This window comes from Pseudophryne corroboree, chromosome 5 (assembly GCF_028390025.1).
Source record: "Pseudophryne corroboree isolate aPseCor3 chromosome 5, aPseCor3.hap2, whole genome shotgun sequence".
Classification (NCBI taxonomy): domain Eukaryota; kingdom Metazoa; phylum Chordata; class Amphibia; order Anura; family Myobatrachidae; genus Pseudophryne; species Pseudophryne corroboree.
This window is the reverse complement of record NC_086448.1, coordinates 770,371,179-770,443,267: the sequence shown is the minus strand read 5'-3', so window position 1 is coordinate 770,443,267 and position 72,089 is coordinate 770,371,179. Positions and strand designations below refer to the sequence as shown.

Sequence of the window (72,089 nt, the reverse complement as noted above, 5' to 3'; positions counted from 1 at the left end):
AAATAACACATTCCAATATACTGCCATACCCAGGATTCAAACCTATAACCTGTTGAATTCTAATCAAACACCATACTAATTAAGCTATTTGATCCTGCATAAAAACTATGAACTCTATATGAAGCTACTGGTACTTTGTAAAAAATGAAGCAGCATTGTAATTGAGCAGATCTATGTAGTGTGCAGCCACACATCCAATCCCTTACAGCCACACATTACATAGATCTGCTCAGCCGCAATGCTGGTCTTTTTTTTTTTTTTCACAAAGTACAAAGTAAGCTTCAAATAGTTAGAATTCTCTTCTTAGAATCATCTACCTTTCTATGCAAAGGTAGATAGCTCAATGAATAGATTGTCTGACCGCAGTGCCACAGGTAATGGTTTTGAATCCCGGGTATGTCAGTATCTTGAAATGTAATAAAGCACAGTGTGACTGAATAACAAAGAAATCTCAAGTTGAGTTCATGAATGCTGTATAGGTATTAGTGACAGAAGAGGTCAGGGCAGGAGACAGGGGCAGCCAGGAGATGCTGGGCTTCAAAAAGGGGGGAAGCTGCAAGTGAAAGTAAGTAAAACAGATAATTGACAGGCATTGCCAACAGCACCCCCTACCCTGCAGCGCTATGTGCGGCGCACCCTCCGCACACACCTAGTTACGGCCCTGATGCTTATATCAACTTATATCAATTTAGGGGTTATTTATCTGGAGTGGTATTCAGTTTGCCGGCTGTTGGGATCCCAGCCCGCAAGGGGCTCATTTGCGCTCGCCCCGCTGTCTGCATGCTGGCGGTCGGTATCCCGGTGCCGGTGTGCTGGCCTCCTGGAACCCGGCCGCCGGCAAACCACACTACACCGTTTATCTGGGTAGTCAGTATCTTTCTTGCAAAATTACAGTACCCTGGCACCCCAGTAAATGTCACTGTTCTATTAGTCTGGCAGCCAGTGCGTGCAGTGTGAAAACGCAAATGAAAGCCGTGTGCCAGGCAGCCCGGGAGAGATAACTGTCTGTGGTGAGGACTCATCACTATTGTTACATGTCATAGGCACTAAGCAAGGCACAGTCACACACATTACTGTACATCTACCATACACTACACCACCAGCTCTGTGTCCACACCACAACTCCTACTGCAGGTGCATATCTCCCAACTCATCTGATTCATGGGGGACAGTTCCGCTGTTCGGACACTATTCCGCTGTCCCACCACCAGGCTGCAGTGTCCCGGGGGGGGGAAGGAGTCAGGTTGGGATAGCCTGTGATCACGGCTTCTCTGCTCTGCAAAGCAGCCGGTGATCACTGAATAGATCTTACAGTGCAGGGAGGTGAGCAGGGGGCTGCCCAGCTGCTAGGGGAGCGCTGGGTATGCCCCCAAAATAACATTCACTGGGGTTGTGTGGTGAGTACATGCCCCCTCCGCTCGAGGCCATGCCCCCTTGTCAGTCGCGGGCGCACCTACGGTGTGCCAGGTCCTGACCCACCAAATTAAAAAGTTGTGAGGTATGCAGATGCCTTCTAATACTTCTCATTCTGTCAGAGGAGAATTGTGTGTTGTATGTAAGGAGTGACGGCCTCCTTTATAGTACTAAGAGGGAAACATTCAGGGTTACGGTAATAGGATTATTTTAGGGGTTATGGTATTATGGATAGGGTACAGATGACCCCTTTTACATCCTTGCTGAGATGCATACACATCGCAGCAAGGATACAGCGGCATAGAGGGTGCGTGCGACCGCATGTTCCTGCTGTGCCACAGACTTGTTTGGGAGCCGTCGTGTGCATGCTCCTCCCTCTTATTCATCCATGACAGTGGTGTGAATGAGCACGGCATGCTGTACTGAGTTTGCATCGCGGTCCCGCTATGGTAAGCTGCTATACACAGAAACAATGTAGCAGGACACATCTGTATTAGAGGTGGTGTAGTGGTTTGGTTTAGGGTTTTAGCGTTAGTTTAGGGGTTTGGGTTAAGGTATTTGGGTTGGTGTAGTGGTTTGGTACAGAGTATTAGGGTTAGTATAGAGATTAGGGATAGGGTATTAGGGTTGTGTAGGGTTTAGCAGATTGGGTACAGGGTTAGGGTATTAGGGTTAGTGATGAGCGGGTTCGGTTTCTCGGAAACCGAACCCCCCCGAACTTCAGCCTTTTTACACGGGTCCGAGGCAGACTCGGATCTTCCCGCCTTGCTCGGTTAACCCGAGCGCGCCCGAACGTCATCATCCCACTGTCGGATTCTCGCGAGGCTCGGATTCTATCGTGAGACTCGGATTCTATATAAGGAGCCGCGCGTCGCCGCCATTTTCACACGTGCATTGAGATTGATAGGGAGAGGACGTGGCTGGTGTTCTCTCCGTTTAGATAGAGAGTGAGACACTTGATTTACTGGAGCATTAGGAGTACTCAGAGAGTGCAGAGTTTTGCTGATAGTTATACTAGTGACCACCAGTTTTATTTATTATTTAATATAATCCGTTCTCTGCCTGAAAAAAAACGATACACAGTCACATACCATATCTGTGCTCAGCCTCAGTGTGCTGCATGATAATATCATCTATGTATATCTGACTGTGCTGAGTAGTGCTCACTGCTCACACAGCTTAATTGTGGGGGAGACTGGGGAGCAGTTATAGCAGGAGTACATATTTAACAGTGCACACTTTTGCTGCCAGTGTGACTGACCAGTGACCACCAGTATATTGTCTGCCTGAAAAAGTTAAACACTCGTGTGGTGTTTTTTTTTTTTTATTCTATAAACGCATTCTGCTGACAGTGTCCAGCAGGTCCGTCATTCATTATATTATAATATATACCTGCAGTAGTGATATATATATATTTTTTATATCATTATCATCCAGTCTATACTAGCAGACGCAGTACGGTAGTCCACGGCTGTAGCTACCTCTGTGTCGGCAGTCGCTCATCCATAATTGTATACCTACCTGTGGTGTTTTTTTTTTTTTTTCTATCTTCTTCATACTAGTAGTTTAGGAGTCTGCAGTGCTGACAGTGTCCAGCAGGTCCGTCATTATATAATATATACCTGTCCTGCAGTAGTGATATATCTATATTTTTTATATCATTATCATCCAGTCTATACTAGCAGACGCAGTACGGTAGTCCACGCCTGTAGCTACCTCTGTGTCGGCAGTCGCTCGTCCATAATTGTATACCTACCTGTGGTGGGGTTTTTTTTTCTATCTTCTTCATACTAGTAGTTTAGGAGTCTGCAGTGCTGACAGTGTCCAGCAGGTCCGTCATTATATAATATATACCTGTCCTGCAGTAGTGATATATATATATTTTTTATATCATTATCATCCAGTCTATACTAGCAGACGCAGTACGGTAGTCCACGGCTGTAGCTACCTCTGTGTCGGCAGTCACTCGTCATCCATAAGTATACTAGTATCCATCCATCTCCATTGTTTACCTGAGGTGCCTTTTAGTTGTGCCTATTAATTTAAAATATGGAGAACAAAAATGTTGAGGTTCCAAAAATAGGGAAAGATCAAGATCGACTTCCACCTCGTGCTGAAGCTGCTGCCACTAGTCATGGCCGAGACGATGAAATGCCATCAACGTCGTCTGCCAAGGCCGATGCCCAATGTCATAGTACAGAGCATGTAAAATCCAAAACACCAAATATCAGTAAAAAAAGGACTCAAAAATCTAAAATAAAATCGTCGGAGGAGAAGCGTAAACTTGCCAATATGCCATTTACCACACGGAGTGGCAAGGAACGGCTGAGGCCCTGGCCTATGTTCATGGCTAGTGGTTCAGCTTCACATGAGGATGGAAGCACTCAGCCTCTCGCTAGAAAAATGAAAAGACTTAAGCTGGCAAAAGCACAGCAAAGAACTGTGCGTTCTTCGAAATCACAAATCCACAAGGAGAGTCCAATTGTGTCGTTTGCGATGCCTGACCTTCACAACACTGGACGTGAAGAGCATGCGCCTTCCACCATTTGCACGCCCCCTGCAAGTGCTGGAAGGAGCACCCGCAGTCCAGTTCCTGATAGTCAGATTGAAGATGTCAGTGTTGAAGTACACCAGGATGAGGAGGATATGGGTGTTGCTGGCGCTGGGGAGGAAATTGACCAGGAGGATTCTGATGGTGAGGTGGTTTGTTTAAGTCAGGCACCCGGGGAGACACCTGTTGTCCGTGGGAGGAATATGGCCATTGACATGCCTGGTGAAAATACAAAAAAAATCAGCTCTTCAGTGTGGAAGTATTTCAACAGAAATGCGGACAACATTTGTCAAGCCGTGTGTTGCCTTTGTCAAGCTGTAATAAGTAGGGGTAAGGACGTTAACCACCTCGGAACATCCTCCCTTATACGTCACCTGCAGCGCATTCATCATAAGTCAGTGACAAGTTCAAAAACTTTGGGCGACAGCGGAAGCAGTCCACTGACCAGTAAATCCCTTCCTCTTGTAACCAAGCTCACGCAAACCACCCCACCAACTCCCTCAGTGTCAATTTCCTCCTTCCCCAGGAATGCCAATAGTCCTGCAGGCCATGTCACTGGCAATTCTGACGAGTCCTCTCCTGCCTGGGATTCCTCCGATGCATCCTTGCGTGTAACGCCTACTGCTGCTGGCGCTGCTGTTGTTGCTGCTGAGAGTCGATGGTCATCCCAGAGGGGAAGTCGTAAGACCACTTTTACTACTTCCACCAAGCAATTGACTGTCCAACAGTCCTTTGCGAGGAAGATGAAATATCACAGCAGTCATCCTGCTGCAAAGCGGATAACTGAGGCCTTGGCATCCTGGGCGGTGAGAAACGTGGTTCCGGTATCCATCATTACTGCAGAGCCAACTATAGACTTGTTGGAGGTACTGTGTCCCCGGTACCAAATACCATCTAGGTTCCATTTCTCTAGGCAGGCGATACCGAAAATGTACACAGACCTCAGAAAAAGAGTCACCAGTGTCCTAAAAAATGCAGTTGTACCCAATGTCCACTTAACCACGGACATGTGGAGCAGGGCAGACTCAGGACTATATGACTGTGACAGCCCACTGGGTAGATGTATGGACTCCCGCCGCAAGAACAGCAGCGGCGGCACCAGTAGCAGCATCTCGCAAACGCCAACTCTTTCCTAGGCAGGCTACGCTTTGTATCACCGCTTTCCAGAATACGCACACAGCTGAAAACCTCTTACGGCAACTGAGGAAGATCATCGCAGAATGGCTTACCCCAATTGGACTCTCCTGTGGATTTGTGGCATCGGACAACGCCAGCAATATTGTGTGTGCATTAAATCTGGGCAAATTCCAGCACGTCCCATGTTTTGCACATACCCTGAATTTGGTGGTGCAGAATTATTTAAAAAACGACAGGGGCGTGCAAGAGATGCTGTCGGTGGCCAGAAGAATTGCGGCACACTTTCGGCGTACAGGCACCACGTACAGAAGACTGGAGCACCACCAAAAACGCCTGAACCTGCCCTGCCATCATCTGAAGCAAGAAGTGGTAACGAGGTGGAATTCAACCCTCTATATGCTTCAGAGGTTGGAGGAGCAGCAAAAGGCCATTCAAGCCTATACAACTGAGCACGATATAGGAGGTGGAATGCACCTGTCTCAAGCGCAGTGGAGAATGATTTCAACGTTGTGCAAGGTTCTGCAACCTTTTGAACTTGCCACACGTGAAGTCAGTTCAGACACTACCAGCCTGAGTCAGGTCATTCCCCTCATCAGGCTTTTGCAGAAGAAGCTGGAGACATTGAAGGAGGAGCTAACACAGAGCGATTCCGCTAGGCATGTGGGACTTGTGGATGGAGCCCTTAATTCGCTTAACAAGGATTAATTAATTAATTGGTCAATCTGTTGAAATCAGAGCACTATATTTTGGCCACCGTGCTCGATCCTAGATTTAAAACCTACCTTGGATCTCTCTTTCCGGCAGACACAAGTCTGCAGGGGTTCAAAGAACTGCTGGTGAGAAAATTGTCAAGTCAAGCGGAACGCGACCTGTCAACATCTCCTCCTTCACATTCTCCCGCAACTGGGGGTGCGAGGAAAAGGCTCAGAATTCCGAGCCCACCCGCTGGCGGTGATGCAGGGCAGTCTGGAGCGACTGCTGATGCTGACATCTGGTCCGGACTGAAGGACCTGACAACGATTACGGACATGTCGTCTACTGTCACTGCATATGATTCTCTCCCCATTGAAAGAATGGTGGAGGATTATATGAGTGACCGCATCCAAGTAGGCACGTCAGACAGTCCGTACTTATACTGGCAGGAAAAAGAGGCAATTTGGAGGCCCTTGCACAAACTGGCTTTATTCTACCTAAGTTGCCCTCCCACAAGTGTGTACTCCGAAAGAGTGTTTAGTGCCGCCGCTCACCTTGTCAGCAATCGGCGTACGAGGTTACATCCAGAAAATGTGGAGAAGATGATGTTCATTAAAATGAATTATAATCAATTCCTCCGTGGAGACATTCACCAGCAGCAATTGCCTCCACAAAGTACACAGGGAGCTGAGATGGTGGATTCCAGTGGGGACGAATTGATAATCTGTGAGGAGGGGGATGTACACGGTGATATATCGGAGGATGATGATGAGGTGGACATCTTGCCTCTGTAGAGCCAGTTTGTGCAAGGAGAGATTAATTGCTTCTTTTTTGGTGGGGGTCCAAACCAACCCGTCATTTCAGTCACAGTCGTGTGGCAGACCCTGTCACTGAAATGATGGGTTGGTTAAAGTGTGCATGTCCTGTTTATACAACATAAGGGTGGGTGGGAGGGCCCAAGGACAATTCCATCTTGCACCTCTTTTTTCTTTCATTTTTCTTTGCGTCATGTGCTGTTTGGGGAGTAGTTTTTGGAAGGGCCAGCCTGCGTGACACTGCAGTGCCACTCCTAGATGGGCCAGGTGTTTGTGTCGGCCACTAGGGTCGCTTAGCTTACTCACACAGCTACCTCATTGCGCCTCTTTTTTTTCTTCTTTGCGTCATGTGCTGTTTGGGGAGTAGTTTTTGGAAGGGCCAGCCTGCGTGACACTGCAGTGCCACTCCTAGATGGGCCAGGTGTTTGTGTCGGCCACTAGGGTCGCTTAGCTTACTCACACAGCTACCTCATTGCGCCTCTTTTTTTTCTTCTTTGCGTCATGTGCTATTTGGGGAGTAGTTTTTGGAAGGGCCAGCCTGCGTGACACTGCAGTGCCACTCCTAGATGGGCCAGGTGTTTGTGTCGGCCACTAGGGTCGCTTAGCTTACTCACACAGCTACCTCATTGCGCCTCTTTTTTTTCTTCTTTGCGTCATGTGCTGTTTGGGGAGTAGTTTTTTGAAGGGCCAGCCTGCGTGACACTGCAGTGCCACTCCTAGATGGGCCAGGTGTTTGTGTCGGCCACTAGGGTCGCTTAGCTTACTCACACAGCTACCTCATTGCGCCTCTTTTTTTTCTTCTTTGCGTCATGTGCTGTTTGGGGAGTAATTTTTTGAAGGGCCAGCCTGCATGACACTGCAGTGCCACTCCTAGATGGGCCAGGTGTTTGTGTCGGCCACTAGGGTCGCTTAGCTTACTCACACAGCTACCTCATTGCGCCTCTTTTTTTTCTTCTTTGCATCATGTGCTGTTTGGGGAGTAGTTTTTTGAAGGGCCAGCCTGCGTGACACTGCAGTGACACTCCTAGATGGGCCAGGTGTTTGGGTCGGCCACTAGGGTCGCTTAGCTTACTCACACAGCTACCTCATTGCGTCTCTTTTTTTTCTTCTTTGCGTCATGTGCTGTTTGGGGAGTGTTTTTTGGAAGGGCCATCCTGCGTGGCACTGCAGTGCCACTCCTAGATGGGCCAGGTGTTTGTGTCGGCCACTTGGGTCGCTTATCTTAGTCACACAGCTACCTCATTGCGCCTCTTTTTTTCTTTGCGTCATGTGCTGTTTGGGGGGTGTTTTTTGGAAGGGCCATCCTGCGTGACACTGCAGTGCCACTCCTAGATGGGCTAGGTGTTTGTGTCGGCCACTTGGGTCGCTTATCTTAGTCATACAGCTACCTCATTGCGCCTCTTTTTTTCTTTGCGTCATGTGCTGTTTGGGGGGTGTTTTTTGGAAGGGCCATCCTGCGTGACACTGCAGTGCCACTCCTAGATGGGCCAGGTGTTTGTGTCGGCCACTTGGGTCGCTGAGCTTAGTCATCCAGCGACCTCGGTGCAAATTTTAGGACTAAAAATAATATTGTGAGGTGTGAGGTGTTCAGAATAGACTGAAAATGAGTGGAAATTACGGTTATTGAGGTTAATAATACTTTGGGATCAAAATGACCCCCAAATTCTATGATTTAAGCTGTTTTTTAGGGTTTTTTGAAAAAAACACCCGAATCCAAAACACACCCGAATCCGACAAAAAAAATTCGGTGAGGTTTTGCCAAAACGCGTTCGAACCCAAAACACGGCCGCGGAACCGAACCCAAAACCGAAACACAAAACCCGAAAAATTTCCGGTGCTCATCACTAATTAGGGTTAGGGGTTCTGGTTAGGGTGAGCTTTGGGGTTAGGGATGAGTTAGGGTCAGGATTAGGGTAGAGATGCTATCCATCCTGGATTTACAGATCTAGAGATCTTTGTTTAGATTCAGCCCCAGGCTCATAGGTGTGCGCAGGGGGGGTGCCTGGTGCGCACAGGCACTCCCTAATGTCTGGCACCCCGATCTCACACTATACCGTTTTCAACTGCTATGTAAGGGGGAATTGCAGTCTCCTTTACACACCCATCCATACACCTAGATCCTGTCCAGTCCAAGAAATGCTAGCTCCTGAGCCACTAATCCTGAGAATGCAGCCTGGCGACTTATAAGGACTACTGACAATTTTGGTAAGCGATGTTCTATCAGAAGATGAGAAATGTTTGGAGACACAAAATGGTTTCATCCACTGTATGTGGGCGGCCTGTTTACTTTAAATGTTACACAGGTTTCAAATCTACTTCCAGGCCTAGGGCCTGATTCAGATTTATACGCAATGCAGATGTTCAATGAGCGATTATTAGTAGACTGGGCATGTGCTGCAATTGCACTATGCATGCACCAAGGTTCTGTTGTGATGCCGCTCGCAATCAGGAATGAAAATATAGTGCTATGGATTGTTTGAAGGAGGGGGGCTAAAAACCGGGAACTTGCTCTACCGTTGTGCAACATGTATAGGCGGCTCTACTGTGGTGTAACATGTATAAGCGGCTCTACTGTGGTGTAACATGTATAGGAAGCTCTACTGTGGTGCAACATGTATAGGCAGCTCTACTGTGGTGTAACATGTATACGCAGCTCTACTGTGGTGTAACATGTATAGGCAGCTCTACTGTGGTGTGACATGTATAGGCGGCTCTACTGTGGTGTAACATGTATAGGCAGCTCTACTGTGGTGTGACATGTATAGGCGGCTCTACTGTGGTGTGACATGTATAGGCGGCTCTACTGTGGTGTAACATGTATAGGCAGCTCTACTGTGGTGTAACATGTATAGGCGGCTCTACTGTGGTGTAACATGTATAGGCGGCTCTACTGTGGTGTAACATGTATAGGCGGCTCTACTGTGGTGTAACATGTATAGGCGGCTCTACTGTGGTGTAACGTGTATAAGCGGCTCTACTGTGGTGTAACATGTATAAGCGGCTCTACTGTGGTTTAACATGTATAAGTGGCTCTACTGTGGTGTAACATGTATAGGCGGCTCTACTGTGGTGTAACGTGTATAAGCGGCTCTACTGTGGTGTAACATGTATAAGCGGCTCTACTGTGGTGTAACGTGTATAAGCGGCTCTACTGTGGTGTAACATGTATAAGCGGCTCTACTGTGGTGTAACATGTATAAGCGGCTCCTCTGTGGTGTAACATGTATAAGCGGCTCTACTGTGGTGTAACATGTATATGCAGCTCTACTGTGGTGTAACGTGTATAAGCGGCTCTACTGTGGTGTGACATGTATAGGCGGCTCTACTGTGGGGTAACATGTATAGGCTGCTCTACTGTGGTGTAACATGTATAGGCAGCTCTACTGTGGTGTAACATGTATAATCGGCTCCTCTGTGGTGTAACATGTATAGGCGGCTCTACTGTGGTGTAATGTATATAAGCGGCTCCTCTGTGGTGTAACATGTATAGGCGGCTCCTCTGTGGTGTAACATGTATAGGCGGCTCTACTGTGGTGTAACGTGTATAGGCGGCTCTACTGTGGTGTAACGTGTATAGGCAGCTCTACTGTGGTGTAACATTTATAAGCGGCTCTACTGTGGTGTAACGTGTATAAGCGGCTCCTCTGTGGTGTAACGTGTATAAGCGGCTCCTCTGTGGTGTAACATGTATTAGCGGCTCTACTGTGGTGTAACATGTATAAGCGGCTCTACTGTGGTGTAACGTGTATAAGCGGCTCTACTGTGGTGTAACATGTATAAGCGGCTCTACTGTGGTGTAACATGTATAGGCGGCTCTACTGTGGTGTAACGTGTATAAGCGGCTCTAATGTGGTGGAACATGTATAGGCGGCTCTACTGTGGTGTAACGTGTATAAGCGGCTCTACTGTGGTGTAACGTGTATAAGCGGCTCTACTGTGGTGTAACATGTATAAGCGGCTCTACTGTGGTGTAACATGTATAAGCGGCTCCTCTGTGGTGTAACATGTATAAGCGGCTCTACTGTGGTGTAACATGTATAGGCAGCTCTACTGTGGTGTAACATGTATAGGCGGCTCTACTGTGGTGTAACGTGTATAGGCGGCTCTACTGTGGTGTAACATATATAGGCAGCTCTACTGTGGTGTAACATGTATAGGCGGCTCTACTGTGGTGTAACATGTATAGGCAGCTCTACTGTGGTGTAACATGTATAGGCGGCTCTACTGTGGTGTAACGTGTATAGGCGGCTCTACTGTGGTGTAACGTGTATAAGCGGCTCTACTGTGGTGTGACGTGTATAGGCAGCTCTACTGTGGTGTAACATGTATAAGCGGCTCTACTGTGGTGTAACATGTATAGGCAGCTCTACTGTGGTGTAACGTGTATAAGCGGCTCTACTGTGGTGTAACATGTATAGGCGGCTCTACTGTGGTGTAACGTGTATAGGCGGCTCTACTGTGGTGTAACATATATAGGCAGCTCTACTGTGGTGTAACATGTATAGGCGGCTCTACTGTGGTGTAACATGTATAGGCAGCTCTACTGTGGTGTAACATGTATAGGCAGCTCTACTGTGGTGTAACATGTATAGGCGGCTCTACTGTGGTGTAACGTGTATAGGCGGCTCTACTGTGGTGTAATGTGTATAAGCGGCTCTACTGTGGTGTGACGTGTATAGGCAGCTCTACTGTGGTGTAACATGTATAGGCGGCTCTACTGTGGTGTAACATGTATAGGCAGCTCTACTGTGGTGTAACATGTATAGGCAGCTCTACTGTGGTGTAACATGTATAGGCAGCTCTACTGTGGTGTAACATGTATAGGCAGCTCTACTGTGGTGTAACATGTATAGGCGGCTCTACTGTGGTGTAACATGTATCAGCGGCTCCTCTGTGGTGTGACATGTATAGGCGGCTCTACTGTGGTGTAACATGTATAGGCTGCTCTACTGTGGTGTAACATGTATAGGCAGCTCTACTGTGGTGTAACATGTATAATCGGCTCCTCTGTGGTGTAACATGTATAGGCGGCTCTACTGTGGTGTAATGTGTATAAGCGGCTCTACTGTGGTGTAACATATATAATCGGCTCCTCTGTGGTGTAACATGTATAGGCGGCTCTACTGTGGTGTAATGTGTATAAGCGGCTCCTCTGTGGTGTAACATGTATAGGCGGCTCCTCTGTGGTGTAAAATGTATAGGCGGCTCTACTGTGGTGTAACGTGTATAGGCGGCTCTACTGTGGTGTAACGTGTATAGGCAGCTCTACTGTGGTGTAACATGTATAAGCGGCTCTACTGTGGTGTAACGTGTATAAGCGGCTCCTCTGTGGTGTAATATGTATAAGCGGCTCCTCTGTGGTGTAACGTGTATAAGCGGCTCTACTGTGGTGTAACATGTATAAGCGGCTCTACTGTGGTGTAACATGCATAAGCGGCTCTACTGTGGTGTAACATGTATAAGCGGCTCTACTGTGGTGTAACATGTATAGGCGGCTCTACTTTGGTGTAACGTGTATAAGCCGCTCTACTGTGGTGTAACATGTATAGGCGGCTCTACTGTGGTGTAACGTGTATAAGCGGCTCTACTGTGGTGTAACATGTATAAGCGGCTCTACTGTGGTGTAACGTGTATAAGCGGCTCTACTGTGGTGTAAAATGTATAAGTGGCTCTACTGTGGTGTAACATGTATAAGCGGCTCTACTGTGGTGTAACATGTATAAGCGGCTCCTCTGTGGTGTAACATGTATAAGCAGCTCTACTGTGGTGTAACATGTATAGGCAGCTCTACTGTGGTATAACGTGTATAAGCGGCTCTACTGTGGTGTAACATGTATAGGCGGCTCTACTGTGGTGTAACGTGTATAGGCAGCTCTACTGTGGTGTAACATGTATAGGCAGCTCTACTGTGGTGTAACATGTATAGGCGGCTCTACTGTGGTGTAACATGTATAGGCAGCTCTACTGTGGTGTAACATGTATAGGCGGCTCTACTGTGGTGTAACATGTATAGGCGGCTCTACTGTGGTGTAACATGTATAGGTGGCTCTACTGTGGTGTAACGTGTATAAGTGGCTCTACTGTGGTGTGACGTGTATAGGCAGCTCTACTGTGGTGTAACATGTATAATCGGCTCCCCTGTGGTGTAACATGTATAGGCGGCTTTACTGTGGTGTAATGTGTATAAGCGGCTCCTCTGTGGTGTAACATGTATAGGCGGCTCTACTGTGGTGTAACATGTATAGGCGGCTCTACTGTGGTGTAACGTGTATAAGCGGCTCCTCTATGGTGTAACGTGTATAAGTGGCTCTACTGTGGTGTAACGTGTATAAGCGGCTCCTCTGTGGTGTAACATGTATAAGTGGCTCTACTGTGGTGTAACATGTATAAGTGGCTCTACTGTGGTGTAACGTGTATAAGCGGCTCCTCTGTGGTGTAACGTGTATAAGTGGCTCTACTGTGGTGTAACGTGTATAAGCGTCTCCTCTGTGGTGTAACGTGTATAAGCGGCTCCTCTATGGTGTAACGTGTATAAGTGGCTCCTCTGTGGTGTAACGTGTATAAGTGGCTCTACTGTGGTGTAACGTGTATAAGCGGCTCCTCTGTGGTGTAACGTGTATAAGCGGCTCCTCTGTGGTGTAACATGTATAAGTGGCTCTACTGTGGTGTAATGTGTATAAGCGGCTCTACTGTGTGGCGTAAAGTGTATTAGGGGTACTACTGTGTGGTGTCATGTGAATAACAGACAATACTGTGCAGTGTTATCTGAATTGGTACTATACTGTGGCCATTCCCCTTCCCCACGAAGCCTCTCCCCTATATTTTTGTCCCTGTTTTAAACATGGGAGGCTCCCAAAGGAAACTATTGCCCATAGCTCCACAAGGTCTACAATGGGCCCTGTCACCGATTTAGGATTTTTCAATATTTTTTCTTTTCAAATATAACATGCCCCTGTCGAAGTCAGAAAAATGTCTCAATGCACACTGCCATATTTGCACCGCACACTGGTCCGTGCTGCGCATGCGTACGCTCTCCCGTGGAAGCGCATACCCGCAATAGCGTGCACTCGCACGCGCAGTATGCGCATTTACGGTAGAGTTTATGTGATCGTAGCGTGCGACTCATTCGTTACAAAAGTTCACAATTAATGTCGTTTATAGATCATGTTCCCCTCAATAGTTTCTGTAAGTTTGGTTTAGATAGAATGTCCCTGAGCGGAGGAATCCCTCTTTGTATTGTACGAAGGGTCTAACAGGAGTCATACAGCAGTATTTGGTACCCATCGGAAGAGTATTTAATTAGCAATATTCCGGTGTTGGTTTGGAGCGTATTAATCGCTCGTGCGAATAGTTATGAACATAAGAAGTTTATGTCCATTTCTATTATTTACCCATACTCAGGTATGCGGCGGGAAACCCAGTTTCCCACCCACCTGAGCCGTTTTAACTCAGCACAGCCCACCTGTATGAATCAACCTATGACCTTTGGTTACAGTACAGGGCCGAATTCCTGTGTCCAATAAACTGAAGGATTGTAGGACCAGGAGATTGCATTGTGTGTGGGGCATAAATAGGCAGGCCGACCACATCCAGCTCACTCTCTCATCAACGGTTATCTGCTGATAATCGGGAGCTGGATATCGAGGCGCAGGCGATCATACCCTTTGTGCGTAAGTTCTCTCCGTAATCATTGTCTTTCTGTGAGCCAATTCCTCTCTCTCCCTCTGTGTCTATTTCTCTCTCTCTATTTTCTCTTTTCTCTCGTAACTCCCCTAGACTAAACTTTATAGTATTGTATTGTATTGTGTTAGGCCAGGATAGTATTGTAGTTTATCCCTTAGTTAGGTGTTTGGTTAGGAAGTCTTTGTTATATTGTAGTGTATCATTTGTACTGTGTTACTCTTTTACAAGTATACTAGATATAATACAGATAATAGGCTTTGGAACCCTAAAACAGTATCTGTGTATTTACTATAGTGTTAAGTGTTCACTTTAGCGTCGGTGACGCTCAAACAGCTTTGTAGGTAGTCAGGCTACACAAAGTTGCATTTACACCCTGTACTCACATTAAAGGTATTCTGTGTGTTTCGTCGGTATAAGGTTTAATATCAAGGTATAGTGTTGTGAGCGTCTGCATCGCTGGTGACCTCCTCGTGGTCTCGAGTGTATGCTACGCCATAGCGAATCTTTCCCCTAGACATAACCATTAACGTGTCCTGTGATCGCTGGGCCGTGAGCGAACGTGACGCTTGAGCGTCTCGCCTACGGCTGAGCGATCGTTACGCAAATAGCGTACCATTACGGTATTTCTTAAGTAAACAGCGTACAGTGTTCTTAGCTTCATAAGGGTTGTTTATACGACATAGGAATTTAGCATTGTCAATTGCGGGCTCGCCCGGTCCTTTTCACATCTGCACTAGGTAGATCAGCAGACTTTATCCCCCAGCAAAAGGGTGGGAGGTTGTCTCACAGTTGCTGACGGGATAAGCGTCTGCTTCGCTTAGGTAAAGAGTGCTGAAGGAACCCGGTAACCGGAAGTAAGAACAAAACGCTTGTGTCTTTTAAAACTGTTTATTTTTCTTTTGTCTTGCGTACGCACGCATATACCTGCATTTCTTTCCACTTGTATATTTCATTTTTCGTATATCACTATTCCTGTTTGCCAATTTTATAGTTGATAGAAAGTGCAAAAAGAGATTTGCTGTTATTTAATAGTAAAAGTAATAATTAAAGTATAGAACACGGTTTTGTCTTAGAGACGAGGCAGCCAGTGTGCAGTGTGGATTGCGGTGGATGATCAGGGATCATCTACATTGATAAATATTGTGTTACGGTGGATCCTCTGCATTGCGTACACGTGTCGCTAACAAAGACTAGCGTACGCAATCCGAAAGGCAGACGCACGCAGCGTACATTACGCAACGTAGCGTCTGGTTACGCCCACGTAGCTCAAGTTGTGATAAAGTTGAATTAGCGCAAAAGCGATAAGTGGCGCAAAGGCGATAAGTAACGCACAGCGGTAGATAACGCGACGCGGTAAATAACGCAAATCTATTTTTGGAAAATCTGAAATTTAGTTTAACAGATCCTGCTCCTAATTGGTAACACTCTTGGCCTGAAGACAATTTCTGCGCAGAAATAGAGGTAGAAACAAAAGTGTACATGTGTTGAGTGAGTGTGTTTATACAATTTTAAAGGGGGAACCAAAAGGAAAGCCGAGTACTCGTTAAGGAACATACGTGTAAGTGACATATACGGTGGCCAGGGAGGCATCTCTGGTTAAATAATATTTGAGCATTAGAGTATAGCGGACCATAAGGTAACAAGACCAGGAGGTCATAAGGTAACAAGACCAGGAGGTCATAAGGAACAAGACCAGGAGGTCATAAGGTAAAAAGGTCCGCTATAAAAGTCCAGTGGCACAACGCCTGGGGTGTTGGTGCAGAACCCATATAGGCCATTAAGCTCTGGCTGAAGGAATTCGCAGCCGAAATTTTCGATTCCACTGGTCGCTCCGCACATAAGATTAGTTGCTTATGTGCTGAACGATTGTACCGCACGTAATTGTGTGCATTAGTAAACCTGACCGGTACTATTTGTGTACGAAGGTCATAAACGCTATTTGTACATTCTGACGTGATTTGTGTAATTTTTTATTTTTGGAAGGGAAGTTCGCTGGTCACTCAGGAACTATCTAACAACCCCAACGTTTACTGGAAAGAGTAAGTGTCCTGCGGGTATCCCTCATATGTTCCAGTAAACTGAAGGTTCCATAGGGGCCCTGTATCGAGTACGCCAGCACCATATCGGTGTGATCAGGTCGTATTGGTCGAGGTGGGCGAGTGAGTGGGGTACTCGGTAAACCGCCACCGCCGGCCTACTGCGGAGTAATTTGGTTGTCTGTAAAGGCTTGCTGAAAACCTTGATACAGAAAATCCAAGGAGGACTAAGCAACACCTACAGACGATGGGGGCCAGTTGCTCAGGTAGGGGGCGATCAACCCTGGTTCAGGTTGATTCTGTGAACCGACCAGTTGGGTCGGCACGATATGTAATGTGTGAAAAATATGGAATTCACACCGAATCTTTATGTGATGAATGGGAGAGAATGACTGTACAAGACAGGGACAAGTTCCCAAGAATAGGTAGCTTCAGTCCGGAAGTGTTACAAAATTTAAGGAGGAGGATATGTCTCGTAAAACCAACAAAGAGACGAATTCAGCATTATGATTATTTACAGTTGTGGCACCAGGAAGGTGAGATACAGAGAGGTTTGGCTCTGGCGGCAGGATCTGGGGCAGTAAGGAAACTGATAGCCACAGCTCCTCCTCCACCATATATATCAGGAGAGAAGTTGATTACGGAGAAAGACGCACTGGGTTGTAAAACTAAAACTCTTAGTAACCATGTTAATGTTAATGATGTTAACCAAATAACCCATGCAAGTATTAACCCGTGCAAGTTGTACCCTGTTTTGAACCTTCCCCAGGAGTGTGATCAAGAAGACGATCCATCAACAATTTCAGCTCTCTCTCTTGCAGCCACCATTTCAGAAACTACAGTAGGCACATCAACAGCCACGAGATTAGTGAAGGCCCCTAGCGGAGGGATAGGTGAGGTCGTGTCATCAGGTAAGTACGGCACCATGCATTACACTGAAACACTTACACCCCAAGCTGTAGAATCTACACAGAGTGAAGTTATAAGAGTTAATCCAGTTAAGGTGATAGTAGTTCCCAATGGGAAAACAGATGCATCAGGAGTCACACCCATCAGGAACATCGCCATGTATTGCCCGTTCACTAGAATGGAATTAAGGACCATAGTTTCTGAATTCCCAGACCCCAGAAAGGATTTAGTGGCAAGCCAAAAATATATCAGGGATCTAGGAAACACTTTAGAGCCCAATAATAAGGATTGGCAGGTAGTGCTAAGAGCTTGCTTACCCCCCAGTGTCGACCCAGTTAAATTCTTGGCTGATTGTGGACTAGACAAAGAGGTACCACTTACAGATGTGTACGACCAGGATAATGTAAAAAGGATAAATTTGCAGCTAAAAGAATATTTCCCAGCCGTTGCTAAATGGAATAAACTATTCTCCATTAAACAAAAGGAGTCTGAAACGGCAGCAGAATATTTCCACCGGGCATTATCAGAAATGGCAAAATACACTGGTATAGAAGACATAAAGACCAACCCAAACCATCGAGAAGTAGCAGTATCTGTACTGATGGATGGTTTGAAAGAAACATTAAAGGCTAGGGTACAGACCACGCAGCCATGCTGGCGAGGTCTGTCAGTGTCCACTTTGAGAGAGGCTGCTGTTGATCACGACAAAAACATCACTAGGCACAGGGAGTCGCAAAGTGATAAGTTGATGTCCGTAAGTATACAGGCGCTGACCACAAGGCAGCCTGCGTATGTACCACCGAATCCTGTGGGTAAGGCAAGTGGAATAACATGTTTTTCTTGTAACAAACCAGGACATTTTGCACGAGACTGTAGAGTAAGAAATGTACAAAGATCTTTTCAACCCCCTAGACAACAACACCACACACGACATTGGGAGCAGGGTCCACAGAGGCGGAGTTTTGAGCCACATACAGGGGAAACAAAAAGATACCCCCCGAACAGAGATTGGCACGCCTCTGGTAGTTCCCAGCTAACCCCCGCACAAGTAGTTGCTGCCAATGGGATTCAGGGCGGTCAGCATACCCAATAGGGGTGTGGCCATACCTGTAATCTGCAACCAGTTAAATTGATTGCCAGTCTTGGAAGCGAACCAGAGATTGCAATCAATGTGGCTGGTAAAACTTTAAACTTTCTTGTAGACACAGGGGCGGCCAAGTCAGTGATAAATTCGACAGTGGGCATGAGAACCACTGGTAGGACAGTTCCAGCCATGGGAGTAACAGGAGTAGTCCAGCATTACCCTGTTAGCAAACCAGCAGAGATTACAATAGGACCTTTGCATACCAAGCATTCCTTTTTGCTGGCTGCATCGGCACCTACCAATCTCCTGGGAAGAGACTTACTATGTAAAATGGGTTGCGTCATTTATTGTACTCCTGAAGGTGTATTCTTGGACATACCTGAGAATCACGCTCAAGAAGTACGAGATATGTTAGACTCCCCATCAAAATTAATGTCACATTCCATTATGACAAATAGGAATCCATCCCAGGTAGAAGAGATGACATCTCAGATACCAGATTCACTTTGGACAAAAGATGGACAAGACACTGGATTAATGGCAAACGTAGCTCCAGTAGTAGTGCAAGTAAAAGATGGTAGGATAGCTCCAAAAATCCCACAGTATCCTCTGAAGCCAGAGGTGGAGTTAGGAGTTTTTCCCGTAATAGAGCGCTTGCTACAACAGGGCATTCTAGTAAGAACGTCCAGCACAGCAAATAGTCCCATCTTCCCTGTTAAAAAGAGTGGGGGGAGGGGTTACAGGCTAGTGCAGGATCTAAGGGGGATTAACAAAATAGTCGAGAGTCAGTTCCCCGTAGTGCCTAATCCAGCTGTCATCCTAATGCAAATTCCTCCCACTGCCAAATTTTTCACTGTTATTGACCTCTGCTCCGCTTTCTTTTCGGTACCTCTGCACCCTGACAGTCAATATTTGTTTGCATTCACATACAGAGGAGTCCAATACACGTGGACTCGATTACCCCAAGGTTTCATAGATAGTCCAAGTATATTTTCTCAGGCTTTGCATGATTGTTTACAGTCTTTCCAACCGGAAAGTGGATCAGTGTTGATACAGTATGTGGATGATCTACTACTGTGTTCTGATTCATTGGAGGCATCCCTGAAAGATACGAAACAGCTCCTGTTTCACCTTTCAGACACAGGTCACAAGGTCTCCAAAGACAAGTTGCAATTATGCCAAGCTAAGGTAAAATATTTGGGACACTGTCTAACACAAGGACTGAGACACCTGACCGCTGATAGAATCCAAGCCATTAGAGACATGACACTACCACAAACCCAGCAACAGATCAGAACGTTTTTAGGAATGTGTGGGTATTGCCGTAATTGGATCCCAGGGTTTTCCATATTGGCACTACCTCTGCAGGAAATGGTCTCCTCAAACAAACCTGATCGGATTTCGCATACAGACGAATCTGAAACGGCATTTGAGAGACTCAAACAGTGTCTAACGCAGGCACCTGCACTAGGTATGCCAGACTATGGGAAACCCTTTGAACTATACGGAACAGAAAGTGCTGGGTGCGCAGCAGGTGTACTAACACAAAAACACGGTGACGCCAGCAGGCCAGTTGCATACTACAGCGCTCAGCTAGATACGGTAGCGCGGTCCCTCCCCACATGCTTGCGTAGCGTTGCGGCGATAGCATTGCTAGTGACGAAAAGCGAAGATGTCGTGCTAGGCCACAACCTCACAATCCATACACCACATGCAGTATCTGCCTTATTAAATTCTGCCCAAACCAGACATGTCTCATCAGCAAGGTTTACGAGATGGGAATTGGCATTAATGGCCCCAGTAAACATCACCATAAGGAGATGCAGCGCATTAAACCCTGCAACATTTCTCCCAGGTGTGCCTGGACAGGCACAAAGGGTGGGAGGTGAGAGTGATGGGGAAGGAGGATTTTATACAAAGGAGGATGCACATGATTGTATGGAATATTTGACCCAAAATTTTACCGCAAGGCCTGACATCAGTGACAATCCACTAGAAGATGCAGAACTCACGTTCTACACGGACGGTAGTTGTCACAGACAGTCAGACTCGGGAGACTTGTGTACTGGATACGCAGTCGTAGATGACCAAGACACCATAGAAGCGGAACCGCTAGGCCCACCTCACTCAGCCCAGGTTGCTGAACTGGTCGCCCTAACCAGAGCATGTGAATTGGCTAAGGGTAAGTCTGCCAATATCTACACCGATTCTAGATACGCGTTCGGGGTAGTCCATGATTTCGGAGCCCTATGGCGGCTCAGAAATTTCATGACGGCAGCTGGCACACCGATAGCGCATGCAGCGTATATAAAAAGGCTTCTAACAGCGATACAGGAACCCGACAGAGTGGCTGTTATCAAATGTAAAGCACATACGTATAGCCAAGACCCAGTATCCCTTGGTAACAGCCGAGCAGACGAAGCTGCAAAGCTTGCAGCTGCTACCCCCATACGGACAGACACCACACAGTTGATGGTATTTAATACCATCAACACACAGAAGTTGTGTGAGATGCAGAATTTGTGTTCCACTCAAGAGAAAGCAGTCTGGAAGGCAAAGGGATATGGCCAGGAGCCCTCAGGGCTCTGGACGGATGGACATGGTAAACCAGTGGCCCCCAGGGCATACCTTCCATGTCTGGCTGAAGCAGCTCACGGGCTGACTCATCTAGGCAAGGAGGGGATGTGCAAATTGGTAAGAGCATACTGGTGCGCCCCAGGATTCTCCTCTCATGCTGGTAAAAGAGCAATGTCATGCCTTACCTGTCTGAGAAAGAATATTGGAAAGGCAATACCTACAGAACCCTCCCATATCCCACCTGCCGGCGGCCCTTTCCAAGTAATACAAATTGACTTCATCCAATTGCCCCCATGTAGAAACTTAAAGTATGTACTTGTCTGTATAGATGTTTTCTCGAATTGGGTCGAAGCTTTTCCAGCAGCTACAAATACCGCCATGTTTACAGCTAAGAAAATTGTGCAGGAATTTGTATGTAGATATGGTATCCCTAGAATCATTGAAAGTGATAGGGGTACCCATTTTACAGGTGATGTCTTTCAAGGAATGTGTAAGTTGATGGGAATTGATAGCAAGCTGCACACTCCGTACCGTCCACAGGCGAGTGCGAAGGTCGAAAGAGTGAACAGCACTATTAAAAATAAATTGAGTAAAGTAATGGCAGAGACAGGATTGACGTGGCCAGAAGCTTTACCCATTGTTTTGTATAGCATCAGAACCACTCCCAGGTCCCCTCTTAATCTGTCTCCTTTTGAAATTCTGTTTGGTCGACAACCGCATGTCATGATTAACCCTCAGGATGATTTGAAATGTAACAATGAAGTAACTGTAAAGTACTTGATTAACATGAGTAAGCAGTTGAGGAGTCAAAATGATAATCTGAAGTTGGTGATTCCTGATTTACCAGATAGTAATTGTCATGACATTGAACCTGGGGATTATGTAATGATACGAAATTTTCTACGCTCAGGTTGTCTTATTGATAGATGGGAAGGACCATACCAGGTCTTATTGACTAGCACCACAGCATTGAAGGTTGCTGAGAGAGAGACTTGGGTCCATTCATCCCACTGCAAGAAGGTTGCTGACCCAGAGAAGTCCCGTGATAAGGAACAGACGGTAGAGGTTGTATCACTGGAGTGTCTGTTCCAGGAGGACTGAGGCGGCACCTGAGCCTTGAAGATCGAAAGCAGTTGTCGACTCCCTTCTCCCTTTTATTGTTTTTCTCCACTTCCCATCCCTTCTCCCTTGATATTTCTTTTTCCCCTTTCTCATTCTTCTCCATTTCCTCCTCAAAGATGGACTTGCCCAAGGAGACTGTGATCCGGATTTTGATGTTAACCATGATGTTGACCAGAGCAGTCTGTTCCGGCGAGAGTACCATAGAGGTCGAGAGAGGTTCTGGAATGGATTCCGATTATGATGATGGAGGCGTAGTTTTCCAAGATCAACCAATCCAACAAGCAAAGGCGAGTATCAGAAAACGATCCGATAGAAGAAATTGTGATGGATTGTTAGCTGAGGAAAATTGTATCTGTAGGCTCTGTGGTAATCTGGTTGAAGATGGATGCATAAAGCAATGCCAATCTAGTTTTAATATCCATATGGACCGGCATCCATTGAGTGACTATCACTCTCTAGTGGGTAACGTGTTGAACCAAACAGATTGTTGGGTATGCTCTCAAGTACCTCAGGGTCACAGCAAATCAGGGCTAGTACCATTTCCTTTAACGTTAGGGGAAGTACTTGAGCTAAGTGGTAGGAGACCGGTGGACCGGAGGTTTAACATCTCCAGCCCTCCTAGTTTGAAGCTCCACCAATACCATGTGGATAGGTCCCTCTTATGTTTTAACATCTCCAATCCTAGAAAACCGGGAAATTGGGAAGTGTCATGGAGCAACCTTACCATGACCTTTTCACACAGAGCAGATAGAATGCCTACAGATACAGAGCTTGTACGCCACATAGCCAGTAGAGGAAAATCTTTCCGGTATAGGTATACCTTAGGAAATAGAATTACTAAAGTGGGAGAGGTATCACCAGGATACTGTGCACATATCATACAGACTGATACGTGTATTAGACAGATGGAAGAATTAGGGTCAGGAGATTTCACCTGGAAGGTTTGTAACATGGTCATGTCCTTCTCCGTCCCTTATGTTCTCCCCGATGATGCATATTTCATATGCGGGAGAAAGGCGTACAAGTGGCTTGCCCCAAACTCTGAAGGATTGTGTTATATTGGAAAAGTATTGCCTGAAGTGATGACTGTAACACATGACAAAATGAAGGACATACACCGTGGTGCCCAAGCTCCTTATACTCACACTCACTACGAACACCGAGTTAAAAGACAACTGTCAGAAAGGTTAGAGCATCCGGCCTCTGATCTTATCCATGAATCCACCGGGATTCAGGTTCTGGTAGCGTTAGATTTCACTCGTACCGCTCGAGGAGTGATGAATTATAAATACATTTCCGCACTCGCCAATTTGTTAGACAATATCACTGAAATGTATGATGACACGTTTAGATACACTGGAAGAGAACTTCAAGCTTACAAAACAGAACTAGTTCAGCATAGGATGGTTCTTAATTACCTTACAGCAGTAACAGGCGGATATTGTGTTACATTGGCAACACAGTACGGTATAAAGTGTTGCACGTATATCACAAATAACACCGAGGATCCGGTAGAGGTCATAGACCAAAAGATGGACGATATTCTGCAATTAAAGTGGGAATTTCGTCGGAAACACAATCTCACCCTTGCTGCTGTAGGTAATGAGCTGACTGGTTGGGTGTCATGGTTGAACCCGCGAAATTGGTTCTCCGGTTTGGGAGAGTGGGCTCAAGGAGTCATAATGGATGTTGGAAAGTTTCTCCTGTGTATCTTAGGTGTTGTTATATCTATTGGATTGATATTTAGATGCGGGCAGGCTTTGATGAGGTGTAAACAAAGTACGAAAGTGATGAGCTTGAGGAGTGAGGAAACTGTAATTAACCTGGATTTGATTTATGACCCAATGCTAGAAACCATGACGTAATGATGTGATGAGTATACGGTCCGTCTTTCACCCATTTCTATGTTTTCCTCCGAGGTACAAAGACCCACGTAGACGAAGGACCTGATGAGCCAAGGGGCCGACAACGGAAAGATGGAAAGAAGAAGAGCAGACGACCTGATATACAAGATTTTATGGACAATGCCATGGGTACCCCAGTTTCCCTAGGAACTTTAAAATCACGCTAGCCCAACATTTTTTGTAAATCCATGGACGTTGTTTGCTTTACTCACGATTTATGAGCAAAAGCACAAAGAAGAAGACTGCAATCAAACGACACCAATCAAGACCTCAATCGACGAACGTACATTAACCTGACATAGAATATCATTGCATTTTTCGTAAGTGTTCTTTATCTTCATCTCTGCAACCCTCAGGTAATAACACACATAGTCGATAGGGAATACAGGCACAGATAGCAGCAACCACATACCCCCCCAATTCATGTATCATCAACTAAAATGTGCATCCCCATTGTGTTACAACCACAGCCGAAATGAGCTCGGTAGAGTTTGACAGCCCATCCACAGACCTGTACCACAGGATAAGAAGGAATTCAAATGTATACTTCGCAATACCTCGAAGCTTGATTTACCACACGTACGGCACGATGATACATGACCCCCCCAAACATGGACTCATACACACATGCTCCTGCTTTCTCACTAGGTCATACTCTCTTCACACCTACTCCATTCTTCCTCCTTTCCCCACCATGGAAATCAATTAACCCCTGACTTACATTTTTCTCCTTAAAAATTTTGTGGCAGTTATTATTGACTGCCAAAGGGTGGACTGTCGAAGTCAGAAAAATGTCTCAATGCACACTGCCATATTTGCACCGCACACTGGTCCGTGCTGCGCATGCGTACGCTCTCCCGTGGAAGCGCATACCCGCAATAGCGTGCACTCGCACGCGCAGTATGCGCATTTACGGTAGAGTTTATGTGATCGTAGCGTGCGACTCATTCGTTACAAAAGTTCACAATTAATGTCGTTTATAGATCATGTTCCCCTCAATAGTTTCTGTAAGTTTGGTTTAGATAGAATGTCCCTGAGCGGAGGAATCCCTCTTTGTATTGTACGAAGGGTCTAACAGGAGTCATACAGCAGTATTTGGTACCCATCGGAAGAGTATTTAATTAGCAATATTCCGGTGTTGGTTTGGAGCGTATTAATCGCTCGTGCGAATAGTTATGAACATAAGAAGTTTATGTCCATTTCTATTATTTACCCATACTCAGGTATGCGGCGGGAAACCCAGTTTCCCACCCACCTGAGCCGTTTTAACTCAGCACAGCCCACCTGTATGAATCAACCTATGACCTTTGGTTACAGTACAGGGCCGAATTCCTGTGTCCAATAAACTGAAGGATTGTAGGACCAGGAGATTGCATTGTGTGTGGGGCATAAATAGGCAGGCCGACCACATCCAGCTCACTCTCTCATCAACGGTTATCTGCTGATAATCGGGAGCTGGATATCGAGGCGCAGGCGATCATACCCTTTGTGCGTAAGTTCTCTCCGTAATCATTGTCTTTCTGTGAGCCAATTCCTCTCTCTCCCTCTGTGTCTATTTCTCTCTCTCTATTTTCTCTTTTCTCTCGTAACTCCCCTAGACTAAACTTTATAGTATTGTATTGTATTGTGTTAGGCCAGGATAGTATTGTAGTTTATCCCTTAGTTAGGTGTTTGGTTAGGAAGTCTTTGTTATATTGTAGTGTATCATTTGTACTGTGTTACTCTTTTACAAGTATACTAGATATAATACAGATAATAGGCTTTGGAACCCTAAAACAGTATCTGTGTATTTACTATAGTGTTAAGTGTTCACTTTAGCGTCGGTGACGCTCAAACAGCTTTGTAGGTAGTCAGGCTACACAAAGTTGCATTTACACCCTGTACTCACATTAAAGGTATTCTGTGTGTTTCGTCGGTATAAGGTTTAATATCAAGGTATAGTGTTGTGAGCGTCTGCATCGCTGGTGACCTCCTCGTGGTCTCGAGTGTATGCTACGCCATAGCGAATCTTTCCCCTAGACATAACCATTAACGTGTCCTGTGATCGCTGGGCCGTGAGCGAACGTGACGCTTGAGCGTCTCGCCTACGGCTGAGCGATCGTTACGCAAATAGCGTACCATTACGGTATTTCTTAAGTAAACAGCGTACAGTGTTCTTAGCTTCATAAGGGTTGTTTATACGACATAGGAATTTAGCATTGTCACCCCCTATTCAGTACAGGGGAGAGGGCGTCGAAACATATCCTTGCTCCGTGCACCATGACACCTAAACTCAATGGGGAATTACAGCAAATGTTCCCGGTCTTGCTAAAAGTATTGAAGAACGCTCAGTGGACTTCTGGAAAATATCCATTGAGCGTAACTGGGTCTGAGCTAAAGCATAATCATCTTTAGATTACTTGATTACAGTACCGCTGTACTCGGCGGCATAGTGGTTAGCATCGCTGCCTAACAGTACTGAACTCATGAGCTTGATTCTGCTGAGGACTTTATCTGTGTGGTGCTTTTATGTTCTCCCCATGTTTATGTGGGATGATATGATTATGCCGCGGGACGCGTCTTGTGTAAATAGACGCCTCCCGTTGGCTTCTGTAATTCGCGTGACCATTGGATATCTTAGTAACCTTCAGGTTACTCAGGATAATGTGGGAATTGGTCCTGCTGAAGCCAATGACGGTGCATCTAAGGACACAGCACTGGCTTCAACACGCCCAGGAAACGGGGCTGACATGCCCACATTACCTGGAATGCTAATCATGCTGCAGCGTTTAGGGTACTGCGAGTGACACTGCAGCCCCTGACCTGTACACGTGCAGTGCCGAGCATGCGCAGATCCAAAAACATGAGAGATGTAAGTAAATACTGATTTTACATACATCACTAAACTAGGCCCTTAGTAAGCTCCAATGGTGCAAGTAGCAGAGGCAGAACTCTGGGAGGCAACGGAGTCATCTGCCGCCGGGCTCCTGCTCTGAAGGGGGGCACCTCTCCTCCCATTCTGTGACACCACTGAATTAAGTTAATTGATAGCTGTCGCTGTCTTTTCAGTGGCCGACTTCCTCACTGGTCCCTGCACCTTACACCCTCTTTATTATACTGTAGATCAGGGCCGGACTGGCCATCTGGCACTTCTGGCAAATGCCAGAAGGGCCGATTGCCACGTGGGCCGGTCCAGCCGACCCCCGCTTGTGTCACTGAGACACGCTGCCGCTCTGTCAGGAGAGCGCGCCAGCGCGGCTATGTCTGGCGGCGTGTAGCAGACTTCAAACCAGCTGCCGGTTCGAGAGCCAATCAGAGCTCGCGGACCGGCAGCCAATCAGGAGCCGCCGCTGCCGGTCCGCGAGCTCTGATTGGCTCATGAACCGGCGGCTAGTTTGAAGTCCTACACGCCGGCTCCAGACATAGCCACGCGCCCGCGCTCTGAGCTCACCTCCTGGCACCCTCACATCACAGCCGGAGGAGCAGCAGCAGCAGCAGCAGCGCAGCAGCGGTAAGCAGCTGCAGCACTGCTGTGGGGGCAATTGTATACCTGGCACTGTGGGGGCAATTGGCTGACACTGTGGGGCATTTGTATACCTGGCACTGTGGGGGCATTTGTATACCTGGCACTGTGTGGGCATTTGTATATGTGTCAGGTATACAATTGCCCCCACAGTGCCAGATCCACAATTGCCCCCACAGTGTCAGGTATTACCTGACACTGTGGGGGCAATTGTGGATCTGGCACTGTGGGGGCATTTGTATACCTGGCACTGTGGGGCATTTGTGGATCTGGCACTGTGGGGTCATTTGTGGATCTGGCACTGTGGAGGCATTTGTGGATCGGGCACTGTGGGGGCATTTGTATACCTGGCACTGTGGGGGCATTTGTATACCTGGCACTGTGGGGGCATTTGTATACCTGGCACTGTGGGGGCAATTGTGGATCTGGCACTGCACTATTGGGGGCATATGTCTGTGTATCACGTCCCCTTTTAATTGGCCACACCCATTTTTTGGTGCGCGCACTCAGTACCTCTATGGGACACTCTCTGTCTGATTGGTCGCCACTTAACCCCGCCGGGAGTGCACACAGACGCTCTCATTCTAGTGAATGGGGCGCGTGCGTGTCCACGCCCCTTTTCTGGAGCGCGCGCCCTTAGTTACAACCTTTATTTTTCCATACCCCCACTTCAACATTTTCACTTCAACCAATGGTTGTGTGTATTTTAAATTAATACAGAATGATGTACACTTGTATGTTGTTATAATATTAATTATATTTGTAAGAGCATAGACTAAGAAGTAGGAGGTGTCAGGAATAGTAAGGGGAGGAGTCAGATGCTGACACCGAGGTGGGCCTGTGTGCTTCAAAAATGCCAGGGCCTATTTTTGGTCCCAGTCCGGCCCTGCTGTAGATGCACATTTTACAAGTATCACACCCAGGATTAGAAGCCACAACCTATTACACTGGAAGCAGACACCTTACTGATGAAGCGGTTTGCTCCTGTGTAGGAAATATGAGAATTTTAACTATATGAAGATTCTTCTCTGACAATTACACGTACCTTTATATAGTTAGAATTCTCATGCTTCCTCTACAGGAGCAAATAAATCCATCAGTAAAGTGTCTGCTGTTAGTGTAACAGGTAATGGGTTCTAATCCTGGGTATGACTGCTAAGAAATGTGTGATTTACAATAAAAGACAATTAAATGTATAAATACAGTACAGGTTGAGTCTCCCTTATCCAAAATGCTTGGGACCAGAGGAATTTTGGATATGGGATTTTTCTGTATTTTGGAATAATTGCATACCATAATGAGATATCATGGCGATGGGACCTAAATCTAAGCACAGAATACATTTATGTTACATATACACCTTATACACACAGCCGGAAGGTAATTTTAGCCAATATTTTTTATAACTTTGTGCATTAAACAAAGTGTGTCTACATTCACACAATTAATTTATGTTTCATATACACCTTATACACACAGCCTGAAGGTCATTTAATACAATATTTTTAATAACTGTGTGTATTAAACAAAGTTTGTGTACATTGAGCCATCAGAAAACAAAAGTTTCACTATCTCACTCTCACTCAAAAAGTCCGTATTTCGGAATATTCCGTATTTCGGATATTTGGATATGGGATACTCAACCTGTATATACATTTTTTTTCAGAACACTCCACAAACACACCTATATATATACATACGCACACACATATATTTATCTTAATATAGGAAATAGGGGGGCACCAATATTTATCTTGCCTCCGGGCAACTGTGATGAACTTACGCCACTGGCAAGTAGTGTTCTGAATGGCAAACATCCTTTGTACAATTCAGGTGAGCCCGATTTATAGTAAACTCCAAATCACAGTCCTAAATTTGCCCTCAGTCAAGAAACAAATTTCTGTACTGCGCTGCATAATTGGAGGCGCTATATAAATTAATGATAATCATTAAAAAATAAATATGCATTTTTTTTACTGAAAGCCAAATATGAATACAGGAACTCTGAGGCTAAAATCTATACCGTCCGCTGATTCAAGATTCATCCCTACTTTACATTTTTACCGACAGCTGTTATCTTTATTGAGTAGCTTTTAATTTCTGTCTTATATTACTAATAAATGTTACATTTTAGCACATAATTATTGTTGCCAGTTTTTCCTTTTATGCGCCAAACATAGTAGTGCTCATGGTACAATACACACAGCATTACAGTGACTGCCATACAGCACACAGAGCATTGCCACGACTACCATACAGCACACGCAGCCATCGCAGTAACTGCCATACACTATACACAGCATCACAATGACTACCATACAGCACACACAGCATCACATTGACTGCCATGCAGTCCACACAGCATCACAATGACTACCATACAGCACACTCAGCATCACATTGACTGCCATGCAGTACACACAGCATCACAATGACTACCATACAGCACACACAGCATCACAGTGACTGCCATGCAGTACACACAGCATCACAATGACTACCATACAGCACACACAGCATCACAGGGACTGCCATGCAGTACACACAGCATCACAATGACTACCATACAGCACACTCAGCATCACATTGACTGCCATGCAGTACACACAGCATCACAATGACTACCATACAGCACACACAGCATCACAGTGACTGCCATGCAGTACACACAGCATCACAATGACTACCATACAGCACACACAGCATCACAGGGACTGCCATGCAATACACAAAGCAAGGTGGTTGAGATATCAATGGAATCTGGGTACTAAGGGGACATAGCCAGCTCTGGGGTTGTGGCCACATGCCCTAACAAAAAAATAATAATAAAGCACTATGAGCGATGCCAAAAAGTGGTGGTGTGCACTGCAAATGGGGACACTTGGCTAGCCTGTGCACCTGCTAGACTCCTCATATAGGCCCAGGCCCATCTCTTCCTCTTGGCTCTGCTCACCATGCCCCCTTCACAGGTCCATGACTTGTGGCAGGACCTAATGTCAAGAAGCGACCACCGTCAAACAGTGGCGGATCTAGACTTAACTTTTAGGGGGGGCGGTTTAAGAATGATGACTCCTCCCCCTAAATCACCATTTCTTCCATCAGGGGTGGTAGAGGCTAAGACAGTAGGGCAATTTAAACATGCATGTGATAAAGTAAATTATTACCTTTGAACATAAGCTATATACTTATTACGGACTAAGTACGCAATTGGCGCACAGAGTACCGTAAGGGTACGCACTTAGCGAAAGCAGACGCTAGGCCGTGGGCACGACGCACGAGCGACACGTACGCTCACGGGCTTACGCTTAGTATCGAGCACGCTATTGGCGTAGCGGATGCTGCGCCGTGAAAGTGAGACACGAGCGGCGCAGACGCTCACAGAGTGATACACAGTAAACCTTATTAACAACACACTGTAAGGGTATGCTTATACTGTAAACCTTTGTACTGTAATACTACAATGATGTAACGCTTATTGACCTTGATAATATGAAAGCTGTTCGAGCGATTGATACGCTCAGAAACCCTTTACAGTAACTAGTGAAAACACGAGACCTGGTTTGGATTTAAAAAAAACCACTCCGGCTCTAACACCTTCATGGATGATTCTTTAGAGTTTAAAGGGGAAAAACAATACAGGTTATACACTACAGTCTAACATAGAAATCTAAACAGAATAACAAAGAATAATATAAACAATAGCAAAGCGATCGCAAACACAAGCAAACAGAATGAGAACGAATGGCAAACACAAAGGATAACAAAATGGCTACAGAGAAATATACATACGTGGGAATGATTCGCAAGCGCATCCTGGATCCAGCCCTCAGCATTCAATGTGAAAGCCTTTCAGAGAGTGTGAGTGACTGGCCCAGGAATGGTGGTCCTTATATACACAACATACAGTAACAATACAATGGTCCCTATAATCTCGTTGTTCATTGGACACAGGAATGTGTCTCTGCACTATAACAAAAGGTCATAGGTGGGTTTAAACAGGTGGGCTGTGTCTATTTCCAACTGCCCAGGTGGGAGGTATCCTCAGGATTCCCGCCGCATGTGTAATAAACAGCAAATACAGTAAATGTCTATAAACTACTTTTGCACATAACTATACGCAGAAGCGAGCGATCTGTTCCTAACCAACACTGAAATGTTACCATTAAAATACTCTACAGCTGGATACTAGACACCACCTTTCAACCTTTATCTGACCCTTCCTATCATGCAAAGAGGAATCCCTCCGTCCAAGAACCATTTAAACTAAACATACTTGCTGACATTGTTAAGGGGAATATTATCTATAAAACACACTATATGGGTTAACTATGTTGCGATCGAGTCGCTCGCTAGACGCTTACAAACTCCGCCGTAAATACACATCTCCATGCGCAGGAGACGTCGGAGCGTCCCTTACGCAACCTGAGGGGATGCGTACGCACGGGGGAGTGGGTGCACGAGTAGCGGGCATGTGCATTGGGGTTAGTACAAAGCATTGTGAATCATGATATTTTTCGTCTTTGACAGTCCACCCTTTGGCAGTCACCAATAACTGCCACTATCTAAACAATTTAAGCAGAAAAATATATAATACCATGAACTATCTATTTATGATTGGGAGTAGGGAGGAGAGGAGAAGGTGGGAAATGTATGACCTAATGAGATAGTAAAAGCATGTATGTATGAAATCCATGTCTGAGGGGTCATGTATCATCGTGCCGTACGTGTTCTAAACCAAGCTTCGAGGTATTACGAAGTATACATTGAATCCTTCTTATCCCGTATTAAGGGTCTGTAAATGGGCTAACAAACTCTACCGAGCTCTTTTCGGCTTTTTAGTTCCAACAAATGGGGTGCACATTAGTTGATGATACATGGAGGGGGAAAATATGTGAGTGCTAATATATGTGTCTATATTACCTATCGACTATGTGTGTCACTACCTGGAGATAGTAGAGATGAAGATAAGAAACATGCGTTATAAATGCATTTGTATGATTATGTATGTGGTCGTCCTTGGGCGTCTGTTGGAGTCCTGTTGATGTCTTGTCCAGATTTGCAGTATCTTTGCTGTAAGTGGCAAGCAAAGCTCTTCAAGTGTCCATAAAAATTAAAGTCTCTAAGGGTTCATCAATTGTCGGTGAAACAGTTCATCAATGGTCTGTATAATGGGTCATCAAATTCTTCTTCCGAGTAGATGTCTTTTTACCTTGGAGAAAAACAAAGGAGAAACGGGTGAAAGAAACGGACCGTGGAATCACGTCTTATCACAACATTGTCTCGATTGATGGGTCATAAATGAAACTAGTTGTTGTTACAATGCCCTCGCTCCTCAAACTCATTCATTTGGTACTTCGCCTGCAATTCATTAATATTCGAACACATCTAAATATCAAACCAATCATTATGACAACTCCTAGGATACACAAGAGGAATTTCCCTACAGCAACGATAACATTTTGAGCCCATTCTCCTAAACCTGAGAACCAATTGCGTGGGTTCAACCATGATACCCAGCCGGTCAGTTCATTACCCACAGAAGAAAGGGTAAGGTTGTGTCTCCTTCGGAACTCCCACTTCAATTGCAAGATATCGTCCATCTTTTGATCTATGACCTCTGTTGGGTCCTCAGTGCTGTTTGTGATATATGTACAACACTTTACACCATACTGAGTTGCTAGGGTGACACAATACCCTCCTGTCACCGCTGTGATTTAATTTAGAACCATCCTGTGCTGAATCAGTTCCGTTTTGTAAGCTTGCAATTCTCTCCCAGTATACCTGAAGGTGTCATCATACATCTCGGTGATATTGTCTATCAGGTTCGCTAGCGCGGTAATATACCTAAAATTTATAACTCCTCTGGCGGTACGGGTGATATCTAGCGCGAGTAGGAGTTGAATCCCGGTGGATTCGTGGATCAAATCAGAGGCTGCATGCTCTGTCCTATCTGCAAGGTGTCTCTTTACAATGTGTTCGTAATGGGTGTGAGTGTAAGGAGCTTGAGCATTGCGGTGAATGTCTTTCATCTTTTCATGGGTAATGGTCATTACTTCTGGCAACACTCTTCCAATGTAACACAATCCCTCTGAGTTTGGGGCAAGCCACTTATACGCCTTCCTCCCACATATGAAGTATGCATCATCGGGGAGGACATATGGGACAGAAAATGACATCACCATATTACAAACCTTCCAGGGGAAGAATCCTATCCCTAACTCTCTCATTTGTCTAGTACACGTATCAGGTTGTATGATATGCGCACAGTATCCTGGTGATACTTCTCCAACTCGCATGGGCCTACTTCCTAGAGTGTACCTATATTGAAAATATCTTCCACTGTTGGCTATTTGGCGTATAAGCTCTGAGTCTACGGGCATTCTATCGGCTCTGTGTGAGAATGTAATGGTTTGGTTGTTCCATGTCACCTCCCAATTTCCCGGATTTCGGGGATTGGAAATGTTAAAACATATTAGGGATCTATCCACATGGTATTGGTGGAGCTTCAAACTAGGAGGCCTAGAAATATTAAATTTCTTGTCCACCAGTCTCCCACCCCTTGATTCAAGTACCTCATCTATCGTTAAAGAGTATGGCACTAGTCCTGACTTTCTATGACCTTGAGGTACTTGTGAGCACACCCAGCATTCTGTTTGGTTTAAAACCTTACCCACTAATGAGTGATAGTCACTCAATGGATGACGGTCCATATCGATATTAATGCTGGACTGACATCTCTGGATGCACCCGTCCTCAGCTATGTTGTCACAATTCCTACAGATACCGTTCTCTTCAGCTAACAATCCTTCACAATGTCTATTAGTGTCATGGCTACCAGATCGTTTTCTGATACTCGCCTTTGCTCGGTGATTGTGTTGTTCTTGGAATTCTACGAATCCATCCTGGTCATCAGAACCCATTCCAGATCCTTTCTCGACCTCACTGGTACTCTCACCGAAACAGACTGCTCTGGTCAACAGGAAAACACGGACTGCAGTCTCTTGGGACGAGTCCATCTTACAGGAGGAGAAAGAAAAAGTTGTAATAGGGGAAAGGAAAATAGCTAGGAGGGAAAAGAACTTGGCGCGACAACCGCCTCTGATCTTGTCGTTTTCTGTGCTCAGGTGCCGTGACAACAGTCCTGCCTCTCAGCCTTCCCGGAACAGACACTCCAGTGACATGGTTTCCTCCACACTCTGCTCTTTGTCATGAGCTCTCTCTGGGTCAGCGACTTTCTTACAGTGGGATGAGTGGACCCAAGTCTCTCTCTCGGCAACCTTCAATGCTGTCGTGCTGGTCAATAAGACTTGGTACGGACCTTCCCACCGTTCAATCAGGCAACCTGAGCGTAGAAAATTGCGAATCATTACATAATCCCCAGGTTCAATGTCATGACAATTACTGTCCAGCAGATCAGGAATCACCAGCTTTAGATTGCTATTCTGATTCCTCAACTGCTTGCTCATCTTAACCAAATACTTTACAGTGACTTCATTGTTACATTTCAAATCATCCTGGGGGTCAATCATTATATGGGGTTGTTGACCAAAAAGAATTTCAAAGGGTGACAGATTAAGAGGGGACCTGGGAGTGGTTCTGATGCTGTACAGTACAAGTGGCAAAGCTTCTGGCCACAACAATCCAGTTTCAGCCATTACTTTGCTCAACTTGTTCTTAATAGTGCTGTTTACTCTTTCCACTTTCGCACTCGCCTGTGGGCGGTACGGAGTATGCAGCTTACTATTAATTCCCATTAATTTGCACATTACCTGAAAGACTTCACCTGTAAAATGGGTACCCCTATCACTTTCAATTATCCTAGGGATACCATACCTGCACACAAATTCCTGCACAATTTTCTTTGCAGTAAACGTAGCGGTATTTGTGGCAGCGGGGAACGCTTCAACCCAATTTGAAAACACATCAATACAAACCAATACATACTTTAAATTTCTACAAGGTGGCAATTGTATGAAATCAATTTGTATTACCTGAAAAGGGCCGTCCGTTGGCGGGATGTGGGATGGTTCTGTTGGTATTGCCTTTCCAATGTTCTTCCTCAAGCAGGTGAGGCATGTCATTGCCCTCTTACCCGCATGGGAAGAAAATCCTGGTGCACACCAGTAGGCTCTTACCAACTTGCACATTCCTTCTTTGCCAAGATGAGTTAGCCCATGGGCCGCCTCCGCTAAACTTGGAAGGTATGCTCTGGGTGCCACTGGCTTACCCTGTCCATCTGTCCAGAGTCCTGAGGACTCCTGGCCATATCCTTTTGACCTCCAGACTGCCTTTTCCTGTGGAGAACACAAATCTTGCATTTCACTCAATTTCTGTGTGCTGACGGTATTGAATACCATCAGGTGTGTGATGTCTGTCTGTATGGGGTTACTGGCTGCTGATTTTGCAGCTTCATCTGCCCGGCTGTTACCAAGTGACACTGGGTCTTGGCTGTATGTGTGGGCTTTACACTTGATAACAGCCACTCTGTCGGGTTCCTGTATCGCTGCTAGAAGTCTTTTGATGTGGGTTGCATGCGCCACGGGTGTGCCAGCTGCCGTGATGAAATTTCGGAGGCGCCATAGGGCCCCGAAATCATGCACTACTCCAAAGGCATACCTAGAATCCGTGTAGATATTGGCTGACTTATCTTTAGCCTATTCACACGCTCTGGTTAGGGTGACCAGCTCAGCAACTTGAGCTGAGTGAGGTGGGCCCAGGGGTTCCACTTCTATGGTACCTTTGTCATCTACGACTGCGTATCCAGTACACAAGTCTTCTGAGTCCGTCTGTCTGTGGCAACTACCATCAGTGTAAAAAGTAAAATCTACACCTTCCAGTGGGTTGTCACTGATGTCAGGCCTTGCAGTGAAATTTTGGGTCAAATATTCCATACAATCATGTGTGTCAGTGTCTGTACTAAATCCTCCTTCGCCATCATTCTCATCCCCCACCCTTTGTGCCTGTCCAGGCACACCTGGGAGATATGTTGCAGGATTTAGTACGCTGCATCTCCTTATGGTGATGTTTACAGGGGCCATTAGTGCTAATTCCCACCTTGTAAACCGTGCAGATGAGACGTGTCTGGTTTGGGCAGAATTCAGCAAGGCTGACACTGCATGTGGTGTATGGATTGTCAGGTTGTGTCCTAACACTACATCTTCGCTTTTACTCACTAGCAATGCTATCGCGGCAACAATTTGCAAGCATGTGGGGAGGGATCGTGCTACGGTGTCTAGCTGAGCGCTGTAGTAGGCTACCGGCCTGCTGGCATCACCATGCTTCTGGGTTAAAACACCTGCCGCACACCCAGCACTTTCCGTACCGTACAGTTCAAAGGGTTTCCCATAATCTGGCATACCTAATGCTGGTGCCTGCGTTAGGCACTGTTTAAGTCTCTCAAATGCCAGTTCGGACTCATCTGTGTGCGAAATCCGATCTGGTTTGTTTGATGAGACCATCTCTTGCAAAGGTAAGGCTAGTATGGAAAATCCTGGGATCCAGTTGCAGCAGTACCCACACATTCCTAGGAAAGTGCGAATCTGTTGCTGTGTCTGTGGCAGAGTCATGTCGCGAATCGCCTGTATTCTATCAGCGGTGAGGTGTCTCAGTCCTTGTGTTAAGCAATGTCCCAAATATTTTACCTTGGTTTGGCATAATTGCAACTTATCCTTTGAAACCTTGTGTCCCGTATCAGAAAGATGAAACAGAAGCTGTTTCGTGTCTCTCAAGGACGACTCGAGTGAATCAGAACACAGCAATAAGTCATCTACATACTGTATTAATACTGATCCGCTCTCAGGTTGAAAGGATTGTAAACAGTCATTCAAAGCCTGTGAGAAAATACTTGGGCTGTCAATGAAACCTTGGGGTAGGCGAGTCCAGGTGTACTGTACTCCTCTGTATGTAAATGCGAACAAGTATTGGCTATCAGGGTGCAGAGGAACCGAAAAGAAAGCGGAGCAGAGGTCAATTACAGTGAAAAATTTCGCAGTGGGAGGGATTTGCATTAGGATGACAGCTGGATTTGGCACTACGGGGAATTGGCTCTCAACTATTTTGTTGATCCCCCTTAGATCCTGCACTAGCCTGTAACCCCTCCCCCCACTCTTTTTCACAGGGAAGATGGGACTATTGGCAGTGCTGGATGTCCTAACCAGAATGCCCTGTTGTAGCAAGCGCTCTAATACTGGGTAAACTCCTAACTCCACCTCTGGCTTCAGAGGATACTGTGGGATTTTTGGAGCTATCCTACCATCTTTTACTTGAACTACTACAGGAGCTACATTTGCCATCAATCCAGTGTCTTGTCCATCCTTGGTCCAAAGTGACTCCGGTATCTGGGAAATCATTTCCTCTACCTTGGATGGACACCTGTCTGTAACAGCAGTGTGTGACATTAGCCTTTGTGGGGAGTCTAGCATATCCTGCACTTCCTGAGCGTGATTCTCGGGTATATCTAAGAACACACCTCCAGGAGTACAATATATGACACACCCCATGTTGCACAGTAAATCTCTCCCAAGTAGATTAGTCGGAGCCGATGCAGCTAGCAAAAAGGAGTGCTTGGTCTGCAGAGGCCCTATCGTAATCTCTGCTGGTTTGCTTAAGGGGTAGTGTTGTACTACTCCTGTTACTCCCATGGCTGGAATTGTTTTACCAGTGGTCTTCATACCCACCATCGAATTTATCACTGACTTGGCCGCCCCCGTCTCTACAAGGAAAGGTAGAGATCTACCAGCTACATCAATTGTGACCTCGGGTTCACTTCCAAGGCTCGCAATTAATTTCACTGGCTGCAGACTACAGGTGTGGCCCCACCCCTATTGTATGTGGTGACCTCCCCGCAGCGCGCTGGCAGCTACAACATGTGAAGGGGGTAACTGGGAATTTTCAGAGACTTGCCAGTCTCTTCTTGGTGGGTACCTTCTTGTTTCCCTTGCATGTGGCTCATAACTCCGTCTCTGCGGTCCCTGATCCCAATTACGTGTGTCATGTCTAGGGGGTTGATATACCTTCTCTGTGTCTTTAAACATACAACCTCGTGCAAAATGACCTTCTCTGTGACAGTTGTAACATGTTATCACATTTGACTTACCCACAGGGGTCTGGGGCTTAGGCTGAGGTGGCTTTGTTGTAAGGGCTTGTATACTTACTGCCATCAGCTTATCGCCCTGTGACTCCCTGTGTCTCATGATGTTCCGATCATGCTCAATAGCGGTCTCTCTCAAAGCAGCCACCGACATACCTCGCCAATTTGGTTGAGTGGTCTGTACCCTTGTTCTCAACACTTCCTTTAAACCATCCATTAATACAGAAACCGCTACTTCCCTATGATGCACATTTGTCTTAATGTCTTCTATTCCAGTGTACCTAGCCATTTCCTGCAGTCCCCAATGGAAATAATCAGGAGCAGTTTCACCTTCTTTTTGTCTTATGGAGAAGATTTTGTTCCACTTGACAACAGCTGGGAAATATACTCCTAACTGCAGGTTGATCCGTTTTACATTGTCCTGATTGTACTCATCAGTGAGCGGTACCTCTTCATCTAACTTACAATCAGTGATAAATCTCGCAGAGTCGATATTGGAGGGCAAACATGCCCTCAGCAATGTCCGCCAATCTTTGTTATTGGGTTCTGCGGAGTTACCTAGTTCTTTAATGAACCTTTGGCTTGCAACTAGATCTTTCCTAGGATCAGGGAATTCTGACATAATTGTCCTCAATTCTGTCCGAGACCAGGGGCAATGCATTGCAATGTTCCTGACGGGAGTGACTCCTGAAGCGTCAGTTCTTCCATTTGGGACTGCGATCACCCTGACAGGATTAAGTTCAATTACATCATTCTGGGTTGATTCTACAATGTGTGGTGTAATTGTTTCTGCATAATGTACAGTACCGTACTTACCTGTGGACACGACCTCACCTGTCCCTCCACTAGGGGCCTTTGCTACTCCTCTTACTGGTTGGGCCGTGCCCACTGTAGTCTCTCTTATGGTAGCTGCTAGAGAGAGTGCCGATATTGTAGTAGGCTCATCTTCCTGTTCGCAGTCCTGGGGGAAGTTTAAGACGGGATACAACTTGCACGGGTTAACATTAGCATCAGTACACTTATCTACTTTACTCTTATCATTAATACATTTATTAAGTGCACTTTTATCATATACCAGTATGCCATTCTCTGTAGCCACTTTCTCTCCTGTTATGTATGGTGGTGGTGGTGCGGTAGCTATCAGTTTCCTGATAGGATTGGAACTAGCTGCTTGAGCTAGTCCCCGTTATATCTCACCTTCCTGTTTCCATAACTGTAAATAATCATAATGTCTAATCCGTTGCTTCCCGGATTTTATCAGACATATCCTTCTCCTTAAATTTTGCAAAACCTCAGGATTAAAACTGCCTACCCTAGGGAACTTCTCCCCATCGTTCACAGTCATACGTTCCCACTCATTGCATAAAACCTCGGCGTGTGATCCATATTTTTCACACATTATGTACCTCGCCGACCCTACTGGCCGCAGAATTATATCAACCTGAACCTTGGTTGATCGTCCCTTACTTGAGCAACTGGCCCCCCATTCTTTGCAGGTATTGCCTTCTCAGCGAATTCCTACAAAAACCACGTTCTCAGAGGTAAGGCAACGGTGAAAGTCCAACGAGTGCCTTCACCCACTCTCGCCCACGTCGACCAATATGCCCACACACTGCTTCAGCGCTGGCGTACTCAACCCAGGGCCCCTGTGTAACCTCTATTTACTGGGGCGTGTGGGAGTATGCTACCCTCCCCAGTAAGTATCAGTTGCTGGAGAATTCCTGAGTGATCAGCGAACCTCCCTTAAAATAAAAAAAAACCTACACAAATCACGTTAAAGTGTACAAATAGCGTTTATGATCCCGCAAAGCGTACGCAAATTGCGTAATGGGTATCAAGGTAACCAACTAATGCACACAGTTACATGCGGTACAGTCGCACTGCGTATAAGTAACTATTACTTATCCGCCACACGACCAGCGGAATCGGTTGTTTAGGCTGCGAAACCTTCAGCTGGAGCGTATTCTCAAAACGGGCCTATATGGGTACTGCGCCAACCCCCGGGGCTGCGCTCACTACCTCTGACCTTTCTTAAGTCAGGGTCTTCAGCGCTTCGTGTAGGTACTTTTAACGGATTTCTGACTTTCGCGGACATTTTGGTCTGCTGTAACACTAATTGCTCCTTTTACCTTATACAATGTTAACGTGAGATGGCCTTCTCCCACGCCACCACGTGTTCACTTCACGGGTGTCCTTCTACGAGATCTCGAATTCCGGGGTTCACACAAAAGAAAACTTTACTTGCATACACACGCTCTTTCACTTCATATATACTTTGATTTTTCTGTACAGAAAATTTCTTTCATTCAGGTAACACAGGCTAATCCCAGAGGAAATGCAACGAGAGGAGGATCTTTTTAAACTAAATTTAGGAAACTGAACAAATTTGTGCTATTATCTCGTGGCTTCCGTATCGCCTTACTAAAACAATGCTATTGTGTGATTTGTATTTAGTGGGCGTATCTGTACGCACGTTGCGTAATATACTCCACGTGTGTAGGCCTTTGCATAGCGTACGCTGTCTCACACGTGGTCAGAGACACGTGTACGCAAGCCGGATACGTCTGCAGTAACACAAATAACACGCTTCTATAAATGCAAATGATATTTAACTATAATCATTTACCAAGCACCACACAGTATCTCCTGTATAACCTTTATAACTGGGTCAGGCTGCGAGCGTGTTTTACAATTACTCCCTAAATATTAGTTTTACTTTTAACTAAAATAGCAACAATTTTTTTCAGCACGTGATCAATGCTAATGGCAAACAGAAAGGTAGATATGTGAAAATACACAAATGAGAACACAGGTGTGTGCGTGTGTTGCGTGCGCAGTTTGCACAAATCAGACATTTAAACAGATTTAAAAGACAATAGCTTAACGTTCTTACCTTTCGATTCCGGATCCCACCAGCATCCCTACAAACCAAGCGGAGCAGACGCTTATCTGATCAGCACTACCGTATCCCCAACCACCAAACGGCTAACAGGGGAAACTACCTTCCCGCCCTTTGCTGATGGATAAAGTTTGCCTGGTTCCGCTAGGTTGCGGATATGAGGAGGCCCGGACGATGCCCCCAATTAATAAAGTCAATTATTACCTTTGAACATAAGCTATATACTTATTACGGACTAAGTACGCAATTGGCGCACGGAGTACCGTAAGGGTACGCACTTAGCGTAGCAGACGCTATGCCGTGGGCGCGACGCACGAGCAACACGTACGCTCACGGGCTTACGCTTAGTATCGAGCACGCTATAGGCGGCCCGAGTACCGTAATGCTAGGCTATTGGCGTAGCGGACGCTGCGCCGTGTGAGAGTGAGACACGAGCGGCACAGACGCTCACAGAGTGATACACAGTAAACCTTATTAACAACACACTGTAAGGGTTTGCTTATACTGTAAACCTTAGTACTGTAATACTACAATGATGTAACGCTTATTGACCTTGAAATATGAAAGCTGTTTGAGCGAATGAGACGCTCAGAAACCCTTTACAGTAACTAGTGAAAACACGAGACCTGGTTTGGATTTAAAAAAACCACTCCGGCTCTAACACCTACGTGGATGATTCTTTAGAGTAAAAAGGGGAAAAACAATACAGGTTATACACTACAGTCTAACATAGAAATCTAAACAGAATAACAAAGAATAATATAAACAGTAGCGAAGCGATCACAAACACAAGCAAACAGAATGAGAACGAATGGCAAACACAAAGGATAACAAAATGGCTACAGAGAAATATACATACGTGGGAATGATTCGCAAGCGCGTCCTGGATCCAGCCCTCAGCATTCAATGTGAAAGCCTTTCAGAGAGTGTGAGTGACTGGCCCAGCAATGGTGGTCCTTATATACACAACATACAGTAACAATACAATGGTCCCTATAATCTCGTTGTTCATTGGACACAGGAATGTGTCTCTGCACTATAACAAAAGGTTATAGGTGGGTTTAAACAGGTGGGCTGTGTCTATTTCCAACTGCCCAGGAGGGAGGTATCCTCAGGATTCCTGCCGCATGTGTAATAAACAGCAAATACAGTAAATGTCTATAAACTACTTTTGTACATAACTATACGCAGAAGCGAGCGATCTGTTCCTAACCAACACTGAAGTGTTACCATTAAAATACTCTACAGCTGGATACTAGACACCACCTTTCAACCTTTATCTGACCCTTCCTATCATGCAAAGAGGAATCCCTCCGTCCAAGAACCATTTAAACTAAACATACTTGCTGACATTGTTAAGGGGAATATTATCTATAAAACACACTATATGGGTTAACTATGTTGCGATCGAGTCGCTCGCTAGATGCTTACAAACTCTGCCGTAAATACACATCTCCATGCGCAGGAGACGTCGGAGCGTCCCTTACGCAACCTGAGGGGATGCGTACGCACGGGGGAGTGGGTGCACGAGCAGCGGGCATGTGCATTGGGGTTAGTACAAGGCATTGTGAATCATGATATTTTTCGACTTTGACACATGGGATAGACATAAGGATCTCCTTACAAAGAAATAAGGATCAAATAAGGTTAGAGATAAAAATAATGTAAAAAAAAAGGGGGCAGACTAGATGGGCCAAGTGGTTCTTATCTGCCAACAAATTCTATGTTTCTATAGCTCACAGAATGAGCCGAAATTCACATTATAGCACACTGAATGAGCCGAAATTCACATTATAGCACACTGTATGAGCCGAAATTCACATTATAGCACACTGTATGAGCTGAAATTCACATTGTAGCACACTGTATGAGCTGAAATTTACATTGTAGCACACTGAATGAGCCGACATTCACATTGTAGCACACTGAATGAGCCGAAATTCACATTATAGCACACTGAATGAGCCAAAATTCACATTATAGCACACTGTATGAGCCGAAATTCACATTATAGCACACTGTATGAGCTGAAATTCACATTGTAGCACACTGAATGAGCCGACATTCACATTGTAGCACACTGAATGAGCCAAAATTCACATTATAGCACACTGTATGAGCTGAAATTCACATTGTAGCACACTGAATGAGCCGAAATTCACATTATAGCACACCGAATGAGCCGGAATTCACATTATAGCACACAGAATGAGCCGAAATTCACATTATAGCACACTGAATGAGCCAAAATTCACATTGTAGCACACTGTATGAGCCAAAATTCACATTATAGCACGCAGAATGAGCCGAAATTCACATTATAGCACACTGTATGAGCCGAAATTCACATTACAGCACGCAAAATGAGCCGAAATTCACATTACAGCACGCAGAATGAGCCGAAATTCACATTATAGCACATTGTATGAGCCGAAATTCACATTATAGCACGCAGAATGAGCCGAAATTCACATTATAGCACACTGTATGAGCCGAAATTCGCATCATAGCACGCAGAATGACCTGAAATTCATATTATAGCACACTGTATGAGCCGAAATTCACATTATAGCACGCAGAATGAGCCGAAATTCACATTATAGCACACTGTATGAGCCAAAATTCACATTATAGCACGCAGAATGAGCAGAAATTCACATTATAGCATGCAGAATGAGCCAAAATTCACATCATAGCACACTGTATGAGCCGAAATTCACATTACAGCATGCAGAATGAGACGAAATTCACATTACAGTACACTGAATGAGCTAAAATAATGCAAGCACTGGGGGCAAGGGGAATCCTACCCTATTGTGTACACTGCTGCCTCTGCCGTCCCTTCTCTGTCTCCTCAGAGAAGGCATGGCAGAGGCAGCAGTGTACACAATCACTGAAGCCTGTCCCCGCCGGCCTCTGTTCTGACCACGCCCCCTCCTCCCTGTACGCGCGTCAGGACGCTCTCTCTCTCCCCTTCCCCTGCCGCGCCGCACCGCTCTCCACCCCGTTCCCAACACCGCGGCGGGACCTGGCCTCCATCCCGGTGCTGGTATGTGTAGGGGGGGCGTTCGCCCTAATCGCCCCTCGCTAAATCCGCCACTGCCCTCAAAGCCATCAGCTGCACCCACTGTCGGACTGGGACGTGAAGGGCCCACTGGGCAAAATGCAGAAATAGGGGCCCATGCTTACAGGCTTGGCTAACCAGTAGTGCATGTTCTGGGACCCTTGTTAAATATATATAGCAAGCAATAACTCTGTAGAAGGTACAACATAGTCCTGTGCAGTATAATGTAACATATGGATAATGTGTAACTTAAGTGCAAAATCTGATGCCTAGAGAAGGGGGTGGGCCCCCCAGGCAGGTGGGCCCACCGGTGGTTTATCCTGTATCCCTGTGGACCAGTCCGACCCTGGCTGCACCAACTCTCTGGTAACTCTTCCGGAAGGAACATTTTAGTGCTGCAGTGGCGTGCGGTGAGGTTAGTGGCTGGTGAGGCACTACAGCCATAATGTCCACCGAATCCTGCCAATGACCCCTTCCGCCGCCGAGCCAATGCCCGCTACTGCCCCTGAGCCGATGCCCGCTCCCACCACCAATGGCTTACAAACTCGCCCACCATCAACTGACCCAGCCCTCTGCCACTAATTTGCATCTCAGTCCGATGCCGCCAATGCCCGCTGCCTGCCTGCTCAACATACTTGTGATATATTGTAAATTTTTATAAAATAAATAAATAAAAATGAGTGTTTGGGACTGGGAAGGGAGTAGGAGGAGGACATGAATGCAATTTTGTTGTCCAGGGATTCCATTAACTTAATGGAAAAGGGTCTGATTGGTTTAAAAAATGTAAAAAAAAAATGTGTGAGGTCCCCCCTCCTAAGTATAACCAGCCTCGGACTCTTTGAGCCGGTCCTGGTTGTTTAAATACTGGGGAAAAAATTGGACAGGGGTTCCCCGTATTTAGACAACCGGCACTGGGCTCTTAGTCCGGTCCTGGTTCCAAAAATATGGGAGACAAAAGATGTAGGGATCCCCCATATTTTTAAAACCTGCACCGGGCTCCACTAGCCAGGGACATGATGCCACAGCCGGGGGACACATTTATGTAGGTCCCTGCGGCCGCGAAATTACACCCCCCCCCAACTAGTCACCCCTGGCCGCGGTTCCCTGGAGGAGTGGGAACCCCTTAAATCATGAGGTACCCCCTCCAGGCACCCAAGGGCCAGGGGTGAAGGCCGAGGCTGTCTCCAGCACCCCAGGGCAGTGGGTGCCAGGCTGTTAGCCATAAGTGTTTAAAAAAAAAGAATATTGTTTTTTGTTGTGGAACTACAAGGCCCAGCAAGCCTCCCCCGCTTGTTGGTACTTGGGTAACCTCAAGTACCAGCATGCGGGGAAATAACGGGCCCGCTGGTACCTGTAGTTCTACAACAACAAAAATACCCAAATAAAAACACAACACACACAACTTGAAAGCAAAAATGTATTAAAACACACTTACACACTCACACATACTTACCTACATCCCACGCCGATAACGTCCACTTGTCCAGTAGAATTCAATAGGAGTACCTGTAAAAATGAGGGAGAGATTACTTACCTACATCCCACGCCGATCACGTCCACTTGTCCAGTAGAATCCAATAGGGGTACCTGTAAGAATGAAAATAAATACTTACAAACTTCGTTCCTGAAGCAATACACGGGGGAGGGGGGAGGAGAGAGAGAGAGAGAGAGAGAGAGAGAGAAAAAAACTTAGAAGATGCAAGCCCCCCAGACCAGATCAGGGTGTGGAATACGCCCGGCTCGCTCAGTCACTGACAGCGGAGCCGCCAACTCCTCATTGCTTAGTAACGGGACACCTGGCAACATTAGTCTGAGCACCCCGGCACGGCATCAGGGATCACAAGATGCCGCCCAAGAAGAAGAAGGGCAGCGCCGCCACCAGGAAGGAGGGAAACCGGGGCTACAGGCGGCAGCAGAGCTGGTGTCGCAGGACAGCAAGGAGTTCTACCTGCTGCAGATCCGGGATCTGGAGGGCCAGGTGGAGAGGTGAGCACTCTGTCCAAGGAGAGAGAGAGAGAGAGAGAGAGAGAGGAAAGTGGAGAGAAGGGAGGAGAGGGGGACATCTAACTGAGTGCCAATACCCACACTACAGTACTCGGGGATCTGCAGACAAGTACGGAGAGGGTTGACCATCAGTCCATCACTGTCAGTCATGTATAGCGCTTTCACTTCAGTACAAACCAGTATATGACTCCAAGATCCAGCATTTCCATACAGTAGACAGAGACATGGCTACTATGAAGTCACACGGAGAGCAGCACTAGCCACAAGGTAGGAAGAAAGTGCAATTAGATGATCCACGGCTGCGTACTGTATACAATGTCTGCTGGTCTCAGGAGAGGGGACAGGCAGGAAATAATCTGTACCCTGTACAGGGTGATTGATGACCAGGGAGAACTCTGGCCGCCCCCAGTACAACATACACCGCACTCACCCCTCAATCCCGCTTCAGGGCCGTCGCTGCTGTAGCTCCAACGCCAGTCACAGCCGCTGGGTCCCGCCGCCACTTTCGCCTCCAGTGTCGCGTGTGGGTGATTGGACAGCGGATCCCGCACTGGATCCGCTGTCCAATCACTGGTGCCTCGCTGACATGGGGGTGGTGTCCCTGTCAGCGAGGTACTTGGATTAGTGCCGCTTTCCCTATCTGTTTTCATGGGCTTTTACAGCCCAGTGCTTGGCCCCGCTCCCTCGTTCTGCCCCCGTTCCCATTATCTATTGGAGGCACTGCTATCAGTGCCTCCCAAAGTAATTTAAACACACAAAATTATTACAATTAAATAAAGAAGATACTTATGACACAGACTATGTGTCATAAGTATCTTTTTGTATGATTTCAATAATTAATCACAGGGATGCACTGCCTCCCCTGCCTCCCCTGAGTGCACGTCCCTGGCATATATGTGGTGGTGGTGGTGGTGGTGTGTGTATGTGTATATGTGGTGGTGGTGGTGTGTGTATGTATGTGTATATGTGGTGGTGGTGGTGTGTGTACTGTATATATGCTATGTGAACAGTATGTGTGTAGTGTGTACTATGTGTGTGTATATGTGGTGGTGGTGGTGTGTGCCTATGTCATAGTGATGTCATAGTGCAGCTGATTGTGATGTCATAATGATGTCATAATGCAGCTGATGGGTATAGAACAGGCAGCTGGCTGCTTCCTGGCTCATATCTGATATTGCTGGACTTGTGCCAACACACAGATAATTTTCTTTCGCTTTTCTGATATTAGAATCAAGAGAAGATGAATACTAAACAGAAGAACGCTATAGACCATCAGGTGACTGTGGCTCTGCGCATCCGTCCATTTAATTTGATGGAGACTAAGAATCGAGCCCAGTGCATCACACACCAACTTGGTCCGCAGACGCTGCTACTGAAGGACCCTGGCGAGGATCCTTATGACGTACTGCGCTCGAGCAGGACAAGAGAAACAACATTCACCTTTAACCACGTGTTCGATCAGGCAGCTACTCAGGAAAATGTATATGATTCCACGATGAAGAACATAGTGGATGACATCCTAGCTGGGTACAATGCTGCCATATTCGCCTACGGCCCAACAGGCACAGGGAAGACCTATACTATGATGGGTAAGCCTCGCGAGCCCGGAATGATTTATCGCACCCTGAAGGACCTGTATAAGACGATTGAGGAGACCGGAAGGAGAGATAATTTCTCTGTATCATTGTCATATGCTGAGATCTACAATGAAACAATCCGGGACCTATTAAGACCTTCTTCTGGATCTTTGGCCCTCAGAGAGGATCCTTATGGTAACACCAAAATACTAGGGATTACTGCGTTCTCCCCTAGCACTCCTGAGGAGGCCATGAATCTGCTGAAGATGGGAAACAAAAGGCGCTCTGAAACAACAACAGCAGCTAATAAGACCTCATCACGCTCCCATGCCATATTACAAATCACTGTAAAACAAACAGGCAGTGATGGGGTTAGCACAGGCCGCCTGTACATGGTGGACCTGGCAGGATCAGAGCGAGCAAGCCAGACTACAAACAGTGGCAAGACCATGAAAGAAGGAGGTTACATCAACCGCTCCCTCCTCGCCCTCAGGAAGTGCATCATGGCACTGCGCGAGAAACCAGGCAGCCATATAAACTATCGGGACAGTAAACTGACCTGGCTGCTAAAGGGCGCACTGAGCGGAAAAAGTAGAATGGTCATGATTGCACACGTCAGCCCTGCAGATAGTGCCTTTGAAGAGTCACGCAGCACAATGACCTATGGGAGCAAGGCCAAATTCATCCAGACGCGGGTGGAGAGAAACAGTGCCCCCCATGGTACTGCTGAGAGGGGCAGGGGGGGCGCGGTGCTGCAGAAAGACATGCAGTTTATTATGAGACGCACTATGGCACCGCTGATTAATTTGCCCCGCATGGTCCCTATGGCAAAGAATTTACAGTCTGCACATGAGATCAGTGCTACAGCTCGTGCCAGTGCAAATTCTTACACATTTCTAGAATTAGCACGTAGATGGCTGTAGAAACACCACTTGGGCTGGTAGATACATCACTTGGGCCGGCAGAAACACCACTTGGGCCAGCCGGCAGGAACACCGTTGGTGGTAAAGGTTATTATAAAAAAAAAATGAGAGCTGGGGATTAGGGCTACCGGCGACACCCCAAGAAAAAAAAAAACGACACTGGGCAGCCACCTCATTGGTGTGTTGGAAGAGCTGCTAATTATTTGTAAAATATTGACAGTTCCATCTAACTCCTTGATACGTTAATAACTTTAACATTTAAACCTGGGCAATGTCGGGTACAGATGGAGCCGCGCTAATCTGAGGCGGCCCCATCACAGGCGTGCACTTCTGGCGTGACTGGGCGATACGTCCGCCTGGTCACTCCTGGAGTGCACAGAGACGCTCCCATTGTGAGAGTCTCTATCTGGGCGCATGGACTGAGACGCTCTCCATTCAAGTGAACGGGGTGCGTCTCCGTCACGCGCGCCCGGCCGGGTGGAGACGTTCTCAGCGATAGGCGCGCCCCTAGTTACAGACGGAACCACGACTAGCATGGCTCCATCTGTACTTCAGCTGCTTATATATAATTTGTGCTCTTCGTGGTTTCAGTTCATTATGTTTCACATTGACATTTCTCTAACGTCCTAGATGATGCTGGGCTCCTATTAGTACCATGGGGTATAGACGGATTCGCAAGAGCCTTCGGCACTTTAAGACTTTTCCACAGTGTGAACTGGCTCCTCCCTCTATACCCTTCCTCCAGACCTCAGTTTAGAAATTGTGCCCGGTGAGACTGGACGCATGATAGTGGAGCTCTCCAGAGTTCTGCTGGAAAAGACTTTGTTAGGTTTTTTATTTTCAGGGAAGCTGCTGGCAACAGCTTCCCTGCTTCGTAAGCAAGGCCTGTGTAAGGTCTCTATGCACCCTAGGCAAAGCATCATCCTAGCGCTCCCTAACCTGCAAACCCTCCCCCCCACACACACACACACACACACACACACACACACACACACACACACACACACAAACACACCTACCTACCAAGGGGAGATTCAGGTGGTCACTAGGTGGGCTGGGGTGAATTGCATCTTATACTGTACATATACAGAGAAAAGGGGCAGCACTCAAGGACTTTTAAAGGGATAAAGTATATTGTAAACAAAGTCACAACATTTTGTGACTTTGTATACACTATACTGTACTTTTATAAATACACTGTTTAATACAGTGGTGTGCGGTGAGGTCAGTGGCTGGTGAGGCACTACAGCCATAATGTCTGCCGAATCCTGCCAATGACCCCTACCGCCGCCGAGCCAATGCCCGCTACTGCCTCTGAGCCGATGCCCGCTCCCACCACCAATGGCTTACAAACTCGCCCACCATCAACTGACCCAGCCCTCTGCCACTAATTTGCACCTCAGTCCGATGCCGCCAATGCCCGCTGCCTGCCTGCTCAACATACTTGTGATATATTGTAAATTTTTATAGAAAAAATAAATAAAAATGAGTGTTTGGGACTGGGAAGGGAGTAGGAGGAGGACATGAATGCAATTTTGGAAAAGGGTCTGATTGGTTTAAAAAATGTAAAAAAAAAATGCGTGAGGTCCCCCCTCCTAAGTATAACCAGCCTCGGACTATTTGAGCCGGTCCTGGTTGTTTAAATACTGGGGGAAAAATTGGACAGGGGTTCCCCGTATTTAGACAACCAGCACCGGACTCTTAGTCCAGTCCTGGTTCTAAAAATACGGGGGACAAAAGATGTAGGGATCCCCCATATTTTTAAAACCTGCACCGGGCTCCACTAGCCAGGGACATGATGCCACAGCCGGGGGACACATTTATGTAGGTCCCTGCGGCCGTGGAATTACCCCCCCCCCCCCCCAACTAGTCACCCCTGGCCGGTGTTCCCTGGAGGAGTGGGAACCCCTTAAATCATGAGGTACCCCCTCCAGGCACCCAAGGGCCAGGGGTGAAGGCTGAGGCTGTCCCCAGCACCCCTGGGCAGTGGGTGCCAGGCTGATAGCCATAAGTGTTTAAAAAAAAGAATATTGTTTTTTGTTGTGGAACTACAAGGCCCAGCAAGCCTCCCCCGCTTGCTGGTACTTGGAGAACCTCAAGTACCAGCATGCCGGGAAATAACGGGCCCGCTGGTACCTGTAGTTCTACAACAACAAAAATACCCAAATAAAAACACAACGCACACACCTTGAAAGCAAAAATGTATTAAAACACACTCACACATACTTACCTACATCCCACGCCGATAACGTCCACTTGTCCAGTAGAATTCAATAGGAGTACCTGTAAAAATGAGGGAGAGATTACTTACCTACATCCCACGCCGATCACGTCCACTTGTCCAGTAGAATCCAATAGGGGTACCTGTAAGAATGAAAATAAATACTTACAAACTTCGTTCCTGAAGCAATACACGGGGGAGGGGGGAGGAGAGAGAGAGAGAGAGAGAGAGAGAGAGAAAAAACTTAGAAGATGCAAGCCCCCCGGACCAGATCAGGGTGTGGAATACGCCCGGCTCGCTCAGTCACTGACAGCGGAGCCGCCAACTCCCCATTGCTTAGTAACGGGACACCTGGCAACATTAGTCTGAGCGCCCCGGTGTGATACGAGTGTGATATGAAAGGGTGAGAGTGAGGTTTCTGACTGACTTCCATTTTGTGCCGCAGTAACTATGCCATATAAATACAAGAGAATAGCAAGGGTGTTTGTCTTATGAAAGGGTGTTTGTCTCATGCTAGAAGAAGGATTCTTAGAATAGACAAGGACTCGTGTTGTTATTTTCAGTTTGTTATAGACAAGGACTCAAGTTGTCATTTTCAGTTAGATAAGATGTTTCAGAACCTCCGGAATGTACCCACATATGGATAGATTGTGTTTTTAGTTTTGTATAAAGGACGGGGAATGTTAGGGGAATTTCGGAATCCACCTGAGACGCTAGCAGACGTGCTGCGTGTGAATACCGAATTTCCCCTTGAGACGATCGTCCTGAGATTCCCCGATCCAGAGTGCTCAAGTGATGCTACAATATTCGGTAAGATATTGATGTAGTTTCTTGATATTATACCTACAGTATATTTATGATTATGTATTAATACTAGAGATGAGCGCCTGAAATTTTTCAGGTTTTGTGTTTTGGTTTTGGGTTCGGTTCCGCGGCCGTGTTTTGGGTTCGAACGCGTTTTGGCAAAACCTCACCGAATTTTTTTTGTCGGATTCGGGTGTGTTTTGGATTCGGGTGTTTTTTTCCAAAAACACTAAAAAACAGCTTAAATCATAGAATTTGGGGGTCATTTTGATCCCAAAGTATTATTAACCTCAAAAACCATAATTTACACTCATTTTCAGTCTATTCTGAATACCTCACACCTCACAATATTATTTTTAGTCCTAAAATTTGCACCGAGGTCGCTGTGTGAGTAAGATAAGCGACCCTAGTGGCCGACACAAACACCGGGCCCATCTAGGACTAAAGCGCCGACCTGGTAATTTTCCTAATTAAAGCGCCGACCTGGTAATTTTCCTAATTAAAGCGCCGACCTGGTAATTTTCCTAATTAAAGCGCCGACCTGGTAATTTTCCTAATTAAGCGCCGACCTGGTAATTTTCCTAATTGCTTTGTTTGTTGAGGAGGCCGGCTACCTCCTCACCAGGTGGCAGCTAATCCCAGGGTGCACACACACACAGGCCTGCCAGCGCCACCATTACCTCTTTTTCCTTTTTTTCCATCTAGGAGTGGCACTGCAGTGTCACGCAGGATGTCCCTTCCAAAAAACCCTCCCCAAACAGCACATGACGCAAAGAAAAAAAGAGGCGCAATGAGGTAGCTGTGTGAGTAAGATTAGCGACCCTAGTGGCCGACACAAACACCGGGCCCATCTAGGAGTGGCACTGCAGTGTCACGCAGGATGTCCCTTCCAAAAAACCCTCCCCAAACAGCACATGACGCAAAGAAAAAAAGAGGCTTTTTACTGATATTTGGTGTTTTGGATTTGACATGCTCTGTACTATGACATTGGGCATCGGCCTTGGCAGACGACGTTGCTGGCATTTCATCGTCTCGGCCATGACTAGTGGCAGCAGCTTCAGCACGAGGTGGAAGTGGATCTTGATCTTTCCCTAATTTTGGAACCTCAACATTTTTGTTCTCCATATTTTAATAGGCACAACTAAAAGGCACCTCAGGTAAACAATGGAGATGGATGGATTGGATACTAGTATACAATTATGGACGGGCTGCCGAGTGCCGACACAGAGGTAGCCACAGCCGTGAACTACCGCACTGTACTGTGTCTGCTGCTAATATATAGACTGGTTGATAAAGAGATAGTATACTCGTAACTAGTATGTATGTATAAAGAAAGAAAAAAAAACCACGGTTAGGTGGTATATACAATTATGGACGGGCTGCCGAGTGCCGACACAGAGGTAGCCACAGCCGTGAACTACCGCACTGTACTGTGTCTGCTGCTAATATATAGACTGGTTGATGATAAAGAGATAGTATACTCGTAACTAGTATGTATGTATAAAGAAAGAAAAAAAAACCACGGTTAGGTGGTATATACAATTATGGACGGGCTGCCGAGTGCCGACACAGAGGTAGCCACAGCCGTGAACTACCGCACTGTACTGTGTCTGCTGCTAATATATAGACTGGTTGATAAAGAGATAGTATACTCGTAACTAGTATGTATGTATAAAGAAAGAAAAAAAAACCACGGTTAGGTGGTATATACAATTATGGACGGGCTGCCGAGTGCCGACACAGAGGTAGCCACAGCCGTGAACTACCGCACTGTACTGTGTCTGCTGCTAATATATAGACTGGTTGATAAAGAGATAGTATACTCGTAACTAGTATGTATGTATAAAGAAAGAAAAAAAAACCACGGTTAGGTGGTATATACAATTATGGACGGGCTGCCGAGTGCCGACACAGAGGTAGCCACGGCCGTGAACTACCGCACTGTACTGTGTCTGCTGCTAATATATAGACTGGTTGATAAAGAGATAGTATACTCGTAACTAGTATGTATGTATAAAGAAAGAAAAAAAAACCACGGTTAGGTGGTATATACAATTATGGACGGGCTGCCGAGTGCCGACACAGAGGTAGCCACAGCCGTGAACTAACGCACTGTACTGTGTCTGCTGCTAATATATAGACTGGTTGATAAAGAGATAGTATACTCGTAACTAGTATGTATGTATAAAGAAAGAAAAAAAAACCACGGTTAGGTGGTATATACAATTATGGACGGGCTGCCGAGTGCCGACACAGAGGTAGCCACAGCCGTGAACTACCGCACTGTACTGTGTCTGCTGCTAATATAGACTGGTTGATAAAGAGATAGTATACTCGTAACTAGTATGACTATAAAGAAAGAAAAAGAAACCACGGTTAGGTCACTGGTATATACAATTATGGACGGGCTGCCGAGTGCCGACACAGAGGTAGCCACAGCCGTGAACTACCGCACTGTACTGTGTCTGCTGCTAATATAGACTGGTTGATAAAGAGATAGTATACTACTAATATTATATACTGGTGGTCAGGTCACTGGTCACTAGTCACACTGGCAGTGGCACTCCTGCAGCAAAAGTGTGCACTGTTTAATTTTAATATAATATTATGTACTCCTGGCTCCTGCTATAACCTATAACTGGCACTGCAGTAGTGCTCCCCAGTCTCCCCCACAATTATAAGCTGTGTGAGCTGAGCAGTCAGACAGATATATAATATATATAGATGATGCAGCACACTGGCCTGAGCCTGAGCAGTGCACACAGATATGGTATGTGACTGAGTCACTGTGTGCTGTGTATCGCTTTTTTCAGGCAGAGAACGGATTATAAATAAAAGTGGTGGTCACTGGTCACTATCAGCAAAACTCTGCACTGTACACTACTGAGTACTCCTAATGCTCCCCAAAATTAGTAAATCAAGTGTCTCTCTAATCTATTCTAATTCTAAACGGAGAGGACGCCAGCCACGTCCTCTCCCTATCAATCTCAATGCACGTGTGAAAATGGCGGCGACGCGCGGCTCCTTATATAGAATCCGAGTCTCGCGATAGAATCCGAGCCTCGCGAGAATCCGACAGCGTCATGATGACGTTCGGGCGCGCTCGGGTTAACCGAGCAAGGCGGGAAGATCCGAGTCGCTCGGACCCGTGAAAAAAAACATGAAGTTCTGGCGGGTTCGGATTCAGAGAAACCGAACCCGCTCATCTCTAATTAATACCTGACGAAAATACTATAAGAACTAATAAATTATTTACTATTGAGACATAAAAGTGTTGTTTGTTTTGCTGCATTAAAGTGTAAGCCTGTTCTGGGCAACAGTGAGCGCAGAATGTATTGAGCAATCTCACACACCCTAGTTCTATACAGCAAGACATTTTTGGCGTAGTCGGCAGGATTGTGTTTTATTGCATCTCGGCATAGGAAACGTGTAGCGCAAAACTCTTTTGTACGGTGGAAGGTCCTGGCCAGACTGACTCCTGTGCAAAATTTTGACAATTGGCAAATTGCCAACTTTTTGCCGATCTACAATATAACATAGTTTAATCAGGATGTTTTGCAAGAAAAAGAAGGGAACAGAACAGATTACTGTTCCAGGATGGACTGAGAGTTCATATAGTATTATAGCACGAGAGTTATCAACGTCAGGATTAGCAGAATCATGGGATGGTAAACTCAAGAATGCAGAACCCCTTGATGTTGTACAGGTACTCGAGGGGGTCCCTGCCAAGGCAGGTGATGTAGTAGCACTAGGTAGGCAGTGCTGGATCCTGGCATCCGCTTACCGCAAAATGCACCAAAGATATGAACAATTACAGTCAAAATATCTGAAGATAGAACAGACTACCGTTGAACAACAAGGAACGATAGGATTATTGCAGTGCAGTAATCAGATGTTATTAGAGAAAATTCAGATATATCAAAGTGTCGCTGAAAAGGCTGCTGTCAAAGTAGCTCAGAACAAATATAAGAAAAGAAAAGGGAGGGTGAACACACGAAAGGTGCGGGCAATTATTGCCTCTGCTAACCTTTAATGGGATCCCGATACGTGGGATGGTGATGTATGGGATAGTAGTAGTGAGGAGGAGGAAGAGGACAAGGGGGGATGGGATCCTCCCAATCCTGTCATTGACCCTCCCGGGGCAAATGCTTGTCCTGTCTCGCGCAGGCAATTAACTAAGGTTGCAGAAGGTGGAGGGCAGGCAGTCCTCAAAGAGAAAATGATACTGCAAGATTTCACTCAAAATGAAGTTATGGAACTATTGACCAAATTTTCACAACGCCCCAGGGAAGGCGTCCTTACCTGGCTGGTCCGTTTGGTAGAGGATGGCGCTGGAGGGGTTGATGTAGATAGACAAGATGTTGCAAAATTTGGAACTCTATCCAAAGATAGGACAATTATGAGGGACGCACAGTTATGGTTCGCCAGAGAGGGTAATGCTCAAGTACAAACTAATCTCTTAACAGTGGTTGCATACGGGGTAAATTCCCGGTACACTGATGAGATACCTACCTCTGACAAACCATGGACAACCCTCAGAGAGTGTGTTCAACGATGTAAGGAAGAGGCTATGAAAGCCGCTGTGCTTTTAGAAGAAGCCGCTGAATATTTACAAGGAAGGGTTTCAGTAGCAGCTCGGGCTAGGCTCGTGAAGACAGCTCCCCCTGCATATAAGCCAGTGGTTCTGACATTATTAATTTCTATGACAGATCAAAGATGGGAAGATGTAATCGATAAGATGCGGGAATTACAGGACATGGTAGAATGGAATAGGGATAGAGCAGAGTCAAACACTAGAGGAGGGAGTGGAGAACAGGGATACAGACAAACCGGCAATGCAGATAATAGAGTATCCAGACGGGAAATGTTCCAAGCTCTTTTGAAAGCAGGAATAGATAAAGAAACCATAGATGGGAAAGATACTCCCTATTTATGGAAATTGTATAAGCAAAACATTTTGTCAGGCAAGAAAATTGCTTTTGCAGGGAATACCAGTGAGAAAAAGGTAAAAGAATTTATGGATCAAGAGAAAGCAATTAAGGGAGGAAAATTGCCTGACTGGGAGATGTTTGAAAAATTATATCCCTGGGAGGATATTGCCGCTAAAGTAGCAACACGTTTGAAGCCTACTGCTCCTCCCGAGGAACAGGAAGATTCAGAGGGTGATGCATAGGTAGCGAGCCAAGCCCCTGTATGGATTCGTCATGATGAGAGACCTTATGTCAAATTAGGAATCCATTGGTCACGGGGCAATGTACAAGAGGTCCCCGCGTTAATTGACACAGGGGCGGAGGCTACCCTAATATATGGAAATCCCAATAGATTTAAAGGACCCCGAATTAAAATTGCAGGGTTGGGGGGGTCGAGTAACTGAAGGGGTACAGGTGGAAATACCTCTAAAAATAGGAAATTTACCTATTAAGAAATGCCGAGTACTAATAGTACCCATTAGAGAATATATTATAGGCATTGATGTTTTAAAAGGACTGACCCTTTATTTAGATACAGGAAAATTTAGTTTTGGAGTCAGAAGTAATTGTATTCAGGCCAGACCTATTGTGGTGGGAAAAGTAAAAATGCCCCCAGTACATGTCCCACCTGCAACTAAATTAATTGCAATGAAACAATATCGTATACCGGGGGGCCATCAAGAAATAAGCGAAACCATTAAAGAATTAATGGATACAGGAGTGGTACGATATACCACTACTGCTTGGAATAATCCGGTATGGCCAGTGAAAAAGAGCGATGGCTCCTGGCGCATGACTGTGGATTATAGAGAATTGAACACATGAAAAATAAAGGGTGGGAGATTAATCCCGCCAAGGTGCAGGGACCTGCACAAGCGGTGAAGTTTTTGGGGATACAGTGGAATAAAGGACATTGAAGTTATCACTAAACAAACAAAAGTAACTGTATTCCATGTTGATGCACATGTACCATTAGACTCACTTGAACGTTTGTTTAATTCACAAGCAGATGCACAAGCCGCCATTGCTAAGTCATCTCATGAGCCAGTGGCAGGAGAGACGAAGGAATTGGAATCATGGTTGCAGGGTACAGCCCTTTGGGCACACCAAAAGAGTGGACATCTGGGAGAAAAGGCAACTTACAGGTGGGCGCAAGAAAGGGGTATTCCCCTCACATTGGACATTGTGAAATCTGTGATTTTACGGTGTCCCTTGTGTCAACACTCCCAAAAGAGGGAAGTGCCCCATACTGTAATGGGCCATATTGGAAGAGGTAAGTTACCTGGACAAATCTGGCAGATGGACTTTATTGGACCCCTGCCAGAAAGTCGAGGGTGTAAATTTGCATGTACAGCAGTAGATACATACTCAGGATTAATGGTAGCTTTCCCCCGTAAAACTGCTACACAATGGAGCACTATTAGGACACTTGAGATTATATAGAAAGAATGAATGGATTATTAAAATCCACTCTGAAAAAGGTTAATGGATCTGATAAGTTTGGGCAATGGAGAGATAATATCTCAGAATCTTTACAGATAATAAATAACCGACCATTGACAGAATCCACAACTCCTCTGATGAGGATGTTGACCCCCAATTTATCAATCAAGGCAGCACATAAAATAGAAAGCCTTATTTATTGGAAACTTCACGAAAAGGCGATAGAACCGTACAGAGCTACGCCCATGTCGGCAGGGTTGGACATGTATGCTATAAACCCTGATGTTATTGTTCCTTATGGGATTAAGGTTATACCTACTGGGATAGGTTGCAAAATGCCTTCTAATCATTATTGACAGTTGTCAACCCTTTCTAGTATGGCCAAGAACGGAATAATAGTGATAGGAGGAGTAATTGACCCCGACTATCAAGGAGAAATTAAAATAGTTGTGATGAATTTGAGCCCAGACCCCTGCGTAATCTGTGAAGGGGACCGAGTGGCACAATTGTTAATAATACCTATTTTGATAGAGCCTATCCAATTGGGAGAAGCTCCAACCGAACTTGCTGTTCGAGGAGACAAAGGTTTTGTTTCATTTAACACTGTGAATGTAGGAGCAAAAATCTGGGTACAGAAGCCTCAAGGGCCGCCTGAACCGGCTGAGGTTATAGCTGTGGGAAAAGACAGAGTACTCTTAATAATGAAACCAGGACAAGAGAAATGGGAATATGTACCTCAAGAAAAATGTTATTTGCGAGAGTAACTTACACTAATTTTGTACCTATAGATTGTCGTGAGGCTCAGTCTTGGAATCCTTGGAATTGTATTATTGGTCGTCCCCTCTAGTACATGGACACCTGGATTGAAGATAGAGAAACGAGAGTTGCATACTGTACGGTGGGGATGGAACAATGCCACCATACCAAGAACCCAAGATAATTTCACTTGTCAGGCCAATCAGCGCTGTACTAATATAGTAAATATAACAATTCCAGGAACAATGTGGGCTGGACCGCCTGATCCACAAAGAAACAGATATCGACCTACATTTGCCTTACATCAGTCAGAAGGCAACATCACATTTAATGCTGCAGTAAATATAAGTTGCTGCTCCAAACCTTATAGGTTCCGATTTCTCCCTAAAGAAGAGAAGAATAAAGAATACAAGAATTGTTCTAAACAAGGAGCAACCACATTTCGGTTAGCCGTAAAAGACGTTTTAATTTTGGTATGTCATAATGCTACTGAAATAAAAAATCGAACGTGGTGGGCACAAGATTTAATGTTTATTGATATCAATGCATCACGAATCGATATTGGACATGTTAAAAGATTACCATCTACATGTAAAAATGTAGGTACACAAGCTCAAAAGACTGTGTTAGTCACACAAGTTGTTTTCCCTCCCAATAATAGACAATGTATATCCCGGCAACGACGTGCCTGGTATGATACATTGTTGAGAGGATATGGGACTCTAACAGGAGTATTAAATAGAATAGATATTGAAACATTAGCCAATAGGATGCATAGCACCGGTAGTAAATTAAATGACAGACTTACATTACAAGCAAAATGGATGCCTACTATTTTTGAGCCAGCCAAAATATCGGCTGGAATAGATACTTTAATGAATCAGCTAATTAATGCTAGTAATGATTTTGCTGTTGGATTTGATACCAACATTACTAAATTTATAAATTGGACCGTCTGTACACTACAGACTATGTATGAGCAACAACAAAAAGGCGTTATGCAAACTATGCTAATGACCGGAAATGAACAAGTATGGAGAACAATTTTTAATACAAGTGTGTCCAGGGACGCTTGGATACACTTGGAAGCTGCTAAAATGATTTGTAATGACACCATATGCCAAGGTATTTTAACTATGTATAATGTAACCAAAGTTATTCAAATGTGTAAATATATTGTAATGCCTTTGTTGTTAGGACCATCTGGTGGAGAATGGTACTGGTTCCCCACTATGAAAGGAGAATATATAGATGAGAATAATAGAACTCATGATTTGAGTATTTGTACACCCACTTTACAAGGCAAGATATGTAGAGTACAATCTGCAGTTTATGAACCTTGCTTATTAGAGAATGGAGTAAATTTATGTAAATGGATAGTTTTACCTTTGTCATATACAATGATGATGGAGGTAGCCCCACAAGAAGTATGTTTGGTAACTGATACACCAGCCATACCTGGAATTGTAGTTTCATTTTCCGGATGTATTAGTAATGTTAGTTCCTTAACCTGGGAAAATGAGACATTTATATTGTATGCTGACCGTGAAGAACATGTTACAAAATATTGGAGTCCACAAAATTTAAGTATTCCCCAATGGGATTTGAAGTTAGATAAACTACATACAATTATGAAACAATCCAAAGTTATTGTAGATCATATCAAATATCTAAATCAATCTATTGTAACTCATCAAGTGACAACAACAATAATTGCTGATCAATTACAGAAAATTGGTTCTGATGTCCAGGATGCAACTTCTCATCATTGGTGGGACTTGTTTACTGGATATTCTCCGTCTGCATCCAATATGCTAAATTTTCTGATACATCCTGTTCTCATACTGTGTATAATAATAATAATTTTATCTATTTGGAACTGTGTGGTATTTTACCGCATATGTTGTAAACGACAAAAGGTTGTAATGGCAAGTTATGCGTTATAATTGGAATCAGTCAAGGGCCGTTTGTGATACGAGTGTGATATGAAAGGGTGAGAGTGAGGTTTTCTGACTGACTTCCATTTTGTGCCGCAGTAACTATGCCATATAAATACAAGAGAATAGTAAGGGTGTTTGTCTTATGAAAGGGTGTTTGTCTCATGCTAGAAGAAGGATTCTTAGAATAGACAAGGACTCGTGTTGTTATTTTCAGTTTGTTATAGACAAGGACTCAAGTTGTCATTTTCAGTTAGATAAGATGTTTCAGAACCTCCGGAATGTACCCACATATGGATAGATTGTGTTTTTAGTTTTGTATAAAGGACGGGGAATGTTAGGGGAATTTCGGAATCCACCTGAGACGCTAGCAGACGTGCTGCGTGTGAATACCGAATTTCCCCTTGAGACGATCGTCCTGAGATTCCCCGATCCAGAGTGCTCAAGTGATGCTACAATATTCGGTAAGATATTGATGTAGTTTCTTGATATTATACCTATATTTATGATTATGTATTAATACCTGACGAAAATACTATAAGAACTAATAAATTATTTACTATTGAGACATAAAAGTGTTGTTTGTTTTGCTGCATTAAAGTGTAAGCCTGTTCTGGGCAACAGTGAGCGCAGAATGTATTGAGCAATCTCACACACCCTAGTTCTATACAGCAAGACACCCGGCACGGCATCAGGGATCACAAGATGCCACCCAATAAGAAGAAGGGCAGCGCCGCCGCCAGGAAGGAGGGAAACCGGGGCTACAGGCGGCAGCGGAGCTGGTGTCGCAGGACAGCAAGGAGTTCTACCTGCTGCAGATCCGGGATCTGGAGGGCCAGGTGGAGAGGTCAGTACTCTGTGCAAGGAGAGAGAGAGAGAGAGAGAGAGAGAAATGTGGAGAGAAGGGGGGAAGAGGGAGGAGAGGGGGGACATCTAACTGAGTGGCAATACCCACACTACAGTACTCGGGGATCTGCAGACAAGTACGGAGAGGGTTGACCATCGGTCCATCACTGTCAGTCACGTGTAGCGCTTTCACTTCAGTACAGACCAGTATATGACTCCAAGATCCAGCATTTCCATACAGTAGACAGATAATGTAAATGCACATATTACAACAACTATAGAGACATGGCTACTATGAAGTCACACGGAGAGCAGCACTAGCCACAATGTAGGAAGAAAGTGCAATTAGATGATCCACGGCTGCGTACTGTATACAATAACTGCTGGTCTCAGGAGAGGGGACAGGCAGGAAATAATCTGTACCCCGTACAGGGTGATTGATGATCAGGGAGAACTCTGGCCGCCCCCAGTACAACATACACCGCACTCACCCCTCAATCCCGCTTCAGAGCCGTCGCTGCTGTAGCTCCAACACCAGTCACAGCCACTGGGTCCCGCCGCCACTTTCGCCTCCAGTGTCGCGTGTGGGTGATTGGACAGCGGATCCCGCACTGTATCCGCTGTCCAATCACTGGTGCCTCACTGACATGGGGGTGGTGTCCCTGTCAGCGAGGTACTTGGATTAGTGCCGCTTTCCCTATCTGTTTTCATGGGCTTTTACAGCCCAGTGCTTGGCCCCGCTCCCTCGTTCTGCCCCCGTTCCCATTATCTATGGGAGGCACTGCTATCAGTGCCTCACAAAGTAATTTAAACACACAAAATTATTACAATTAAATAAAGAAGATACTTATGACACAGACTATGTGTCATAAGTATCTTTTTGTATGATTTCAATAATTAATCACAGGGGATGCACTGCCTCCCCTGCCTCCCCTGACTGCACGTCCCTGGCATATATGTGGTGGTGGTGGCAGGGCCGTAACTAGGTGTGTGCCGATGGTGCCTTGCCCACAGCGCAACTGCACTGAAGGCGCACCATCAGGCAACACACCCCCATGTACTGTACGAGCATTTGAGTTATGCTTTCAGCCGGCGCCTGTGTCCCGCCGCCTCTGTAAGGGATGGGGAGCGGTGGCGCAGGACACAGCACAGTCCTCCGTGCGGAAACTCCTCCTGTGACACCCGCCGCCGCTGCAAAGGAGAGGGAGCGGGAGCCGCCTGTTGCTGTATAGGATCCGCTGCTGCCTCAGCTAATTCCTCCTGTGAGACCTGCCGGCTGCCGCCACTGCAAAGTAGGAGGAGAGGGAGCGCTACTGAGCCGCCTGTTGTCGTATAGGAGCCGCCGCTGCCTCGGCTAATTCCTTCTGTGAGACCCGCTGCCTCTCCTTTGCAGCGGCAGCGGGTCTCACAGGAGGAATTAGCTGAGGCAGCGGCGGCTCCTATACGACAACAGGCAGCTCAGTAGCGCTCCCTCTCCTCCTACTTTGCAGCGGCGGCAGCCGGCAGGTCTCACAGGAGGAATTAGCTAAGGGTTGTTGTTGAGAACCCTTCCCCCAGGACACGGCTCTCGTTGTCAGCACCACCATTACACGTATCCCTCCAGGCCAAGTGACAGCTCAGACATTTACAGTGCCCCCACCTTCCCCTATGTCAAGGCTCCTGCTGTCAGCACCCGCACCCACATTATCCTCCCGCAAGTCACAACTTGAACTGAAAGCACTCCACAATCACTTCTCTTGACCGTTTTCCGGCCCCCACCTGGCTGTGAACTTCTGACCTCTGGCGGCAGGATCCCTGTCTGTGTAGACTGAATCTCCTATCCTACCCCGACGCACACAGCACTACAGAAGATGCAGCTGCTGCTCCCACATGGACAACAGGAAGATGATCTGCATAACCCAGCCCTTCCTGGTGATGTGCAGACCAGCAAACCATTCTGGTGGGTCGGCCAAAGGAGGAGGAGAGGGAGCGCTGTCAAAGTCAGAAAAATATCTCTATGCACACTACCATATTTGTACCTCACACAGGTCCGTGCTGCGCATGCGTACGCTCTCCCGTACGTGCGCATACTCACAGTCGCGGGCACCCGCAGGCGCACGGTATGCGTATTTACGGTAGAGTTTATGTGATCGTAGCGTGCGACTCAATCGTTACATATTTTCACTATATAATGTATTTTGTAGATCATGGTCCCTTTGATAGATTCTGAAAGTTTGGTTAATATAGAATGTTCGTGAACAGAGAAATCCCTCTTTGTTTTATACGAAGGGTCAGACAGGAGTAATACAGTGGTGTTTAGTACCCATCGGAAGAGTATTTAATTAGCAATATTCCGGTGTTGGTTTGAAGCGGATTAATCGCTCGTGCGAATAGTTATGGACATAAGAAGTTTATGAACATTTACTGTATTTGCACTTACTTATCCATGCGGCGGGAAACCCAGTTTCCCTCCCACCTGAGCTGTTGGAAATAGTCACGGCCCACCTGTATGAATCAACCTATGACCTTTTGTTATAATGCGAGGAGGAATTCCTGTGTCCAATGAACAATGAGATTGTAGGGACCATTGAATTGCATTGTGTGTGGGGCATAAATAGGCAGGCCGATCACATCCAGCTCTCACTCTTCAACGGTTATCATTGCTGAAAATCGGGAGCTGGATGTCCAGAGGCGCATGCGATCGTTTCCTTTGTGCGTAAGTTTTTCTCCGCAACTATATTGATCTTCTTGTTATTGTGAGCCAATCTCTCTCTCTCTCTCTCTCTCTCTCTCTTCTCCTCTTTCTCTCTTATTTTCTCTTAAATAGTAATTGTATTATATTTCCTGTGTAGTTATCTGGTTAGGTAGTCTATGTTATATTGTAGTGTATGATTTGTATTTGTATTAATTCTTTTGCAAGTATATCATTCATAATATATATATTAGGCGTTGGACCCTGAGCACGGTATCTGTGTATTTCTTATAGTGTTAAGTATTCTCAGAGCGTCGGTGACGCTAGAACAGCTTTAAAGGTAATAAGGTTATACTGTGTTGCATTTACACTCTATCATTACACTAAGGTTTTACTGCACAATACACTGTTTATGGTTTAGATACAAAGGTTTAACATTGTGAGCGTCAGCGCCGCTGGTGATCTCCTCGTGGTCCCGAGCGTCCGCTACGCTATAGCGAATCATTACGTTAGTCAGCAGCCAATAGCGTGCCTGCCAGTGATCTCTTGGCCGTGAGCGAACGTGACGCTTGAGCGTCTCGACTACGGCTGAGCGATTGTTACGCAACGAGCGTACCCTTACGGTACTTCATACGTAAATAGCATACAGTGTTCTTGGACCTCATAAAGGGTTTTATATACGATAAATATTCAGCTTTATCAATTGCAGGCTCGCCCGTCCTTCACATATCTGCACTAGGTAATTTCAGCAGACATTATCCAGCAGCAAAGGGCGGGAGATCATATTCCTCGTAGTGCTGTTTGGATAAGCGTCTGCTTCTCTTAGTAAAGGGTGCTGAAGGAATCCGGGAACCGGAGGTAAGAACAACACGCTAGTCTCTTTTAAAAACTGTTTATTTTTCTGTCTTGCGTACACACGCACGCATATCTGCATTTCTTTTCATTCGTGTATTTGCATATATCACTCTCCTGTTTGCTATTGTATAATTGATAAACGTGCTAAGAGAGATTTGCCGCTATTTCATAGTTTAAGAGTAAAAAGGTAATATAGTTAAAGTATAGACAAACACAGCTGTGCCTGAGAGACAAGGCGAAGTCAGTGTGGTGCGCGGTAGATGATAAAGGATCATCTACATTGATAAACGTATAAATTGTGTTACGGTGGATCTTTGCTTTGCGTACACGTGTCTCTAACAAAGGACTGAGACTTGCGTACGCAACCCAAGGGCCGACGCACGCAGCGCATATTACGCAACGGAGCGTACGGGTACGCCCACGTAACTCAAATCACAAGTGTTAAATTTTTTTCAACGCGATAAATAGCGCAACGCGGTAAATAACGCAAGGCGATAAATCGCGCAAATCTATTTTTACATTCAAAATTTAAATTAATAGATCCTTCTCCTAATTTGTAACACATCTGGTCTAAAGAGAAATTTCTGCGCAGAAATAGAAATAGAAACAAAAGTGTATATGTGGTGAGTGAGTGTTTGTTTTTACAATTTTTGAGGTTGAACCACAAGAAAAGTCGAGTTCTCGTGAGGTACATACGTGTAAGTGACGTACATGGTGGCTAGGGAGGCATCCCTGGTTAAAACATACAATTTGAGCATTAGAGTGTAGCAGACCAGGAGGTCATACTGTAACAGACCAGGAGGTCATAGCAGACCAGCAGGTTCAGGTACAGCAGACAAGGAAGTCCGCTATACAGTCCACAGGCACAACACCTAAAAGGGTTGGTGCAACACCCATATAGGCCATACAAGCTCTGGCTGAAGGAATTCGCAGCCGTAATTTTCGATTCCGTTGGTCGCTCAGTACATAAGATTAGTTGCTTATGTGCTGAACGATTGTACCGCACGTAATTGTGTGCATTAGTAAACCTGACCGGTACTATTTGTGTACGAAGGTCATAAACGCTATTTGTACATTCTAACGTGATTTGTGTAATTTTTTTTATTTTAAGGGAAGTTCGCTGGTCACTCAGGAACTATCCAACAACCGATACTTGCTGGGGAACGCGCCCCAGTAAATAAAGGTTCACAGGGGCCCTAGGTTGGGTACAACAGCTCTGGATACAGTGATTGTGTTACTGGCCAACGTGGGCGAGAAGTGAGTGGAGTACTCGGTAAACTTCACCGCCAGCCTGCCCCGGGCATCTTGGTTTTTGTAAGGGTTCGCTGAAGAAAAGCAACACCTGCAAGTTATGGGGGCCAGTTGTTCAGGTAGGGGGCGATCAACCTCGGTTCGGGTTGATTTAGTAAACCGACCAATCGGGTCGGCCAGGTATGTAATGTGTGAAAAATACGGTTCACACATAGAGGTTTTATGTGATGAATGGGAAAGAATGACTGTACTGGACGGGGAGAAATTCCCAAGAATAGGTAGCTTTAGCCCAGAAGTGTTACTAAATCTAAGGAGAAGGATAGGTCTTATTGAACCAGCAAAGAGACGGATCAAACATTATGATTGTTTAAAGTTATGGCAACAGGAAAGTGAAATGCAAAAAGAGCTAACTGACATACCTGACTCTCATCTTGGGAGGAGAGATGTGGCAATGGAGAGGATTATGGTTGCGGAGAAAGGCACAATGTTGAACAATAAAAACGCACTTAGCAACTGTAGTATAGATGATAAGAATAAGTGTAATAAACATAACAATGATAATTGTAATGCTGTTAAATGTACAACTATTAACCCGTGCAAGTTGCACCCCATGTCAAACTTCCCTCAGGAATACGAGCAAGAAAGTGAACTCAACACGATGTCGGCACCACTTCCAGCAGCCATCACACAAGACATCCAGGTGGACGCGACCAAATCGGTAAAGGCAATAATCAAACCCCCTAACGGAGGGTCAGGTGAGGTCGTGTCCACAGGTACGTACAATGTTTTATATCACGCACAAACAAATGTACCCCATATTGTAAGACCAAAACAAGGTGATGTAATTGAGTTTAGTCCTGTCAGGGTGATCACAGTCCCCAATGGGAAGACTGACGATCAGGGAACCATTCCCGTCCAGGACAGTGCAATGCGCTGTCCCTGGTCCCGGACCGAATTGAGATCAATTATGTCCGAATTTCCCGATCCACGGAAAAATCTAGTCGCATGTCAAAGGTTCATTAAAGAACTAGGAAACTCAACAGAACCCACCAACAAAGATTGGCGGACAGTGCTGAGGGCATGTTTGCCCTCCGGTGTTGACTCTGCGACATTTATTACTGATTGTCAATTAGACACAGAAGTACCTCAAACGGAGGAACACAATCAGGAATGTATTAAGCAGATAAACCAACAGTTGGAAGTATATTTCCCTGCCGTTGTCAAGTGGAATGAAATATTCTCCATAAGACAAAACGAAAGGGAAAGTATCTCCAGTTATTTCAATCGAGCACTGCAAGTAATGGCTAGGAACACTGGGATCACAGACATCAAAACATGCGCACAGCATAGAGAAATAGCGGTTAAGGTATTAATGAATGGTTTAAAGGAGGTATTGAGTACAAGGGTACAGACCACCAACCCAAACTGGAGAAATATCTCGGTGGCCGCATTAAGAGAGGCCGCTATTGATATTGATCAAAATATCACCAGATACAGAGAGTCACAAAGTGATAAATTAATGGCCGCAAGCATACAGGCCCTAACCACAAGACCACTCCAGCATAAGCCCCAAACCCCTGCGAGAAATTTAAATGTGGAAGTCTGTTACAATTGTCATAAAAAGGGACACTTTGCGAGAGATTGTAGATCAAGAGAAATACAAAAGTCATATCAATCCCCTAGACAACAACATAACCATGATATCCAAGGAAGCAGGGAAGCACAGGGAAAGCGGTTGATGGTGATGAGCATCCGAGCGTTTGAGGAGGCATCAAATCAACCAAAACCTCAGGTCACTGACACTTGGAAGAAGCCCCGGGTTTGTTATCTTTGTAAAAGAGAAGGGCATTATGCCAACAACTGTAATAGCACACATAAAGTCAGACCCCCTAGACATGAAAATGAGCATAAATATGACACACCAAATTACAATCAGGGATCACATAGGAAGAATTTTGAGCCACACCCATGATATGTAGTCAAGAAAGGTGATCATACGACTGATGGTAAGCCTGAGGTAACGGTTAATAAATTGGGAGGTCATTCCCTGAAGACACAGGAATGACCAGGTGAAACGTTGTAAATGTATTTGTGAAAAATGTTTTTTTTCTCTTTCTCTCTCTCTATCCCCATCTCTGACGATTATTGGTAGGATTCAAACATTGCATATATATACTTGGTCTTTGCAGAAGTCTACCAAACCCCAGCATGACCTATCCGCACCAATGTATTCTGGCCAGATACAGACAATGGAATATGGAAGTGCTGGGGGGGAGGGACTGCGCAAGGAAACCATTAGACATGTAGATATGACAGCCTGATGATCTGACAATGTTTTAAAATGTTTTAAAATGTTTTGAAAACTGTTTGTTTGAAAAATGTTTTTTTTCCCTGTTGTTGTTTATTGATGTGTTATGTTATATATATACATATATGAATTGTTCTCTCTCTCTTTTGTTTTTTTGCTGTTGTTGTTTTCTCTCTCTCTTCTCACTCATGCTTTCATGTTTTAAAGATGGTATGTCACACCTCAGTTAGGCAAATGGTAATGCAAGATTTTTTTGCTCCTTACAGAAAGATCGCTGGTTTGGAGGGAATATTGCATCACCAGAATGTTCGTTTGGAAGACTGAGAGACAGCACCTTTGAGAAGACAGCAGAACAAGAAGAACAACAAGACGAGAGAACTAATTATCGTAACAAGTTTCTCTCCCCCTCAAACTGATTTTCTGTACCCCATTACAAATTTCTTCTTTTCTCCTCCTGTAAGATGGACTTGCCCCAAGAGACTGTGATATGGATTTTTCCTGTTGACCATGATGTTGACCCGAGCAGTCTGTTTCGGTGAGAGTACCAGTGAGGTCGAGAAAGGACCCAGAAAGGTTCCAATGACTAAGACGGAGGTGTAAATTTCCAATAACAACCCAATCACCAAGCAAAGGCGAGTACCGGAAACGATCCAGCAGTCATGTTATTTGTAAACATTGTGAAGGATTGTTAGCTGAAAAGAGAACTGTATCTGTAGGCGCTGTAACAATGTCATTGAGGATGGGTGCATAAAGAAATGCCAATCCAGTTTTAATATCCATATGGACCGGCATCCATTGAGTGACTATCACTCCTTAGTGGGTAGTGTATTAAATCAAACAGATTGTTGGGTATGCTCTCAAGTACTTCAAGGTCATAGCAAATCAGGGCTAGTACCATTTCCTTTAACGGTAGGGGAGGTACTTGAGCTAAAGGGTGGGAGACCGGTGGACAGGAGGTTTAATATCTCCAGCCCTCCTAGTTTGAAGCTCCACCAATACCATGTGGATAGGTCCCTATTATGTTTTAACATCTCCAATCCCCGAAAGCCGGGAAATTGGGAAGTGTCATGGAGTAATCAAACCATGACCTTTTCGCATAGAGCAGATAGAATGCCTACAGATACAGAGCTTATACGCCACATAGCCAGTAGAGGAAAATCTTTCCGGTATAGGTATACCTTAGGAAATAGGATTACGAGAGTTGGAGAGGTATCACCAGGATACTGTGCACATATCGTACAACCTGATACGTGTACTAAGCAGATGGAAGAATTAGGGTTAGGAGATTTCACATGGAAGGTGTGTAATATGGTTATGTCCTACTCCGTCCCATATGTTCTCCCCGATGATGCATATTTCATATGCGGGAGAAAGGCGTATAAGTGGCTTGCCCCAAACTCTGAAGGATTGTGTTATATTGGAAAAGTACTGCCTGAAGTAATGACTGTATCACATGACAAAATGAAAGACATACACCGTGTTGCCCAAACTCCTTATACTCACACCCATTACGAGCACGTAGTTAAACGGCACCTGATAGAAAGAACAGAGCATCCGGCCTCTGACATGATCCATGAATCCACCGGGATTCAGTTTCTAATCGCGTTAGATATCACTCGCACCGCTAGAGGAGTGTTGAATTATAAATACATATCTGCGCTTGCAAATTTGTTAGATAATATCACTGAAATGTATGATGACACGTTTAGGTATACTGGAAGGGAACTTCAAGCTTACAAAACAGAACTGGTACAGCATAGAATGGTTCTTAATTACCTCACAGCAGTGACAGGCGGATATTGTGTCACACTGGCAACACAATACGGCGTGAAATGTTGCACATATATTACGAATAGCACCGAGGACCCGGTCGAGGTCATAGACCAAAAGATGGACGATATTCTCCAACTGAAGTGGGAATTTCGCAGGAGACACAATATCACTCTTGCTGCTGTAGGTAATGAGCTGACTGGTTGGGTGTCATGGTTGAACCCGCGAAATTGGTTCTCTGGTTTAGGAGACTGGGCTCAAGGAGTCATAATGGATGTTGGGAAGTTTCTCCTATGTATCTTAGGTGTTATCATAACGATTGGTTTGATATTTAGATGCGGTCATGCTTTAATGAGGTGCAATCGTCGTACTAGGGTAATGAGTTTAAGGAGTGAGGAAACTGTAATTCAAATGGACTTGATTTATGACCCAACGGTAGAAACAATAATGTGATGAAAATGCGATTTCTACGGTCCGTTTCTTTCACCTGTTTTTCCGTTTCCTCCAAGGTAAAAAGACCCACTTGGACGAGGAGTTTGATGAGCCGATATACAGACAACAGATGGATTAAAGAAGAAGTTTTGACAACCTGATACACAGATTTTTGATGAACTATGCCATGGATCCCCAGTTTCCCTAGAAATTTTAAAATTACGCTAGCCCAACACTTTTGTAAATCTATGGACATTGACAGCTTTTGCTCGCACCTTATGGGCAAAAGCACAAAGAAGACTGCATTCAACAGACACCAAACAAGACCTCAATCGACGAATGTACATTTACCTGACATAGAATACCACCGCATTTACCGTAATTATGTCTTTTCTTCATTTCTACAACCCTCAGGTAATGACACACATAGTCGATAGGGAATACAGGCACAGATATCAGCAATCACATATCTCCCCCATTCATGTATCATCAACTAAAATGTGCTCCCCCATTTTGTTACAACCAAAGCCGAAAAGAGCTCGGTAAAGTTTGACAGCCCATCCACAGACCCGTACCACGGGATAAGAAGGAATTCAAATGTATACTTCGCAATACCTCGAAGCTTGATGTACCACACGTACGGCACGATGATACATGACCCCCCAAACATGGACTCATACACACATGCTTCTGCTATCTCACTAGGTCATACCCTCTTCACACCTTCTCCTCTCTCCTCCCTTACCCAACCATGGAAATGTATTAACCCCTGACATATATTTTTCTCTTTTTGAAATGTTTTAGAAGGTGGCAGTTATTGTTGACTGCCAAAGGGTGGACTGT

At 45.5% G+C, this 72,089-nt stretch overlaps 2 protein-coding genes across 3 annotated transcripts; both read left to right on the top strand.

Moving 5' to 3' along the window:
* Window positions 1–47,664: 47,664 nt before the first annotated feature.
* Window positions 47,665–49,093, top strand: LOC134929436 (kinesin-like protein KIF19). The gene has a single exon (XM_063925065.1). The coding sequence runs from the start codon at window positions 47,723–47,725 to the stop codon at window positions 48,980–48,982; it is 1,260 nt and encodes a 419-aa protein (XP_063781135.1). The 5' UTR covers window positions 47,665–47,722; the 3' UTR covers window positions 48,983–49,093.
* A 2,578-nt stretch (window positions 49,094–51,671) lies between these two features.
* On the top strand, window positions 51,672–61,206 carry LOC134928491 (uncharacterized). 2 transcript variants are annotated; one of them, XM_063924304.1, is made up of 3 exons: window positions 51,672–52,013; window positions 57,984–58,122; window positions 59,209–61,206. In XM_063924304.1, the coding sequence occupies exons 2-3, from the start codon at window positions 58,054–58,056 to the stop codon at window positions 61,120–61,122; spliced, it is 1,983 nt and encodes a 660-aa protein (XP_063780374.1). In that variant the 5' UTR covers window positions 51,672–52,013; window positions 57,984–58,053; the 3' UTR covers window positions 61,123–61,206. The 2 variants fall into 2 exon arrangements, with proteins under 2 accessions (XP_063780374.1, XP_063780372.1); XM_063924302.1 differs by having other exon boundaries at window positions 57,987–58,122; window positions 59,209–61,205.
* Window positions 61,207–72,089: the final 10,883 nt, after the last annotated feature.

Coding starts and splice junctions, on each gene's coding strand:
- LOC134928491 (XM_063924304.1), top strand. CDS start 58,054: ATGGTTGCAGGGTACAGCCCTTTGGGCACACCAAAAGAGTGGACATCT. Junction 58,123..59,208: donor GGAGAAAAGGCAACTTACAG/GTGGGCGCAAGA, acceptor TTGTACCTATAG/ATTGTCGTGAGGCTCAGTCT.
- LOC134929436 (XM_063925065.1), top strand. CDS start 47,723: ATGAATACTAAACAGAAGAACGCTATAGACCATCAGGTGACTGTGGCT.